Below are 71,168 nucleotides of genomic sequence, written 5' to 3'. Positions count from 1 at the left end.
AAGCCGGTTTCTCAGTACTATACACTGGCTACCAACGCATCTGGTCTGAGCAATAACTCCCTTTCTTCTCTTTGACTGCAAAAAAGAATGGGGGTTTCACAGTGCTGGATGGGAACTGACCCGGATACCTCCACTGCACCGTGAGCTGTGAAACTATTGCTATTGCTGAACTTAGTTATATAGCTGCAGCAGGTACCTTGAACACAGCATCTAAGTCAGATGCTCCCATCCCTTCGAATACTTGTCATCCTTGTTTCTGATTACCTTGGTTCATACACAGAATGTAACAAATGCTATTGCCACTATCGTCTACTGTTATGTATATACCAAATTATGGCAGACCTGCCTGCTGTGCCTTTGCTAAACAGTGGTTAAACTTTCTTCCTTTCCTAGATGAATGTTCTTTTTCATGTTTCTTTAAAAATGAGTTCAGTGGAGGGTTTTTTTGCTGATTATTTCTGAGGACCTTCAAAAAAGCCCTGTACTTGAAAGACTGAAAACCTACTTTCATGACACCCTAAAGGATTACAATAGTCCTTTAAAATGCATCTTCTGTTTGCATTCAGAAAGGAAAATGAGGGAAAATGTTACTTTTCAATGTAAAGAAAAAAGGAAGAAGAAAAGGAGAAAACCAAATCCTTTATTCCCTTTACTCTTTCTGCCCGGTTTTTGCACTGCTTTAGAGCACTGTCAGTTCAGGTGATATCAGTGTACCTACTTCCTGAGAACATCAGCACCTCTCCCTGAATATACATGCTATCAAATGCATCCCCCCTGGGATATATGTTCATAGCTTAGTTTTGAATCTTTGTGAGTTAAAGCACACGCCTCCCTCTCTATTCATTCACTTTCCCCTTCCTTTACCTCTCTCTGCTTTTTAAATAAAACACTGGAGAACAATCCCAAAGGAACAGTGGGTGAACAGGATTGAAATAGAGTCATCTCTCTCTGACTATATGACATGGACTTTTCCTCCCATTATGCAGAGAAATTGGCAGAGTGTTGGTGACTGACAGGATACTCTTTCCATTTGTTAAGTGTGAGACATCTTTCTCCGCTACAGGGTGGGGTCACTTTGCTGGAGCAATAGGACACAATTGCATGCAAATGCCTTTTCTAACATTCCCCTTTCTAAACTGCAGTTGGATTTGGAGTTCCTTAGGCTCTTCTCGGATTATGAGTCAGTCTTAACCTTCATAGAGCTGCCGTTTTTTTCCACTGACTCACCCCAAAGCTCTCAAAACCATAATTATTTAACCCTAAAAGTGTTCAGGACACTATTAGTTTTAGGGCTGATTCTCAAGAACCTGTCAAGCGAACAGGTTGTGAATCCTGCAGTGAACGTGCTGGTGCATCTCCTTAAGGAGAGACTCCAGCTAAGCCAAGGAAAACAAGGCTGAGATATGAGAGTAGAATGGCTACTGAGGTAGGATATTCTGGTGGGGAAGAAGGAGCCAAGATCATGCACCTGCTGAACTGCATGGGTGAGTCGAGAGAGAAGATCTTGCACTGATGACAGAAGGCTGGGCTGGCAGATGAGGAGAAATAGCAAGTCCCACCAACAGTAACCATGAATAAAAATCACCATAGAAGCCTTCAGCACAAAAATGCCTACAGATAAGCACGACAGACTATATCTACACAGAGACTTTTTCTCTATTCATGCAGGAGTGCACATACAAGGAAACAACACATAGATCTGGAGCAAGCCAGTTCAAGTTCAAGCAGTCAAGCACTCCATTAAAAACTAAGACAAAGGTTTCCCATGCAAACAAGATGTAGCCACCTATAATGTCCCTCTGTCTAGTTAAGTGTTTTGGAACCTGCTGTCTGGAGGGCAGGCCAGATAAGTGAGTCCTTGTTCTTAGTTTACAGCTTAGCATAGCATCAGGATGGAATGCAAAGTGCCACTTGGAGATATAACTAAGTATAATTCCCATATTATAGTTCCTCAAATAAAGGGAGTGGGTTACTTGAGAGGACAAGCCAGATTAGGTAGTGGTCCTTTGCTTCTTGCAGAGAAAAGGAGTTGAGAGGAAGTGTACAGGATGTTTCCACAGGAATGATTGGGTTGTTTGGTTGAAAAATGGGAGCACTCTCAATTAAATCTGAAATATTTTGGATCTGAAATGTTCCTGAGGGGTGGAGTCGTCTGACTTGCATTCCTCTTCTCCTCTCTGAACTGAAGTTTCTGCGTGGGACTTCCTCTCCTAGGATGAACTGATGAGGTACTGTGAGAGATGCTGACTGAAGGGAGAGCATACAGAGTCCAGAGAGCACATGACATCTAAACTGCACCTTCTGTGAGCACTGTGGTGACTTGCAACTCCCCTAAAAATCTATTTTTTTTTTCCTGAAGTGCCTTGAGATTAAGACATTCAATTTTTCAACATCTTGGGGAAAGATTATACACCTTTATGAACACAACAAAAATCTCCATGGATTGAAAGCAACTGAGATGAAAGAAATTCTGCCTCCTCTGGCTGCCACCACAGAATATAAGAAATGCAAAAGTAAGTCAGATCAGTGGTCCTTCTCAACCAGTACACTGTCTCTGATGGTGGTGGTAGGATATATCTTCCAGTATTCAGAGAAAGCACATGAATTTGGCCATAGACACAGGAATACTGGTGCTTTAAGTCAGGGTCAAGGCCACTCAGAAAGGAAGGGCAAAATTGGAAAGAATGGGACAGAAAAGACAAAGTATTTGGTGCTGTCTGAAACTGGCACAAACTGTCACTGGTGCATTCCTCACAGCAAAGGTAGCCTACAAATAGCAATGCTGCCATGATGCCATCAAGTAGGAGTAATCTCAGGATAGAACAAAACTCTACTGAGTTCATAGATCTGCCTTTGACGGAGCTTAGGCCAAGGCTTCATATTAGCCCTGCTATGATTACACGCCTTGTCGCTGTGCATGATATGAGCGTGAATTCTCATCATGCCCAGGGCCACTTGGCTGACTGCAAAGATGTGACGTTCTCTGTGATATTCTGGTGGCACGGTGACTTTGGACCCATTGCACTGATACTAGAAAGCTCATGACAATTTTGAGCAAGCAGATTTGTTTTTTATTATTAATATTTTTTATTTTGAACCTTTGCTCTGCTTCTTGCTTTAAATCTAGCTGAATCTGGAGTCCTTGCTGACTCCAGGCTTTTACAAACCACTGTACGCCAGCACAGCTGTTGAGAACCTGGTTTTGACGGACCGGCCTGACTCAATTTACAAGTCAGATGCTTTTTATAGAGATGTAGATGAGTAGGCTGGTGCCTCTGGAAAGAGATTTCACATGTGTGGGAAAAGGGTTGGGCAGGAGGCGTGTGTGGGCACATAGAGACCTTTGGTTTATGGCAGTGAGAAAATTTTATGCGTGCATGGGTGTTGTCTGTCTGGGGTGACCACATGGGGTACAGCGAGGCTGTAGAAGTAGCAGATGAATGTCAAACAAAAGGAAAGAGTAGAGCAGCCCCAGGGGTTAAAACTGAATATAAGCTTAATTAAATGAAAGATTTTGCGTGGTTCTTGGGAAGCATTTCCTGGTGGTACATTCTCCAAGGGATCAGGGTGAATCGCTTTCCCAAGGGAGTGGTTAAGCCTCAGCACGTGAATCACTTCTTGTGGGGCCAGACAACGTCGTCGAGAATGTACCCTTGGTAACGAACCTCCCCTTGCTGACAGATGCAAGGGGGAATCAGAAAAAATGAGACACTAGGGTTTTCCAGCTCTCATGCTCATGATTCATCTGAGAGTGGGGAAATGTCAGAGCTCCTAGGGCAGACACTGCGAAATTGGCATTTTCTCCTGAAGAAACCACCCTGGAGCGTTCAGCCATGTGACAACATCAACAGAAACTCCAGAGCTCACTTGGTAGTAGGAAGGGGAAGAGACAGCTGCCCGGGGCTGGGCAGGCAGCCAGCAGCTGATGCGGGAGGAAAACACTGTCACTCCTCACACTAGACACACGGTGGAAGGGCTGGGACTGGCGGGCAGAGTGTGACAGCGTGGGGTAGGGGAGCTCAAAGCTAGAAGCAGCACAGAAGTGATCCTCTGCACCTTGTGAGGTGCTCTGGGAAGCACCCTCGCCCCTGATGCGTTGGATGGTCCCTGGGTGGGTGAATTAGATATAGGGAAAGGCTGGGAGTTGCTGGGACTTGAAGGGGCTCAGACAAGATGCCAAGATATGCAAGAAATAACTGTGGGAGGACTGACGGTCTGGGAGATGACACGGTGTGTGTAGGGGTGTGTGTGTGCAGCTCGGTGTGGCTCCCCGTATGAATGGGAGTGTGTGTCTGTGGTTTCTCTGTGAGCAGAGCTGAACTATGTGTGTGCATGCATGCGTGCTCATGCATGGATTCCTTGTAGGTGCACATATTTACCTGCACGAGTTTGACAGTGCCCATGTGGGAGAAACCACCTGACAGCTCTGACAGGGAAGATCAGGTTACAGCGTGGTGTGAGCAGAAGTGCACATACCATTTCTCTGTTTCTCTTGGGAGTGCCTGCTTTTCTTCCTTACTATACCCTTTAGATAGAGGTGGAAGGTCTGTGGAGCCCACATTGGATGTGTTTTTGGCTGCATTTTTTAATTTAAAACTGCAAATCTCTGATTTACATAGATAGTTTGATAAAGATTGTCCCTTTTTTTTAAAAAAATAATAATATTTATTTTTAATGAGAGTGAATAAATGGTTCCTCCTCAGATAGAGTCCCTCTCTCTCAAGACTGAAAAACCTCTGAACGTGCCAGTACAGACTATGAGACACTGAGGTCAACGTGACTTAGACATCTCAAGAGTCTGAGCTTTTGGGTCAGTCTGCCTCCAGGGTGTCCTTGTTCCTATAACCCAGCTTGGAAAACACAGTGAAGGACTAAATTGCAAAATTGTTCAATGGGTCTTTCTTTCAACCTCCAGAGCATATTGGGCGGGGTGGCGGGGGGGAGGGGGGGAGAGAGGATGAATGAAAGAACACCTCCTGGGTATAAAGAACAAGCAAGAGGATGCTGTGCAGCCTGGAGTTGAGCTGTGGTCTTTGAGGGGAAAAGGGGACAAAGGTGGTCATGAAGTAAAATGTCCTGTCTGGCTTTGAGAAGGCTGCTTACATCTGCAGTTACTACGAGCTGGCAGAACCATGTAAGACAAGGATTGTTTGAGCTCATGTTACATACGGAAATGGCTTTCTGCACAAGTCCCCTTGCTGGGGCAAACCACACTGACCTGGCTGCAGCTGCTGAATCCAGCTAGCAGGCAGGTTGGCACTGAGTTCTGGAGCTGGTCATCAACAGCCCCTTGACCAGCTTGCTCCCAGCTCTGAGCATTTTGCAGCTCACTCCTCTTTCTCCCATGGCTCTCACTGTCTTTTCCTAGGGCTTGTTGGGGCCCGTAGGGGAGATGTCGATCAGGAATGAGAAGAATGTGGACGCTGGACCCAGTCCTGGCAGTTGCTTTCACAACTCCCCACCTTAAGCAGACTCTGCCCTGTGAGGGCAAAAGGGCAGTGAAGGCCTTCACCCTAGATTTCCTCAAATCCAAAGATATCCTCTATGTCGCAAGAGTTAAGCCTTGAGCATTAGCCACTGCTCACCTGCCTTCAGCCACCCAGTGCTCAATAGCCCATTGTGTTTCTCTGCATGCCTGGGGATGACCTAGTCCACGATCTGTTCCTAGAAGCTCAGTGTTGGCATATACCCATCCATGCCTGTGGAGCAGATTGATTTTTATGAGGGAAAAGGGTTAAATCTTAACTAAGAGCTTGGAGAAATGGTCGGTCCTCAGGGAGAGTGGGTTCAGGAGCAGAGTTGTCCTTCCCTACCATGACAGAGCATGGACTACATTTGATCTTACTCAGAGAACAGCTTCCATGTACTCTCTGCCCTGCTGCAAAAAGTTCAGGAGGAGGAGGATGTGTGGAGCTGTAAATTTGGCCCGGGTTTCCTTTGTTCATTGACCAGCTGTTCAAACTCAGGAGGTACTTTCCAAAACTCTCCCGGGGGGACTGAAGAAATCCTGCTTTAGATTGCAGCCCCCGGATGTACTGCTTTGCTGCCCTCCCTGGAGAGTAGTATCAGAAAGCAGTGTAAAAGAGGAGGTACTCTAGACTTCTCTCTGGGCTGTTTATATGGGGAATTGCTGCTGGACCCTTTGTCATGCTATGGGATGACTGACGCTGGCAGAGGATCTGTACAGTCACATTTGGGCTGGTGCCTCAGCTCATTCATTCGGGGCTGGTGTTACAGCACTGTAGCTACCGGTTAGCTATCAATTCAGCAAGGCCATGGAGAAGAGTCTCCTTTTCTGTGTGTGGTGCTTTGCCTCAGCAGAAAAGACTTGTGCTGCATTAAGCATCCATCTTTAGATGGGGAGATGGAAATCTACTTCCTCACCCTCCCTTTTGGGGGTGCACCTCTGGGGCTTTTACATCTCCACGCCTTAAAGGAAAGGTGAAGAATGCTCAGCTTTTAGTCCCTTTTCATCATTTTCTTTGTATGCGAACAGCAGGAAGGAAAAAATTTGGGAGTACCACACCCTGCAGCCTGCCCTGTGTTGTGCTGTGTGGCGGTGCTGTCATCTGCCTATCAAAGGGTATGGGAGGAGGAGAGATACAGGGGGTCTAGCAGTGCTACTTCTTGCCTGGTGGGGTGCCTGAGTGTCTGAGGGCAGACCCCAGCTGGGCACTAGTCAGGTCCCTTCCCCTTTGTGAAGAGAGCACCCATCAGGCAGCCAGTGGGAAGGAGAAACATGCTGTGGATCGAAGAGTAACATCTTCAGCTTGGGGCTGATGGGGCTGCGGAGCCCTGTGAGAGTGGGGACAGAGCTAAGGACGCAGCCTGCATTCCCATGTGCCAGCCCTGTAGCTGGGAGGGTGATGAACAGAGATGGATTCATGCCTGCAGCAAACCCCTCCTCTGTCACGGTAAGCAAGGCCCCCAGGTGGGCCTTTCACCAAAAAGACACGGGCTGTTATCAGCAGATCTCCCAGAGCTGTTTCAAAACGCTACCTCCGCTCCACCCCAGGGCGCCCAGCAGCAATTCCCGCGTGCACTCACATTGCTCACACACCACAAAACCCAAAGACCAGCAGCTAGGCCAGCAGGGCCGGTTCTCCAAGCCCCTGTCCCCAGCAGGGCAGCGGGCAGCACCAGCAGCCCCATGGCACCCACCCCAGAGCTGGGTGTCTCCCGGCGGCATCCCAAATTCCCCGTCCGCTAGCGTGCTCTTGGGCGTGGCTCGGCTCCACCTCTCTTGTACATCTGCCTTGGGACAGCCTGTGCCCTGCGGAGATGCCCAGCTCTCTCACGAGACAAAGGGCCCGGTCTGCGAGTCAGGCATTGCTCATAGCTGGGGAGAGCTGGCCACAGGAGCCTGCAGCGAGGAGCTCCTCGGGTGGGTGAGCAGCAGCAGCCTGCCAGGCCATGCTTCCAGGCACCGCCGTGTGAGCGGGAGTGAGCTGCAGCCCTTTGGATGCTGCTCCCCAGTGGGGCAGATAGAAGCAAGCTGCCTTCCAGCCCATGCTCCCTCTGCACACAGGCCCCAGGTTTGGCAGCTGGGTGAGGTGGGCTGGGTGGGGACATGGGGACATTCGGCTGACTTAGCCCCCTGTTATCACAGGAACGATAGCTAACGAGCTCCATGCTTTCACGATCTTCATGCTCTGCTCCCTCTGTGTTTGCTCAGGAAAGAATCCAACTCCATCCAGAAATGTCAAGTGGGCCACGCTACTCTCAGAGGTGCCTTGAGGAATTCAAAGCCTTTGAGTGAAAGTTGCTCTGCGGCCACAGCATTTACTTATTTATTTTTTTAACAAACCGATTTCATTGTTAATCATGACAACTCCCCCGAACACTTTCCACCCAGACTGACTGTCAGCTGCCTCAGGCAGCTTCCTGACCACTGAAACACATCTATTTCTTGGGCAGGAGGCATCCCTGCGTGACCGAGCTGCAAGCAAGAGGGGACCTCGAGAAGTCACAAAATCCATCCTGCTGCCACAAGACATGGTCAGCCCAGCTTCTTGGACATCCCTGTAATAACTGTCCACAGCACCAACCTGAGCCCCAGCAATTCTCAGCTGGACTGAATATAATTTTGGGCTCTTTCAGCCCCATGAAACTGTAGGGGCGGACTGGGTTCCTGCTACGGGAACCAAAGCCTGCTGCCAGCAAACTGCGCTCCCTTTCTCAGACCTCAAAAATAGTTCAGGGATTCGACCGCAGGACACGAACCACAGCAGACTGATGAAGTGAGAAAAGTGGTGTAGACGGGGAGGGAGAGGGAGAGGTTGCATAGAGAAAGGCAGGTGAGTAGGGAAAACTGCCAGTCTCCGCGATCCCACACTTCCCATCAGTGCCTGCCCCCACCACACCCTATCAAGTCCACACTCTCCCTCGCTTTGCCTCTCACCACTCCCTGCTCCCGGGTCTGTGCTGCCAAGGAGGGGGTGCAGCATGAATTTCTACCCATTGCAATGTTCCAGCTGGGGCTGGCTTCAGGAGCTGGGACCCCCAACAGCATGAGAGAGCTGCTCCCCCTAGTACCCCAAAGCCTCTCCAGCTTCACTTGGAACAAGGGCTGTTGTTTTAAATTAGAGCTTGGCAAAATACTGACGGAGTGGAGAGAGAACGGAGACATGCAGAAAAATGTGAGCAAGAGCCAAAAGTGCTGAACCAGCAGCCCTAACTTTGAGCGGGCGTTTTCCCACATTTGTAAACAATGCCAGCGCTGCTCTGAAGGAGTGTGGCAGCTCCCATGTCACTGCTGGCCCAGCCTGGGCTCTCAGAGCTGGTGTCCCAGCTGCACATGCCCTGGAGGTAAGAATTACATTGCTGGAGCCAGTGCTATATACTTGCAGCATTGTTTTACCCCGTAACACAGCTGGATTTCAAAGCAAATGCTGAAAGTTGAGGTGAATCCCGTGGCGAGCTCGTATGCCAAGTCAAAGTGGCAGAGCAAGGGAGAAAAGCAAGCTGGGCTGCAGGACGAGGGGAGCAGGCACCCGTGAGTGAGAAAAGTCGCTGAGGATTTGGAGTGAAGCTCTTACCGTGTGGGCTGGGGCTGGTGCTGGCACCTGTGGAAGCAGGAGCGTGCGGGGCCGCGGTGCTGCTGTGCCGGAGCGCAGAGCCGTAGTGAAGGGGAGTGACCTGCTGGTGGTTTAAGTTTCCTCGGTGGTGCGCAAGGGTGGTGTCTCTCCACTCTGTTTTAAAGGAGTTACTATGAATCAGTCTGCCTTTAAAGCGAGGGAGAAAAAAAAAAAAAGTTTCATAAGCTACGCCCTGCTTTGTTGGCAAGGTGTCAAGAGTCACTGGGAGGAAACCAGCGATTCAAAGAAATCTGTGTAGGGTTGTGTCTGACTCAGAGCTCAGCACAGAGACCGCAGCCTGGAAAAAAAAGACTGACGCTGATCCAGCTGAGTAATAGAGGCCCACAACAGCATCTGTTTATAAAACTGAACTTCTGGTTGTCATAAAAAATATTGTGTAGTTACAAATGTGGCAACGAGACTTCAACAATGCAATTCCCTCAAACAAGCAAACAGCCGGTTGGCATGGGACGTAGTGAAGCTGGGTGAGTCACCACATCCCTCAGCCCTCTTCTGCACAGAGAGAAATTGCCAAGGTTGGCAGTGTGAGGGAATGCAAATCTGACCTGTGGGATGGGCACGGGCAAGACTTTTGGGAACATACCAAAGAGCAGAGATGCTCAAAATGCAGCTCTGGCCTGGTGGTGACTCTAGAGCAAGCTGGCCAGATGGTGGTGGTTTGCTTCCACAGGGAGAGCATGGGAAGGAAAGATGGAACAGGGAGTTTGTCATTCACAGTTTTCTGAGGTCAGCATTTCTTGTCAACTTAAAGACCTCTAAAAATAGATTCTTTACATTTGCAGAGAATTGAGTGAGGTAGCTGTCTCGTGGATGCTACAGGCAACACTGAATGGGGATGTGTTCGACATGCTGGAGAAGGAGGAAGAAGTTTGTGAGACAGCATCTCGGTTAAGATGTGATCCATACTGTGATAGAGTTGGTGATCTGCTACTGTAAGAAACCAAACCTTCCTTTGCAGAGGCACAGAAAAGGATGAGCAGATACTGATAAAATAACTGGCAAAAGTTTTTATCTCTTTAGTGAGGATGATACTGCATTGCTTCTATTCAAAAAAGAAAGCTGGTATTCTTTGAAGACAACACAAATTAAAAAACTTTGCTATATTTCAATTATTCCTTCTTTCTGGTGTTATTGATATGTCTTGTCCCAGTCTAATTTTAGACCGTAGCAACCAACTTAAAAACAGATCTGTGGATGAAACAGCAACAAATATGACACATATGGTGGGCAAAGACTTTATGCCCAGACAGTTCCATGGGAAATTTGCCACTGAGGGAAAATAAAGACAGAATTTTGTTCCCCAAGGATGTAATAAGCCTAACTATGTTTATCACATATGGATTAGAATATGTATTTTGTTTGTTTGTTTGTTTGTTTGTTGTTTTGTTTTTTTTTTGGTGATATATATAAATATGATATCCAGGGAAAGCAAAATACATTCACTTACCCTGCAGAAGGAGCTGGCATTTGCATTGAGCTGCACTGTCCATTTTCCCCTTCCTGTTCTCCCATCAGAGTTTATTGGAGTGAGGGATGTTCAGCTCCACACAAAATTCTGGACCAGGTGGTCCTAAAGCAGCCCTTCTGGTCCACTTACCAGAGTTTGGTGGTGATGGGTTTGCTCTTTTCCCCAGAGCTGCTCACAAGTGACTGCCCACTAGCCACAGGGTAACTTGCTGCAGAAGTGCTCGCCTGAGACCCAACAGCCCAAACACCTGCATCTAAAACACACATTGGGCAAGGTTGGTGGAGTCTGCTAAGAAACTGAGTGTGAAGTGACCCATGACTGGCAAAACGTTTTTGTCCAGAGAGAGCAAACTCATTTTGTACAAGTTGCTCTCTAGCTGTGCCAGGCAATGGCCAGCATCAGGCTCTTTGCAGGGAGGTAGCAGCATTCTGCGGTGTCAGCAGCAGCTTGCCCACAGGAGTGCTTCTTCCTAGCTCTCCTTCTGGAAAAACTGGTGCCTGGCCAGAGGAGTAAAGAAACATAACCAGACAGGTCACATATGCTGTGACTGTGGCCCTGGAGGAACACTGCTATGCTACCAGCAATTGGCTTCATCCCTGTTGCTCCACCTGTCAAGCTAGATGTGAGGGGGGTAACAGTGAATGTCAAGCAAACAAAGGTGCAGATAACTGCTCCTGTTTGGGAGCAACATTGCATGGTGGTAAGATGATGGTTTAAGCAAGTAAAGGGGTCCCTCTAACGTCAGGGTATGATGAGGTCAGGGAACAGCTCAAGCTCCACTGAGCATATCAGCAGCAATTTTGGGATATTTCCATCCTTGCATCCACCTGTCTTTCTGGAGAGGGAGAAGACAGGGTATAATTAAGAGAAATTCCTACTGATAGGTAAAGGCAGGAGAATATTTCAAGTTGATGACATTTGTCTTGTTTTCTGTCACTGTTTGTCTGTGGACGAAGCACTAGCTCAGTGAGCCTTTCTGTATGTGTGAGGGAGAGCCAGCTCTACCCACCCATCTAGAGAAGAGGCTGGTCTTTCTGTGTACCTCTGGCAACTTCTCCCTTTAGGGTGTGTGGTTTTCATAAGGGAGGTTGCAGTGGAAACTGTGATGTGAAAAGTCTCATCACGGGATCTAAAGTGTAAAACGTGCTGCCAGTTTGACATGTGAAGGTTGAATTGCCTAAGATGCACACCCCGTAATTCATGGTGTCCCTTGACCTAAGCATCACTCATTTCACAGGATTTTCTGAATGCCGACTAATAGGAGGCGGTCAGGTCAAAGCCATGAGAACTTAAGCTGTGGGAATCTGGACTGGCATTTCCATGGGCAATGAGAGGGTGAAACTTTCCCATGCATGCCAAGCCTTTGCTGAAGCTCTTCCTAAACAAACAGCTTGCAGCTGCTATATGTCTGCTTATTTTGCCATACGTCTGCAGACATCACTACTGTGTATGACCTGTAGTCCATGGTGTAACGAGAAGAGCATCTGCACTGACATTAGATAAGAAAGACAAGCATTAAACTTTGACAAGCCCAGATCAAAGGAGGAATGGAGGAAGAGGAGATGAAGTGTGGAGTTAGCTATGGGGAAGGCATGGTCAGGCTCAGCTGGAAGCATCCAGAAGAGATCATTTCTAGAGAGGGGTGCCAGGGTAAATAGGCCATGATAGCGGAGTTCCCATGCTCTCTGTGATGCTTTCTAGTATGAATTCAACGGGACATACATGTGCTATGCAAGTGAGTTTGTCTGGATAACCATCTGCAAACACACATTGCATATTACGTCCCCCCAGTCTAAACAGCATGGCTTTCCATCTGAAAACACTTAACCCCTTTCCTCTCTCTTAGATGTGTTATTTGCTCTGTGCAACATCCTGCTGGCAGGTTGCAGGACAGGTGGAATTGATATGCTCCATGCTGTTTGCTACTTCTCCACTTGTCATGACACAGAGAAGGTGGGGCTGAGCCTGAGCTTATATGCGGGTTTAAAAAAATAGAAACCAGCAGGTTTCATACTGCTCTGTGATGGTGTAACTGATGTGTTTGTGTGTGTATCCTGGGGTTATCCATGTGATACAGTAACTTGCAGAGACATATGATACATCTCAGAGCCCTGTGATAAACTGCATTTGTCACGCATGACCCTGCAGGGCTTCAAATGGAAGCATTCATCCACTAGAGAGGAGAGGGAGATGGTTCTCTTATTTATAGCTTTGCTGTGCTCTGAGGAAGCAGATATTGGAATTCACACCTTTATGGTTTTGGTCATTTCTCTAATGTTTGTTGTCATGCTCCTGTCCCCCTAAGGATGCTAGATTTCCAGCACTTAGGGAAGATGACTTTACAAGCTCAGTGGTACAAGAAAAGAATGGATTGCAGTCAGCAGTGAACAGATGTAACTTGCCCTGTACTCAGCTGATTTTTTATTTTTACTCTTTTTGGTGGCAGGGCTGATTTCTGGCCTAAATTCTTCAGTAAACTGCTTGAAAAACAAAACCTATGGAAAAATCCATATATTTTTTTTTCTTCCAAAATCAGCTAGGGCTGCCAGTCTGACTGACCTTTTGAAAGCAGGTGATAGGTACAGTGTTCAAAATGCCCTGGGTTTGTAGCGTTTGAGCAGTATGGCAGAAAGCTTTGATGCTGAGGACTTGCTATAGTTCCCCCTAGGAGTTAAGCATTATGGATGGGTTCAATGTCATAATGCATTCCCTGCATCCCACCTACTACATCTGGGAAGTCCTAAAGTTGTCCATGTTTCTTAACAGGAATTAAAAAATAAATAAAAAAAGAAGGGCATGAGATAAGGAGAGCATTCCTTCCATACTTTTCATAGTGATTAGAGTTCAGTTTTGTCCCCGCATGTGAGACGGGCCATACACTTCATTCTCATGTTGGAGAGGGGGGTGAGGATGGGTGGATTCCTCCATGCAGTGCATGGATTGGCATCTCACACTGGCATCTCACACTGTCTTGGAGTACTGACGTGCACATTGTGGTCTCTGCAGCAGATCTGTAGACTCTGCCAGACTGAATAAATGGTAATTCACTCATAGCTGGCTGAGGGGTTTGGACTAGCTCTCAGTGGATCAGTTAGCTCAGAAGTGCTTTGCCTTTCCAGGAGCTGTTGGATAGGCTTGATGTGATCCTCAGGTGGAGGTGTTAAACACCTGGAAGAGGCAGTGTGAGATGGCTGGTGCTGGACATAGAGACTTGAAACAGGGAAAATGTAACTTTCTTCCACATTCTGGAGCAAAAGAAGAGGGTGTAGTAAGATGAGAGCCATCTGAAATGAAGTCTTCTCCTGTTTTTGTGAGAGCGAGGGAACAGCATGCCACATCTGTTTTCCCTTCCTTTAACTTCTGCCTCACTCTCTTCCCTTTATTACAGTGGAAACACAGTAGCTGACGACATTTGGTTGTAACGTGCAAATGGTACCTCAGCCCCAGCAGCCCTGAGCTGTCACTTTCCCCAAGAACCTCTCCCATTCCACATCAAAGAGGTAGTGGCTGGTGGTATTTTCCACCTGTTCATGAAGGTTTCTCTCATCCATTCTGGCTGCCAAGGAGGTTTTCTTTGTTGTTTTTTCCTGCTCCTGGCTCATTTCTACTTCTGCCTTCTGTGGCTGCTGTATTGACAGTACACACTGTGCACCAACAGGTTTTACTGTGTTGGTGGAGAAAAAAATAAAATAAAATCCTGTGAGCACCAAGAAATGGCATGAGATGAGAGTGCTTTCTTTTTTTCCTTTCACTCAGTGCTGACAAAAGGAATTAGCTGCCAGACCATGGACTGCTATTGTGTCATTGGTTGTAGAAACAGACCTTAGCTAAGGGGCAGTGCCATTTATGCTGTGTATGAGGTTTGGTTATGGGACATTTGATAATAGACCACTATGCACTGCTCCCATGGGCTCTCTGCTGCTGTCAGCTCCACAGAAATTTTGTTGGACTTTCTTCTTAGTGTAGGTGTTGGTGTCCTGAAGGCTCTAGGATTCTCCCTCTGCAGCCAGAGATAAGATCTGGGAGGGTGCATCAATAGTAAGTGTATTGTCTCTCACTCTCTGCAATATCACTTATTTAAGTAGCACTGTAATATCACTGGCCCTACATGTATGCAAGAGGGAAAGTGCTAGCCTAGAAAGATAAGACACAGTAGAGACTGCAGGGGAACTGGCTTATGAGTAATCCAAGCCCGCAGACTGCTTACTCAACTAAACCAAAGGAAAAGCCCAGGGAAGGCTTGCTTGGAATGGCAGTGGTATCCGTATTGGTCTTGGGTGAGGGGAAGGGATGGCGGGAGGGGAAAAGGCAAGTCTGAATGTGTGTGAGGAGGGAGGAGAAGGAAAACAGGGAAGTGTAGCTGAGAAGTAAAGACAGACTGGGCATTGACTGGGTCAGAGCAGAGCAGAGAGGAATGAACACGGTGGGTGATAAGGCCAACAAGGAAAGTGCCTCTGAGCTCCATGTCCCTGATCAAAGTGCAGAGGGCAGGCAGGAGATTGGGAATTTCTTTCTCTCATGCTGCTGCTGCATGGCAAAAGGGAGGGGAGGATCTCTAGGTTTCCTTTTTCATTCCTTGACAAAGAGGGAAATGATTCCCGTGACTGCAGAGGCATGGTTCCCTTCTGAAAGAGGAAACATCCATACTTGTTACACTGTGGGCCACCTCCTGAGCTTAGCCACAGCAGCACAGAACTGGAACAACTCGCATTGACTCCATGGCAGCCTTTCTGATTTTGAATCAGGGATTGAAACAGTGCCATTTTGTAAAGAAAGTGGTTGTAAAGCAAGAACTTGTTAGGGGGAAAAACCTGTCACCTCAGTACAGAGACTGAGCATCAAACTAAGGTCTCCCCCCTTCTTTGCTCCCTGCTCCCCTGTTCCTTGCCAGCTGTCCATTGGTCTTTTCAGAGGGAACATAAGTTATGCTTTGCTTCCCCTCATACACACATGCTCCCTCTCTGTGCCTTGTGCATTCAGAAACACAAAAATGTTCATGACTCCATTCCTTCTCCTTTTGTAATGTACAGTCACCACATTCGTGGCTCCCTTGTGTTTGAGGCAGGATATGGGCAGGAAATAATAACGCAAGATTCAAACTGGAAAAATGCAAACCTATTATCTGGGGGAAAATAAACCCAAACTTAGCTATTCAAAGGGCGGGAGTCTTTGGAACTTGCAAAAGAAAGAAAATTGGAAGCAACTTAACAAGGACAGCGGAGCTGGAGAAGAGCTTGCAATGCGATACAGCACTTAGCCAGGGAACAGGCAGACAATGTCATTTAGAGATCTTGAGCTGCTGATATCCCTCTCACATACATAAATTTTAGAGCCATATTTTACTCTGAGAGGTTCTGTCAGTGGTAATGACAGCAAAGGCTGAATGTTTTCATTGCTGAGAGGATTTGCCTCAAATCCTGTGACAAGAAATTGCTCTAGTCCCAGCAGTACTGTGGGACTGAGGAGTTTCCTGGCTGTCTGTGACACCTCCAAAGTAGAAGACACAGTATCACAGAATCACAGAATGGTTGAGGTTGGAAGGACCTCAGGATGTCATCTTGTCCAACCCCCCTGCTCAAGCAGGGACACCTACAGCATGTGGGCCAGGACCATGCCCAGGTAGCTTTTGAAGATCTCCAGGGAGAGATACTCCACAAATCTCTCTGGGCAACCTCTTCCAGTGCTCAGTCACCTGCACAATAAAGTGCTTCCTGCTGTTCACAGGCAACCTCCTGTGTTCCCGTTTGTCCCGTGTTCCAGCCTTGTGTCTTGGCACTGGGCACCACTGGGAAGAGCCTGGCTCTGTCTTCTTTGCATCTTCCCTTCAGATATTTAGATATAGACATTGATGAGCTCCCCCCTGACCCTCCTCTTCCGCAGGCTGAACAGCCCCAGCTCTCAGCCTGTCCTCATAGTAGAGGTGCTCCACTCCCTTCATCAGCTTAGTGGCCCTCTGTTGGGCTCTCCCCAGTATGTCTGAGTCTTTCTGATACTGGGAGCCCAGAGTTGGGCCCAGCACACCAGGTGAGGCCTCACCAGTGCTGAGTAGAAGGGAAGGATCACTTCTCTTGACCTGCTGGTGATACTTTGCTTAATGCAACCAAATATAGTGTTAACCTTCTAACAGAGGCACCATGTGTGCAGCTCCATGCTGGAAGCATGGGAGAAGACATGAGCTGGATAAGGAGGAGGAAAAAGGGAACATTCACCACATTGCCTGGCTCTGAGGATGATTAACACAGAAAATCCTGGGCTTTTTGACTGCAAGTGTGCTTATGAAGAATTATGCAAGTATCTCAATGGCACAAAAGGCTTTCTTGAATTCAGTAGGTATGTCTGGGTACTGCCATCCCTGTAGGACGCATGATCAGCTGAACAGAAAATGAGAATGAATGAATTGAAGCAAAGGACGTGAGAAACTGGTAAAGAGAGCTCTCAGGTGAAGGAGGACTCTTGGAGGTGGAGAGAAGAAATGTTTAAGAGGATGTGGCTATTTGAAGGGATTTTTGAACCTTTGATGGTGGCTTAAGGGTAACCTCAAAGCTGCAGGTACTACCTTTCTGAGAACAAATGCTGCATCTTCTGTGATATGCAAGAGTGTGGATCTACTTCACAAAACTGGTCCTAATTGGACTAGAGGATGAAGCTGAGCAAAATGAGACATGGGCTGAATAACCTCCAACTATAACTTGCAATGGCCAGGTTGGCTGTGAATATTGAGTGTACTGAGATAGGGTAAAAGACAGATGGGTGAGAGGCACCATCGTCTTCAGCACTTCCAGAAGAACAGGGCAAAAGCCCTCTGAGTGCAGGGTCTGATCCTCTTCACAGTGTTGCTCTGTGTGTCAAGGTGAGCAGTATGCAGGCAAGGTGATGGGCAACTTGGACATCCTATTTCCGTCACTGTGGCTGTACAGGCAGCAAGCCATGTGTTAGGAGCACCTATGTGCTTATAACTAGCTATACTCCTTATGGTGACGATGTTATCCACACATGATGTAGAAGGAGGCCTTTTGGCCTCATAGACCACTTGCAGAGCAGCTGTTATGACAGGTATCACCTAACTGTAGAGTCCTTTTCTGTCAGAAAAGCAGTCAGGGTGGAGGGGAAGAGAGGTCCCAGTCTCCTTTGGCCCCTCCAAGTTTTGCAGCAAGGACAGGCTCCATATGACAGAAGCAGCAGCGTGTCTTGGCAAACCAGTTCTAACCAGGCAATGAATGCCTGTAGGCTGCACAGCTGCTTATGGAGGTTCCTTGAGCTGTCTTCCATCCATTGTTCCAGTTACATGTTTCCACCTTCATAGCTCAATGTAGAGACTGTCTCCATACCATGGGCCAAATATTGCGCATGATGGAGCTCTGACAATTAACAGACACCTCTGCATGTCATGGCCACCAAAACAAGTGAAGGCAGAGTGAAACCAGGGTGGAAACAGCAATGAACAAGGAAGCTGCAAAGACTTTGGTAGCTGACCTTCATCTTTTTCTCAGAGAGGTTTTACTGCTGTCTCTGATGTCTCCTTTTGAGGGAGCAGAATATGTGGGTGCATTGGAGACATGAAATCCCAGCCTTTCTCTTTCCTGGAAACCTATACTATCCACTGCACTCACAAGCAGCAGCTGCTGGTTGTCCCACTCCCAATGCTGAAGGCAGCTGACCAGCCCGTGCCTTGCTGGATGCCACATGCTATTTGTAAAGCTGAGCCCTGAACACAAGAAAGGCCAGGTTGTCACTGTAATTTAAAATCCTTTAGCTGTGTAGGGAAATGTCAGCGGGCAGTAACAAGTAGCAGAGGGTCTGACCTAGACACAAAGAGGCTGTTGTTTTCTGCCTGTCCCGGCTGTCAGCAGTGTTGGGTTGTTCCGTGCTGCTCAGGAAAGCAGCTCTGGAATTTCTCTGCCTTCCATGAAAGCTGAAGACATGTGAAGTGAAATGCCTCTGCCTGAATAAACACCTGCCAGGCTGCCATGGGAAGAGCCGGGATGCTGAAATGCAGCAGGGTGAGGGCTGGCACCAGGCCCAGGCTGGGAGCCAGGGAGAATCCTCTGGTGAAGCTGACACCTTGGCTTTGATTACTTGTTTTCCACCTGCAGGTCTAATCGATACCCAGGTGGTGCAGTGACTAAACCTGTCTGCCAATGTTGCTACTGGGTTTCAGCTACACTGAGCAGCGGGGGGAATGGAGGAGTGGGGTGGGGACAAAACACACGTGTGTGAGAGGAATTCCTGTCTCAAGGACCACAGAGGCATTTCATGCCTGGGATACTTTCCCCTGAGGTGGCCCCTCTCACCTCCGAGACAGTGTGGCACCTGAAGCATGGGCCGCATGACCATGGTGTTATTTACCACTGCAAATTCAGGGGCAGAAGGCAGATTTTTCAGGTCAGAATCCCAGCTGAGCTGGGGGAGTCTGAGGGGTTGGATGTGGAGGAGCTGGGGTATTTCAAAGGAGAGTATCAGGGTGACAAAGCTCTGAGCGATTCTGGCTCAGAGAGCCTGTGGTTTGGCAGAAGAGGGTGGAGAGTGTGCTATGCCCACACTTGGCTCATTGATGTGTTTTCTGATCCATCCCACTCTTGATGGATGGCCTGAGGAGGATCCTTCTGTGTGCAGGCTTGTTCACAGCAGGTGGAAACTTGCCCAGCGCATCTTTGCCTGCCCTTGCCAGCTGTTGAGAAAGGGAAGGGGCACATCAGGCATGAGACAAGCCAAGGGAGCAGAGAAGATGTGTAAGGGAATGGTACAGATCTGCACCTCATCCTCCACTGACATGAATAGTCCCAACCTTTCCCATGCTTTAACTCAGAATTTTTTTCCATAAATTTCCATTTTTTTCCTCGCATAACCCCGAACTCAGCAGTACAGAAACTAAGTGTCTGTGTTCAGTTTCAGCCATCCCCAGGTTTGCTGAATTTAAGTTCCAGGACATTAAAAGGGTTAGGTCTGGATATCACCAAGAGTGTCCTCATGCACTGCATCTGTCAAAGGCTGGTGCCAGGCAGTCCTGTGCACTGGGCCACTCTCAAAGGTGGGAAGGAGGTGTGGGGAGCTCTGCCAGATGGGGCTGCAAGTAAGAAAACAAACATCAACCTGAGCCCTTCAAGTGGTCAGTCTCAATAAAGAGCTCATCAGAACTACCTCTAAGGGTTCTGTGCTAGCAATAGTGCTATTCAACATACTTGTAATGGTCTGGAGAGGAACATGAACAGCAAGTTAACAGTTTACTTGTGCCCCGCAATCATTCCAGAGAGGCAATTTAAAGCTGACTGCGAAGGGTTGCAGAAAATTTCCTGGCATGGAGGGACAAGGCACTCGCTGACAGATGAAATTCAGTGGCAGCAAATGCAAGGGAATTCCACAAGGAGGAAAACAACCTGACTGTGCAAATACACCAAGCAGCTCTCAGTCAGCTACTGCCAGCAGAGAAAGAGACCTTGGAATTGTTGCAGACAGCTTGCTGAAAACTGTCTTAAGAGTCTGTGGAGGTCAAAAAGGCAAAGAGAAATGTGAAGAGTGAGTATGGAAAGAAGGAGAGAATATGAATATGTCTGTGGGTACTGAAAGTTTGAAAGTTGCAAGTGGTTCTGGTCCTTTCTTTGAAGAGCTTAGAGAAACACAAGCAAGAGTAGAGAGGACATCAACAATTATCAGAAATAGGAGACAGATTCTGAATAGGCGTAGAGTTGTAGCCTTGGAAAACAGATGCCTGAAAGGAAATCATGAATGGCATGGAGAACGTAACAAAGAACTAACATTCATGCAGTCTCATATCACAAAAACTAATGGCACCTGATAAAATGATCAGGCAGCGGGTTTAAAACAAACAAGCTATTTAATTTTCCACGTACGCATCAAGGAATAATGGAGCTCATTGCCACAGAATGTTGTAGAAGCATGAGCAGGTTAGGCACAACTGCACAACATAGTTCCTTTCACGACTGCTGAATGCAATAGCACAAACGCTAGGTGTGCATCAGAAGTGCCTGCAACAGCAGGCTGATGGAGGTTGTGATGTAGTTCATCCCATTCTTATGAGTTTCTCTCATTCTTATATTACTTTCCTAAACACCTGGTGGCAGTTAGAGAAGAGATGCTGGGTCTTTTGGTCTGGGCTACTAAAGGAATTATATTTTTAGCAAATCTCTCTCTCTCTTTTTTTTTTTTTTTTTTCCCAATTTATTTATTTATTTATTTTCCCCTGCAGCCATTTCCCAATTTATTATCTGACAGCTGGTCAGATATTGCAGGAGAGGTGGAAAGTGAGCCCATGAGCTGGAGGAGACTGCAGACGGACAGCTGACATCTCTTGTGGACATTCCTAATGTTTGTTGCACTGGTGTGCTAGGCCGCATTATAAACAAGAAACAGGGCCATGTGAGAGAAAGTGAGCAAACACTGTGGTTATGTTATTAAAAAGAGAAAAGCATTGTTTTCCCTACTAGCTCGGACAGGGCAGTAGATGCCCTTAGACGTTTAGGAGATAGAAGACAGACTTAGTCTTCCCTTGCTGAACAAATGCTCTGGTTTCCTATGCTCTGGCTGTCTGATCCAACAGTTACACCTGTCCGAGCAGGAAATGTCAAGTTCCATATCAGTAACGAAATCTGGATTCTGTGTATTTGCAACCACGAGTAGAACATTTGCAGAAATAACTGAGAGCAAAATTTGTCCCCAGGGACGCTGTCTTTCCAGCTTGCACAGATCCATTGCTTGGGGCCAAATATCAGTCGAGGAGAGTAATTTTGCATGAATCAGCTGGAAGGAGGCTGTCTACAGACAATCTTTTTGGAGGAAAAGATAGCTAGGTAGAGGACTGTTGGGTGCTGGCAACAGAAACGTGCTGGTTGTGGCTTAGCACAGTTTCAACCATCACACAGTCCTGGCCACAGCCTCCTGAGCAGCCTCTCCATGGGCGTTTCACAACTTAAGATCCTGGCTGAGTTCTGGGAAGGGGAAAATATACTTTCTGCAAACAAAATTGCCTTTTGGTTTATTCAGTGCTTTCCATGTCCATTTGCCGATATCTGCTGTGTTTTTAATGACCAGCTCGGAGACTACAGCTTTTAGGACAATACATGTGCCAAACCATTTAAGCTGTGGTTCTGCTTTTCTGTTCTGTGCTGCCCAGTTTCTGACTCCACCTTCTCTCCCTGCCCAGCCTACTCAGTAGACAATGTTTTTCCATTTAATTTTGTGAGACAAACGCAAGGCATTCTCATCCCTTCCCCCTCGCCTGGAGAAGAACAACCCACATCTGGAGGCCATTCACGGCTGGAAGATCTCTTCTGACATTCTTTGCTTTGAAATCCAACCCATGTAACCTTCTGTCTAAATACTCTGTGCATGCATGGCAGAAAGGGGCTTTGTGAAGGGAGTCAGTGAAGCAGCCTGTGACCCCTACATCCTTCTGAAAGTGCCAGACCTCAGGATTGCAGACGTTTTTCCCCACAAGGCAATTGTTATTTGGTTTAGGGCTTCCTAGTTTAAAGTTCTCCAAATCCCCACTTTGAAAGCAAAAGTAACCTAAAGCTCAGGGGACTTATTTTTTTTCTGTGGTGTTAAACATGCACAGCAACAGTTAAATGAATCTGTCTGAAGCACTTTGTAGGTTCCAAGATCCACAACTGATTTTGTTTGAACTGTCCAGCTGGTGGCCTGTGGGCTGCATTTTGTCTGTTGAGCAGTTCACCCAGCTTCCACGTGACGCTTCCACCACTGAAGTTTTATTCTTTCACGTTCCCCTGCCCAGTCAGAATAAATTCCTGTAACATAATCTGACCCCTGCTTACCAGGAAGGTGGATAATTCATAATTCCATTTTAAATACCTTGGAACAGAGACTTGCTTGTTATCTCAGTGTTTGCTTAGCCCGTATATGCTTTCGTCTGTGACTGCGTTACTGAGTGGTTTACAATGCTAGCAACCACACTCATCATTATCATAATTGCTCCTGTCATGACTAATAGGACAAAGATCAATGAGCTGCTGCTGAGGTCTTTCAGGACTGTCACAGAGGAAGCAGGTGTGTCTTTTCCCTAAATAAAAAGAGGTGAGGAGGTGTCCTGTTTGTTTCCCCAACGAGATTCTGTCCACTTTTATGTTCTGATAATGTCAGCTGTTCCGTGCCTTGCCTCATAGCACAGCCCATTCATGGGGGAACTCACTGTTCTGGCTGTGCAACAGCCTCAGGCGATGCAGTGTGCTGCGTCTCTGGGACCCAGATGGGTCCAGCTGCCTTTACTTCTAGCCTCACAGTGCGACTTTGTTGCACTCTCATTGCATGCTCGCTTGCCTGGAAACATCTATCTTGATGTTGCTTCTTATGCTGCAAACCTAAGCAGGCTAGCAAGGCTATGTTCTTGTACAGTAGTATAATCTGGGAGCTGTTCTTGGCTGGTCGGTGAACTTTTACCCTGAAAGTAAGTGGGCCTGATTACGAGAAGAATAGACACATGTGTAGGTGCATACATTTCAGAGGTGGGGGAATATATTATAAAAGAGTTGTACTAATTTTCTAGTTCTCAGCTGCTGAGACATTAAAGGTATACATTCACCTCTTTAAAAGTTAACTATTGCAGCAAGTGATTGATGCTGTTCTGTTTTACTTCACACTACTACAGGCACCCTTCAGCTCACACAAGCTGAGAGGATAGTAATACAGCACTGAAAACGAGTGGCTTAAGCCATGGCACATTTCATAAAGACTTGTCTTTCTAGGCTGCCCCACGTGATGTAGTACAATGGTCTGCACGTATCTGACCATATGCAGCCTATTTGCTACCTGAGTTTGACTCAGGTGTTGTGACTATTTTCCTGAGTGGTCTGCAGAGGAAACAAGGGTTCAATAGCTCCAGGGAATAAGTTGCTTTTTTTTTCTTTTTCTTTTTTTTCTTTTATCATGCTGGAATTGTTCTTTGAATGATACAGTCATCAAAAGACCTGGAATAGGCATGTATTTTGGGAAATACAGTTGATTGTGCTGTGAGCTGAAGTGTCCCTAAGGCTTCATATACCCAAAGGAATACCTTTGTAGCACTGGGATTAAATTTACATGGGTAGGAAAGACAAACACAGTGCTTAATACTCTTACTGGCTCCTTGTTCTAACAGTTTGAGGAAACAAGACAGTATTATTAATTGTTAGTACTGTTATCTGCACCATGGCAATGCCCAGAGGCTAGGGCCCCAACGTGCTGGGTGCTGTCCAGAAATATAATGAGCCACTGCTATACTTAGAGGTAAATGTGACACTGAAATGCAGTAGTGATCACTAATGTGGCCACCACAGAGATCTGGGTCCCTGTTTCAGAATGCAAAGGCCAGTCTGTTTGCTTTTCATACACTATTCAGTGTGGATATTTTGGAAAATATTTCTAGGCCTGTGATATTGATGTTACTCTATTGCTGATGACTGCATGGTTGTTTTTGGGAGCCATGAGAACTGCCTCTAGAAGCAACCAGGCCAGTCATACCTGGACTACAGGCTCTTCACTTGCTGTGGGCAGCTGGAGATGGTCACAGCTGCTGCTCCCAGAGATTGCACTGGAGTTGTGGCTTTCTATCACTTCTGAAAATCTGCCTCTTGCTCCCAGCACGGCAAGCTGCATGCTTCCTTTTGACAGGAGGGTGAACCAGGGTAGGGCAGGGATGGGACAGGCAGTTCTGAAAAGCTGGGCTTTCAGACACTAATGAAATTTTATCTTGGGACGATGGAGGTGAGCAAAATACACTGCTTAAGGGAGAAGCTCCAAAAGAAAATAGCTGGAGTAATGGAAAGGCTTTGAGTGAAAGGAAATTTTCAGCTGAGTATCAGGAAATTTTTGTGACTGACTTTCGTTAACGTGTGGAATAGCTTCCCAAGAGAAGCCCAGTAATGGAAGCCTAGCCTATCACTCCTGGTCTCCAGAACTGGCCAGGACACAGAACACACTTCAGGCCAGGAAACAAACTTGGTTTGGCCAGGGCAAAGACTGTGGGTGTAACCGTCCACCATAAAAAAACAATGTGAGTGTAGCCAGTGACCTCAGGGAACACAGACTCCTTCCAAGCAGTAACCCAGTCCTGCTTTTGCATCTCCCTTCTACACCCAAAGGCGTTTCTTTTCAATGCACTGGTGGTAGCAAAGTCACCAGGATATCTAAAATCATGTCCTTCCATTCAGTTCTGCTTCTTATTCCCTTCAGCCAGTTGTGAAGGAATGGTGCAAGAGTCTCCAAGATACACCAAGCATTGGGAAGGGGAAGCCAGACCTGCTTCACACCCACAGGGATGGGAGAGAGCATATCCATCCTGTGCACTGTGCATAAGGCCTTTAAAGCTCTATTTGTTCAATTAGCGGAAACTCACTCCGTCCTCTTATCTGGCAGGGTCAAGGAGTGGGGAAAGAGGAGATGCCTTCTTGCCAGGCTTGGTGTTCACCTGAGCCCTCTGCTCCTCTGGGACTCCTGCCCAGCAGCCTTTATGGCAGAGACAGGTGACACTGTTTTGCTCTCTTGTGCTGATGACTGGCCCCACTGGAAGTCTCACATCTTTCGTCAGATGTGTCCCTGAGGAGCCACCCTCCTAGCACTCTTTATAGTCCTTCCTGGTGTTCCCCAGCTATGCTGAGGTGTGTTAGTGCTCAGGTGCACAGGGCAGCAGGAGGGGGGTGAGGCAAATAGCTGAGGTTTTAAAAGTAAATAATTTAAGCAACAATAACCTCTCCACCCAGGTAATCACTGTGAACAAACATTCTGCATGTCAAAGGTGTTTCTGGAGATAAGAGTTAGCACAATAAGTCGCTTGCCTACTTGACTTTATCTAATGTTCCACACTTAATGCCACTTAGCTCTTTGCTGAAGGAAAGAGCTGTCCCTATAAGCAGCAGTGCCCCAGTGGAAGTTACCTGTCATTTTTCAAGGGCTGACAATGAGATCCTAAGGTGGCAGGTATGATGTTTACCAGAGGGGGCAGATTTAACTTCTGAAACTTCACCTTTGGCTTAGAGAGTGCAAAAGGAAATTCACAGTCAGAGTTGCAGGCTGCACTTGTGCTTGCAAAGCAGGCTTAGGCTTTTTTTCCTTACCCCCAGCTTATTATTATTATTATTATTTAATTATCCATGCAAATACTGCTTGCTGGAGAACATCTTGGCTTCCTCAGCTGCTCAGCCAAGGGGAGCTCTACAGAAGAAGTCCTGGAGGTTGCTGCTGAAAATCTGGCCTTGTGACCTTCATGCCATACACTGACAAGCCGCTGCCTTGTTGTCAAGGTTGCTTAGCAAGCTGATGACAATTGTGTGGCAGCGCTGTGACAGCTGTGTCACACCGGAGGGCTGGTGAGGCTGTAATATTTGCTTTGCAACACTGCAGTGCTTGCATCAGTGTATCCCCGAGTCATGAGAGCAGATGTAGTAACAGGGTGACACTGTCTACGTGCTCACGTAACTTCAATGTGTGCCCTGTAGTGGCTCCTGGCTCAGTTCCCCCAATGTCCCTTCAGACAGGGACAACTGAGCCTTGCTGTCCTCGTAAAGTTCAGAGATGAAGTGACCAAGTGGCATTTCTGTAGATCTGTACAGCTGAGCTTGGAACTGTGCTCAGAAGCAACGCCTTACACAAAAACATCTTTTCATTTGTAGTACAGTTATCTTTGCTTTACAACAGAACGGTCAAGACCATAGCAACTGAGAGTAAGTGGGCTGCAACACAAAAACTTTCTTGTGGATGGCAGTGTTACAGGCACAGATAATCAACACCACCTCTATTGTGTGTCTTGAAAGCTTATCAAGGTTAAACTTCAGAAAGTACCTGCTGGGGGAAATCAGCAAATACAGACATTAACATTGATATGGGGCTAAAATTTAAGCCTGATGGTACTGAACTCATTTGTTAGGAAAATGTCAGGCCATTGATGACAATATTTGCGTGTCACACACATAATAGTGGGGATGGGAAAAACAACAAGGTCAGCTCAAATCGTGCAGGAAGAGCTGGATCTCCTGAGTGCATTTCAACGACAAAACATGAGGGCTACCTTCTTGTAACAGTGCACGTAGGATGCAACAGGGAACTAGGAAAGTTTGGAACATGCTGTCACTATGGAGGATATGGAATTCATGGAAAACAATCTTTAGAACCCTCCCCTCCCCCCCCCCCCCCCAAAAAAAAAAAAAAAAAAAAGACCGACCAACCAACCAAAAACAGTTTAGGAACATCATCACTGCTAAATGTATTGGTAGAATAGGTAGAATAACAAGAGGGATATTTTCTTTTTTTTTTTTTTTTTTTTTTTTTTTTCAGTCCCACTAACAACTATATCTAACCTGAATAGCAGAGGAGTACAGAAGAGTAAACTTGGCCTCCTGTAAACTCTTAGTTTCCTGGGAGTTTATGTCAGGGACCAAACTAGTGTGTTGTACAGTTATCCTATAGGATTTCTGACTCTGGAAATGAGGTACACAGGTGAGGACAGGGAGAGTCTGTTGCCTTATTGCTATGCTTATAAAAGGGAGAGGAAGCTGGGATGGACCTGGAGTACAAACATGGTTGTTGAAGTCATGGTGGAGCAATGGAAGCCTGTCTTCTGTTTTTCTGTTTGTAGTTGTCAAAAGATGCTGAAAACTAGAAAGGACTCAAAATATAGTTTATATAAGAGAAAGTTAAGAATTGACTTAATCACAGTCTACAAATACTTCACTTGGGAGAGAGATTTCTAATAGTAAACAATGCTGGAAGAAAAGGTCTTGTTGCAATCTAGGTTACACCTACACTAGTAAATAAAGTGATCCAGTGCCAGTTTTTTTAACCTGAGGGCAAGTGGCACAGCATCCCTCTAAATAAAATTTCTTCTCCCCCAAAGAAGACAGCCTTGCCCAAACCACCTGCTGGGAATGATGCCCTGATATGTGGTATCAGACTTTGCCCTGGTGTTGCTAGGAGAGTAGTAGCTGGCACAAGCCAAAACTTGCCAGGAAGCACACTAACAGTTTAACAATGCAGCAAATTGCATGCCAGTGTTTGAGTGCATGGCCTGAACTGTTTAGCTTACTAATACAGAAGTCATTTCAGTGGCTGGCAGTTGAAATCCATCTAGAAAAAGGGTGTGCACTCCAAGTTGTGAGGCTGGTTAGCCAGGGGGACAGTTTAGGAACATAAGCTCTTCACCATTTAAAGTCTTTCAGTGCAGCTTGGATGTCATTCTAAAAAGACAGGGATGTAACAGAAGCCATGGCCTCTGTGTGAGCTGGAGAGAGCCTGAAGGTGAATGATTTGCAGAGTGTTAGATCAGGCTTCTGCTGTGTCCAGCAGGTGAACCTGTGTCCCTGAAGAGTGTGATGACTATAGGGAAAGTCTCTGTGAGAAAGTCTTTAGGATCAGAACGAGGCTTATTATTCTCCATCACCTTTGCTAGGAGCCCTAAGCTGTGTGGAACACGCTTGATTAAATCGCTCCACCTCCAGGTTAGGAGATGGAAGTTGCACTCCCTTCTGTTCTCTTCTGTGGGAAGTCTCAGTGCCTACACATAACCTGGAAGCCAAGGGTGGCTGTGGGGGCTCAGAATAAAAGAGAGAAGCTTTTTGGGGGTGGATGTAGGCATTCCAAGCCATGGCTGTTTTCCAAGCAGTGATGGAATAAGCTGGCTGAGGTCCTGCAGGTCTCACGTCACTTTCCCTGGATGTACATTTTGGCTGTGCAGTAGTGAACTGGGTGTCTGAGTCCGGGCCTCTGAAAGCCTGGGAGTGAGGAGGTGGAGAAGAAGTAGTAGAGGGATCTTCCCATGAGGAAATACAGTACGGAAGGCCAGATTGGAGGTGCAGCTTCTCTGACATTCCTGCTTCAGTTTGACAAGATACAGCCCCAAGACACCAATTGGTGCAGACTGGGACTCACTGTGCCTCACCAGCTTTGATCTGTGACCCATGTGTTCTTCTTTAGCAATAACAAAAAGACTTCAGTAGCTCTTCCATCCCAAAGGATCTCAAAGCTTCTGGAGGACTTCAGTTGAACCTTTAAAAGAACACTCTCCAGATCTTCAGTGTTGAGGGTAAACTAGCTGTAAAAGTGGCTACAAAGGATTGTGGGGAGTTTCAGTCATTCCATAGTTTAATTTTCCAACAAAGCTGTGAAAAAAACATTTAGGTCTGTAATAGACTGGGAGTGGAAGGAAACACCAGTAAATTACAGAATGGTTTCATTGAGAATCTTAGAAATATTGCTCTTCAAACATTGTCATCTGCCCAAACCCAGAGCATGACAATCACAGAGGGAAGTGTTATTCTAGACTGCTGCTTTAGCCCAAATCAGAAAGTGTTTCAAGGCTGGAATAGTAAAAGTACAGTAGGACAGATTTACTTTTCTAGGGTTGACTGAGAATTGCTTTGAACTTCAGGTGCCCACTAGCAGAGCCAGGGCATCCTTAGGATTGAATCACAGGTAGCCTTACAGGAGCAGTAAAGGGTTGTAGCATGGGCCAGTGACCTGCTTTGAGTCTCATTAGAGGGGAACAGCTGACCTATGACTGCATCCAGCCATAAGCTGAACTGTTAGGGATTTTGAAAGTATGATGCAAAGTTAAAGATGTGTGTGAGGCCTCAGGACAAATCGGAGCAGGATGTTTGTTGTGTCCAGCACTGGGTTAATGAGGGAGCGAAAGAGCAGCTCTACAATCTGTTTTAAACCAAATCTCAGAAAGACAATTTAAAAACAATGCAGAACAGAAAACTATTGCTTTAGAAAGAGGGTGGGAGAGAATCCCCAATCAAATGTTCTGTTAGCTTAAAAATTGGGCAGAGAGCTAGAGCTGAGTCTTCCTATTTCTTGCCCATGCTGCAGACTGATAACAAGTGACCACAACTTGTTTAATTATGGTCACAATTCTCTCAAGACTGCCCTCTTCACCATTTTCCTAACCCCTAGTCCTCAATCATGGTGTTCTTAGTGTAGCTCAGCTGCACAAGTATCAGCCCAGAGGGAGCAGCTCCTCTGAGCTGTTTTCCCTCCTGTTCTCTCCAGCCAGTCTTTCTAGTTCCACAGCCTCTGCAAGGCTGCAAACTTCTTCTATTTTTTTTTTTTCCTGTGTCATCCAAGGAACACACCCACCTCTCCCTCTCCAGTCCCATCTTTTGCCTTGTTCAGAGATTCTGCAACTCCTGTGAAGGAATTTCAAGCAATGCCAACTACAGCCAATAAGAGAAAAAAAAGAAAAGGAAAAAAAAGAAAAAAGAAAAAAGAAAAAAGAAAAAGAAAGAGAAAGAGAAAGAGAAAGAGAAAGAGAAAAAGAAAAAAAAAAAGAAAAAGAAAAAGAAAAAGAAAAAGAAAAAGAAAAAGAAAAAGAAAAAGAAAAAGAAAAGAAAGAGAAAGAGAAAGAGAAAGAGAAAGAGAAAGAAAGAGAAAAAGAGAAAAAGAGAAAAAGAGAAAAAGAGAAAAAGGGAAAAGGAAAGGAAAGGAAAGGAAAGGAAAGGAAAGGAAAGGAAAGGAAAGGAAAGGAAAGGAAAGGAAAGGAAAGGAAAGGAAAGGAAAGGAAAGGAAAGGAAAGGAAAGGAAAGGAAAGGAAAGGAAAGGAAAGGAAAGGAAAGGAAAGGAAAGGAAAGGAAAGGAAAGGAAAGGAAAGGAAAGGAAAGGAAAGAATTACAGAGAAAATCTTGCTAGCTCATCCAATCCATCTTCTCACATTCTTGCTCAGTCCGGTTTCTGCAAAATTCTTGCCTACAGTACATTTTCCAGTGCATTATGCAGTTTGGTTGCATATGACTTAAGCACCGGGCATCCATTGCTTCCCATGAGAGACTGTTCCACAGACGACTACATTTCTCTCTTTGGAAGAGGTTTCTGATTTCTGAAGTTTTCTTTCCATTCTGTCTGACCTAATTTCTCTAAGCTCTGCCCTTGGTTGCACGCTAGCAAAATGTTCTCCTTCCTTCATGCTTACTCTGTTCAGGTGATGGCAAATAATTTGTGTTTTGTCAAGCTGTTTAGCCACAACGCTTAATACTTAGCTGTAAAGCTCAGCAATTATAATCCTTGGCTACATGGGAAAAGCTAATGGTGAAATAATATGTTAATGGTGTGCAGAACATGCAAGACATTGCTAGTAGCATTGTCTCTTTATTATAGTCACTTGACACAACCCATCACAAGATTTGGCTTCGATTGCTTTTGACTTTGCCAAACTCCAAGCCAACATCTAGCTCACGTCTGTTTCAGCTGTTTTATTGAGATCTTTTTGGTTTTGTTTTTAATTTCAGTCAAAACCACTTGGCTGTTTCTGAGAGCAAGGCTGGCAAGGGAATATTCTGTTTTATCCATATTAAAAAAAAAATAAATAGAAATCTCAATGACGTTTTCTGTTAAAAAAGTGCCCCTCTTAGCAACATCTCCCTCATTTTTATTATTATTATTATTTTTTATTTTTTTTTTTTCTGTCAGGAAGGCATCCTTTGCCATCTATCACAAAATCCACTCCCTGTATCTGGCTAAATAATGAGCCTTTGAGTAATTGCAGCTTGAGCCTACTCAGAAACAATACTGGGGGAAGGACAGTTGTTTATTATTATTATTTTATTATTTTTTTTTATTATTTTTTTAACAACGTGACTGATGGAAATAGTAATGCCAAGGGCCCCGGGTTACCCTCTACTTGTGTGTAGGGCTTGGCAGTGGCTGCAGGGCACCTCGCCCCAGCCCGGGAGAGGCAGGAGGCAGCGGCCTTGCTCATGCTGCTGCTGGGCTTGTCGGGAGGGCAGGGGGGAGCTCTGGCACCCGGAAATCTGGCTGCAGGGAGGGGAGAAAAATGCAGGAGAGAAGAGGGAGACGCCCAAGCTCTTCATGTGCTGTCTCCAAAATACTTCTCGTTTCCGTTTCCACCAGCGGGGAACTCCCTTCCCCCTGGACGCGTGGGGAAGCCTGGGCGCCCCGTGCTGCAGCTGGGCCCTGAGGCCCATGCTGCTGGTGGGGAAGTGCACACAAACGAGTGCTGGTCACGGAGCCCTGTTTCTCCCCTGGAGGCCTTCAAACATCACTGCCCGCTGCACCCAGGCCTGCTATGGTGCAGAGCTGGGGGCCCAAGCTTGTGCCGCATTCACCCTGTGTTCAGGCCCAGTCCCCTGCCCACTACGCAGGCAGCCTTGCCGTGCTCCTGCTACAGTGTGCAGGGGTGGGGGAGGCATGAGGATGGTGCTCAGCATCAGGACCATCTGTGAAGAGGTAGCTCCAAAGCACCACAAGGGGATGGAGAGGGATCTGAAATCCTCATTAAGTCTGGGATAACGAGAAGCCCTCAGGCCTGAATCCTGGATTATTACCAGGACGTCCAGAAAGACAAAACATCAAATTTCAATATTTAGCACTGGTGCTTTCAAAGCGCTCTCTGTAATATAACCTCTGCTCAGAGCTCTAAAGAAGGGTGCTTTTATTATTTCCTTTAGACCGACATCTTTGACCTCATCTCCTCTGACCTGCACTTACTGCCAACACTGTTCTGTCAGGGAAACCAGCCTGAGAAACTCCCTCGTGCCTTCTGGCTGCCCAGGTTGCTGTGCCGCTTGCCATGCTGCCTCCTTATTCATGAATCCTCCCCTTCCCAGTTCTCTCTCTCTCTCTCTTTTTTTTTTTTTTTTTTTTTTTTTTTTTTTTTTTTTTTTTTTTTTTTTTTTTTTTTTTTTTTTTCGAATGCCAAAGCAAGGAGTTTTTAATAGCTAAAGAACGAAAACACCTCCCACGCCTCACCTCAAAAAAGCTAACTCTCTGTCTTACTCACTCTTTTTGATTTCCAAACCTCTCCAGCTAGCTTAGAGTCTGCCTTTGAAGCATTGGTTCCTCAAGTACTAGCTCATGAGTATAACTTTAGTAAACCATGTAGCTTCAATGACCTCCAGGGGACAATCCACGTGAGTAAATAATTCGTATGTGGGACGGACACCTTAGGCATTTAGCAGAGATGCTGAAATTTTCTGTTGGATATTTTGTATAGGTTGAAATCAAGATATTATAAGGGAATAGACTGATTTTAATCCAGGATGTAGAAGTATCTGCCTTACCAAAAATGTTAACTGTAGGCTTGAAGGTCTTCATGGTGCCTACATCATGTTGATACAGATGGACTGATTAGGTGATCTTTGGGGGCTTCCTCTGGCTCTCATTCTGATTCACCATAGTGAAATGCAGGAAAATATAAATCAAAGCTCAGAACTATTACTTTGACTTACCCATTTCCATACATGAAACCCAAATGCAATATATGTCAACTGTACTGTTTCATTATTATATTTTTTCTTTAAAACTGGCATTAAATGCTACTTTGAAACCAAGATCACCTACATATGCAATGCACTCTGTGAACATACTAATTTTAGATCCCTGAGATTTTTCATTATCAAAATAATGTATATTTCCCACCAGCTTTATGCTGATTCCAACATCAATGAGGATCAGCTGTGCTATAGATTTGTGTCTGTAGGAATGACTGTGAAGACCCAACTTTTTAATGTAAGGAAGCAAGCTGTTTTTGACCTATCCGTCTAGCCATTGCAATGTGGAATTCAGCACAGTTTAATTTACCCTCTCTCTGGACTGAGGTTTGTATCCTACATTGTGCTCCTTGCTGCTGGAGAGAAATTGCTAGCAACACCCAATTAAAACAAGCACCAAATGTTTACTCCTCATCCCTGCCACTGCTTTGACTGCAGTGTAAACGTACCACTAATGACTTGGCCTATAAGAAGGGAAAATTATGTGTCACAGCCAAGTACAGAACCAGGAATTTGGGCTGTCAGCCAGCTTATTAGATCACACTGTGTGCCTCTAATGAAATGCATTGATTTGTGACTCCTGCAATAACAGTTTTAGGAAATCATTTCACTGGCTATTTATTTGTGTGTTGGAACAGCCTGATGAGGTGGGAAAACCAAAGCAGGCACGTTATGATTGCAAATCAAGAACAAAGTTTTAAGAATGAGGTTAAGTAACCATTGGAACAACTTCCCTAAGGATGTGACGGATTTCCCATCATATCCTCTTGCACGGTATGAGGTAGCTTTATAAAATAAGTGTTGTAGCTCCAGCAGAAGCTCTGTGTTTCACTAGAAATGATTGAAATTCTTTAGTTTCTGTTACAGAGGAGATCAGACTGTTGTAGTAGTGGTTTGTCTTGATAATAATAAAGAAAGAGCCCATGACAGCCATTGAGTCTGGGTGTTTGTGGTTCCGTACAGGAACAAACTGAGATCCCATAACTGGTAGATTTAAAACTGGCAACAATTTTCATAAAGGAGAATGTTATAATTTCCAAATTATAAAGATGCATTCGGCAGAGGTAGATGCCCTGCTGGTTCTGCAACTGTGATGAATTAGCAAGCTGAGAAAAGAATTAACTCATCAATAAAATGACAAACTTGCTACATTTCAAAGCATCTGTTAAGATCTCATAGAATTTCTTGACTGTTGCATGTTTAGTCAAAAAGAAAGAAAGAAGTGGGGTGAATCCATGCTCACCTTGCAATATTTCACTGGATGCCTCAGAAGAGCTGATGAAGATAGTGAGCAATGGGTAAGGTAAGATGTTATATACTTGGGGGGTATGGCCCCTGTTCTAAGACTGGGTCTTATTTAATGTCGTTACAGATGTCTATAAAAAGTTGTCTTTTTCTTGTCTGCTTATAGTTTACAGTTGACTAAATTTGATAAAAAACATTTTTTTTCTGTGTGCTCAGCTAAACACATCCTAAAATAGCCCAAGTTTAAGTACTATGTGAAAAGCAACCTCCCTTTAACTAGTCTTATACTGCAAATCTAAAAATTGTGGCATCTAGAATCTTTAAGTGAATCCTCAAAGTCTGTGTTGCTGCATCTGACTTATTTTTTTTTTCTAGGTCTACTTTCTATTTGTTTTTTGAGTGTTTCAAATAATACAGATCAAATGGAAAAAATCTAGCCAACTAAGACCTGTCTGGGGGAAAAAATAAGTTAGGTTTAAAATAATGGCAAGTTTGTTTGTTCATTTTTAAGATGAATTTACTTGTTCCAATTCAATCTTTATGTCTGTTCTGCCACAGACGTGCTGTCTAGCAATGTAAGCTGTTCATGTTTAAAAACAGAATTCACCTTTAAATGTGCTTTGACTAAAAAAAATTGCCTGGTGAGGTCATTTGCAGAGCAAGAGTTAATGCATCATGCAAACAGCTAAATAAAGGTTACAATCTGAGTGGAATTATTCAGAGCTCAGGAAGAAATCTGGCATTTGCAGTCTGTCACCGGCTTAGAGAAGTCTGGTTCTCTCAGTGTCACTGCCACCCAGAGACATCCTGCTCTCTGTGTGGCAGCAAGGGAGGGGACTGCAGTGCTGGACCGTCTTCCTGTAAAAACAGCAAAAACAGGAGCGGTGGGTGGACGGAACACGGAAGTGTCATGTGCGAAGAATGTGTGGAATGAGGGGTGAGTATGAGCCTGCCTTTGTCCAGGTTTCAAAGAACAACTTTGGGTAGACCTGTGCGGTGTCAAGAGTTGGACTTGATGATCCTTAAGGGTCCCTTCCAACTCAGGATATTCTATGATTCTATGATTCTATGGAACTTTATGGGTGTAAATAGCGATTTTATAGGTGTAATTCTTTCTCCTCTCTCTTCCTCTTCAGGATGGCTGAAGAGCTAATGTCAGGACAGCGTATGATCCCTAGTACCCTGGGGGAGGAGAGCTGCATGGAAAGCTACGAAGAGCCATGTGCCTCTTGAAATCTGCCAGTTAAGTATTGCAACCGTTGGGCCCTATCTGGTAAGGGCTTCTTGCCCTCCTTTCCCACCAACATCCCTGGGAGCTGAGGGTGTCACTGTTGGGCACTTATGCCCTAAGTGATAGGGGCATAAACGATTTGTGGCACTTACGCACATATGTGATACAGATGGGATGAAAATGCTTCACTTCTAAACCCTCGAGCTTCTGTAGATTTGGCAATCTCCACAGAGGTGTTGTGCTAAGATTGTGCTGTACATTTTGTTTCCTCATTTTGTTTCTATAAGCAAAGCACTTGGCTGATAGCACAGGAAACCAACTGCTATGGGCATTCACTTCAATGGGTGAACTTTAAACGAGTCACCAGGGACTGGCTGCTGCTGAGTTCAAAGAGAAAGAGACATCCAAAACCTCTAGTGAAGCCAAGTTATGGTGGGAAATGCCAGATACAAACAGGAGAAAACTGGAAGGCACAGTAGGGTGAAAGACAGATAGAGTTATGTTTTCCTGTCCCTAGTTGGTCAGATTTAGGTGAGGTGGGAATGCAGATTTTAAAAGAAATAACATAAAATTTTACTAAGGGAAGTTTGTTGAACATCAGGAAATGTGCTCTGGTGTTGATGTTCTATGAGCTGAGCACAATAATCTGGGAATGGAAACATGCTGAGAAAGTTAATATGGTACTTGACAAAATACTGGAAAATATATTAAAAAGAACAGTTTTGTGCAGGGCAGAAGGTGGAGCAAATGACCCACTAAGCTTCTCCATTTAGTCCTCTTTTTTTTTTTCTTTCCCCATTGATTTCAAAAATCTCTCATGCTCTCATACAACTGAAAGAGAAGGAGCCACCCCCCACATCCATCCAGTGAAGGAAAGAGAATTTGTTCATAGCAATGGAAAAAAAAAAAAAAAAAAAAGAGAGGAAAAAAAAAGGGAAGGAATAGAAGTCTAAACTTGGGTGTCAATTCCCCCCAGCACACATGTGAGCATCAGACTCCCAAAATGAAGACTAGAGTAATATTGCCATCTTCTGGAAGGATAAATATATGCCATTATTCAGAATACTAAGTCTGATATATTTTTGAAGCCATAGTACAATTCTGATAAATCTGTTTTCTAAACCTGAATTCTTATCCATATAAATGTAAATTCAGTCTCTTTTCATCAATATATATGCCACGATCTTAGCTTTAGAAAGTGACATAGCATCCTGGATTTTACTGAGACATTCATCATGCATAAAATTAAGAACATGTTAACATTGGGGACTATTGGTGTTGAGATTAATTGTATGTATCTTTGAGCTTGAAAACCAGTTTTTGTTTTGTTTTGTTTTGAGCATTTAGAAGCCCAACTGAGTATAAAGAATCCAAACTTAAGGTGTCCAGATGCGGAGAGAATGAACAATGAAAAAATATTACCACTCCCTTTTTAAACAGCATCAGCTGTTACTATACCTCCTTCAGTACATTAAGTACATCTGTGTTGAACAGAGCCTTGCTATTAATCAAAAAACTTGCAGACAGCCTATGAAGCATAAAAACATTCAGCATTACTTTCAGTTAGCCCATCTTAGAGATGATTATCTATATTAGAGGAGCTTATGCAGTGGCTAGGATTAAAATAACCACACAGCTCCCAGCTGTACCACTGAGGGCAGGAAGGGTCAGGAGCCTGTGACAGCACTGCCCATGTGCAGACTCCTGAACCTCTCGGCTCTCTGCTGCCTGTGCTGTACAGGGGCTGCCCCGGGCTGTCCTGCACCCAGAGCTCTTTGTACACCTGCCTCTGGTGCTAGACTCAGGGGATGAAAGTAGCTGGACTGCTGGTTTCCTCCATCCCAGCAGAGCAGTGGGGCACCTCCTGCCTCGTTCACTTCCTGCAGCAGTAGGAACTTCACCACAGCACTGAGCAAAGCTGTGGGGTCCTGTGGGCATGGTGCGGTGTGCACCTTTGGGATGCTCCTCTCCCTTGTACTTCGATTCGGTGTGGAGCAGCTCCATGTCCTCTAGCGACGGCTCTTTCTCATGAGAGGTGATGCCATTCTTACTGCTGTTCTGATGCCATACAAGCTGTTACAAAACCCTCAAGTACAGTAGGACCTTTACACTTTTAGGACAAGAGCTCAGAGGGGACTTGGAGTGAATGTGAATCTTTCTGTCTCTCTTACTAGCTTGCCAAATCCATCCAATGTGAAGCTGCTGGGAGCTGAAATTCCTGGTGAACTTTATGCCTTGTTAAAGGCTGCCACTACGAGGGACAGCATCCTTTGAGTTCTGGGCTTGACTTGTCACTGTTTCACAGACCTCTGTCCCTGTGGTGATGCCACAGTGTCACTCAGCACTGCTTCTGCTAATGGGCTTCTTTTATCATTAAAACTCCAGTTCCCAAGGGGACCACTGGATTGACATCTCTTTAGGGTCTGAAACCGCTGTCCTCAGAGCAGATGCAGTTGCATGAACTTTCTTCACCCTATTTCTCCCCTTTCTATGATTGGCATCTCTGGCCAGGAAGATATCCTAGGGCTGGGGGCTTGTGGTCTTTGTCACCTACTGAGGCTGTGCACAGGGCAAGGGGCTAGATGATGCCAATAGTGTTGTTAATTTCTGAGCTAAGGTCACATGTCCCCTGCAGCACCAGTCAGAGAGCTGCAGCTCGTTCCATTCAAGCTCCCAAAGAGCCAGTGTCCAGAGATGGCTGGGATCTTTTCATGTTTTACTGAAACGTTTTACTCGCTGAATGCAGGTCGCCCTTTTGCATTTAATCCCAGCCCACAGCACCAAGCACTTCCCATATAATCTCCCAGAACAGCTGTGCCGTGATTGCATTGTGGATTATAACATGACCATTTTCCACAAAACAGCTGCTGGCTGGAGGGATAGCTTGTAATAATCATGGGGAGAGGGGTGGAGGAGGAGGAGGAGGAGATGAAAAGAAAGAGGGTTTGGAGCAGTTTGGTTTCTCGGAAAATTTAGAGATGAGCAAAACAGAAGACAAAGTGTGAGTTCCATTTCTGTATTACTCCTCCAAATTAACAGGACTTCAAGGACTTCCTGGTAAGGTAAATTCAACCCTCTTTCCTTTTGGGGCTATCTAGATACTGTGGTCAGTTATTGTCAGTAAGTGTGTGGCTTTTATGGAAGGAAACTTTTCTGAAAGTATTCTCATCAGGAAGTATTTCTGATTGGAAGTATTTCTGATTTGCTTCTTGTCTCCTACATCCTCGGCACCCTTGATCCAGTTCCTTCTTCTGACTAGTCCCTTTTCTTTTCTTTTCTTTTCTTTTCTTTTCTCTTCTTTTCTTTTCTTTTCTTTTCTTTTCTTTTCTTTTCTTTTCTTTTCTTTTCTTTTCTTTTCTTTTCTTTTCTTTTCTTTTCTTTTCTTTTCTTTTCTTTTCTTTTCTTCTCTTCTCTTCTCTTCTCTTCTCTTCTCTTCTCTTCTCTTCTCTTCTCTCTTCTCTTCTCTTCTCTTCTCTTCTCTTCTCTTCTCTTCTCTTCTCTTCTCTTCTCTTCTCTTCTCTTCTCTTCTCTTCTCTTCTCTTCTCTTCTCTTCTCTTCTCTTCTCTTCTCTTCTCTTCTCTTCTCTTCTCTTCTCTTCTCTTCTCTTCTCTTCTCTTCTCTTTTTCTTTTTTTCCTTACCACTTCTTCTGAAATGATATGGCCTTTGACCTACTAATACAAATCAAATGGAGAGAATATTTTTCCCAATATTGAAGATTCAAATTAGAATATTTTTTTGTGTGTGTGTCAATATTATGAGTGGAAAGATTATTTTCAGTGAAAGTATGAGCAAACTGAAACCTGGTGACAGAAAATATAATCAAGAATTGAAGAAAAACTGAAAAACTGTGCAACGAAGGCTTCTATTTTCAGATGAAAAGTCGTGTTTCTGAGACAATTTTATCTATAATTTCCTTTTAAGTCAGAAACCAAACTTTTTGCTGAGAAAACTTAAAGAAGAATTTGCCACCAACCTTAGCCACAAACCTTCATATAATATATCCATATCTATTATATGGATATAATTGTATATTATATATATATATATTATATTCATATATATTAAATGTATATAATATATTATATATTCATCTAATATGTTCATACATTCATGTGTTCCTGGCAAATATCCACTCTATGAAAGATGATTGTACCCAGCATGCCTTCAGATCATGGAAGTCATTCGTTATTGTATCACTGAGACAGTACCATCTCCAGGGTGCAGCATCTCTGTTGCTGAAAAAAAGAAATGCTCTGAAGAAGAGACAAAAGAAGCCAGAGCATACGACAATGTAGGAATTTCTCAGGAGCTGGGTATTTTTGTGCCCTTGGTGAGAATGTTCTGGATTAGGCACTGTTTTTTCATTGTGATGAGATGCTGATCGAGTCCTGTCTTCCAAGCAGAGCTTCAGCACCATCTTTATTGACCACATTTCTGAGCTTGCTGGTTCTAACAAATGCTTCTAACTGCACTACTTTTGGCTGTATCCTGTAAGACTGTCACAAACAATGCAATCATTTATTTATCATTTATTTATAGTGGTGTCCACAGTGTGCTGGGCCTTTCTCACACATTCAATGTTGGGTGAGTCAACAGAAGTTATGTGAAGAGGCCCAGAAGCAGGCAATGTCTGTACAAACTGAATCTATTCATGGCCAAATAGATTTTAAGAGTCATAAATAGGAAAGGGTGGGAGTAGCTGGATGAAGTTGTGCCAAACATAGGGAGTACAATGTGGGAAGAGGTATGCGCTGATTACATGAAAGTTGATGTGTGGGTAGATGACATCTAATCAATCCATGGCGTGATAAGATGGGGTTCTCAGAAGTCAGTGAAGGGTTTTACAGGAACCTTAAAATCTTAAGCTTCTCTCTGAGTGAGAAAGACTGAAGGACCCTGGTATACAACCTGCTTTCAGAATTCCTTATTCTGAGGAGAAGAAACTGGGAAGAGTGTTTGTGACAACATTCACTCTTAAAAAAAACACACACTTTTCGCACTTGGTATGAAAGCAGAGACACTGTCATCCACCAACCCTAACAAATTTCTGATGTGCAGAGCAGTGCTTGCTTCATGTGGGAGGTGCTGCTCTGTGGCTTGAACTCAAACTGCTAGGTGTGAATACCTGGGTGTCCCTCTTGGGCAGGTCACTGTTTTGAAGTGTGACCTTCACTGGGATCTGGGAACATTTCCCTGCCTTTCCCCACTATGAAATCAATATCCTACCTGCCCTTCTAGGTGCAGTATGAATGATGCTGGAAGAAGTGTTGTGGGACACTTGGCAGCAAGAATTCTCATTTAGTTGGACAAAACATTCATCATGCCCTATCTAATGGAAATACATGACATTCTGGGGAAATTGGTTAACAGCTTTTCCCTACCATCTCCGAGATGGGGTGAACATGATCACCCCTTGCATGTTGCTTGTACTCAAACACACTGATGCACTCAGCCATGGTAGGTCCACAGGGTCACCTGGTCTTCCCCCATACACACATTTGGTGCATGTTGAAGTGGTTGAAACTGAGCTATTGCTCTGTCGCCCTGGCTTTTAGGAAATTGTCCTTCCTTGCTGGGTGAGATGTTGGGACATCATGGGGAGGGCAGAGTGTTTCTCCGACACATATCCCCTCCCCACAAGTGCCCCCTGGGAAGAGTTAGGGTTCATAACATGAGGTGGGACAAATGGCTGGTGTGACAGTCCCACCGTTTGTGTGTTGCAGATGGAGCTGCTGAAGGTGTTGCCATGGCGCCGTGCTTTCCTGGCAGTCATCCTGAACCTGCTGGCTCTCAGCCTCTCCACCACCGCCTTGCTCGGCAGCTACTGGTGCACTGGGACCCAGAAAGTGCCCAAGCCTTTGTGTGGGAAGAGTAAAGCCACCAAGTGCATTGGTGTCCCCATGCCGCCCGATGCAGGTGCTAGCAATGCTTCATCCCAGGATGTGGTGCACTACAGCTGGGAGACTGGGGATGACCGCTTTGCCTTCAGATACTTCCACACGGGGATGTGGCTTTCCTGTGAAGAGAGCATGGAAGGGCCAGGTAGCATCTTGCCCAGCCAGACCCAGCTTCTTCCCTTGATTTTATTCCACGGGAGTTTGGAAATGAAAGGCAGAGGCTGACAATGCTTGGGAGAAAAGCCGTCTTCATTTTCCTAGATGGCACCAGCCCTGCACACTGTCATTATATTTCTGTCCTTCACTGAGATGTTTATGGGGGTGGCAAGAGACAATGTCTGTCTCTGGTGTGCCCTTCTGCCTGGAATAGGGGCTGTGAAGTGAAAGTGGTGGCACCGTTCATCCTGATGTGAACTGGAGTGGGTCTCATTTCTCTTTCCTACACAAAGCTCAGCTCATGCTCTAAAGGGCTCATTTGTGCACATCTCCTGGGAAACTGAAGCATGGTGATTTTATTCAGTGTTGTCAGTGTGCAGTTGACAACTGTGAGGACTGCAATTGTTGGTATTCTCCTTAAATCACCAAACTGAGGAGTTATATGAATTGAACAGGGACTGGGCTTTTTTTAAACAAATGCAAAACAATAAAGGGAAAGGAAGAAAGAAAAAAAAAAAAAAAAGGAAGTATTATGTTATAAGTGCAGGGAAAAACTTGAGGATCTGACCACAGAGGAACCAAAATTAGGATGCAAATTGACCTGAGGATTAGAGCTGCAGTATTGTCATTTTTAATATATTTTTTTCATATTGTGATAGGTTTGATTTGTGATTTTTGACCATTTGTGGCTGTCACAGTAGGCCCTGGAGTGCCAGGGGCTGGTCATGCAGCCTGTCCTAGACCCCTTGGTGTCTCCGTTCACCCTTGATTTGCTTCTTCCAAGCCCTGCTGAAGGCCTTCTGCATGAACCGGTGCCACACCAGTACAGGTGGAAACTCTGCAGTGCACAGATGCTGTTTACAGCCTGCTTCACACATCAGGGATCAGAACTGACCCAGAAGGTGGCCAACAGAGAGATTTGTAACTAAAGATGCAATCATGAAAGTTTCTTTCATCAGGCCCATTCCCCTGAGCCTACTGCCCTCCCTTCAGTTCTCCCCAAGCATAAGCATCTCATCTTCTTTTAACTGACCAACCACTCTAGTATAGCATTTCTTGCTTTCTTATCTGTTGCTGTCAGAGTTTGAAAATTACATAAGTAAATAAAGCTGAATAAAGGCAGACAGAAGAGAGACAGGAGCAGGAAAGTGCTTGAAACTCATGTCCTAGTGAGAAGATTGCTTCATTATGAGCATTTCCAGATATGCTGTGGAAGGAGGTGTGTTTATTTGGGACTGGTTTGGGCTGGATTGTGTTTCCATGGTGCTTATGGAAATGGGACTACATCATTTGACAGCTTTCTCTGAAAGAATTGTCTGGCCACCAGGCAGTCCTGGAATAACCTTAGTGCCTGAAGGAATGCTGACAGCAGGTTACATCTGGATTGCAGCAGAGCATGGGGTAGAATACAAAGACAGCCTTGGTCCCCAGCTGCCTCTGAATTGAGTACAAGCCACCCACTGCTGTGGGTCTTGGAAACAAGTGCAGAGACAACAACTAAAAAAGGGGCTATGATCAGCAAAAGGAGTTTGAGTTGAGCTGGATTTCATTATTCAGGCTAATCTCAGGATCAGCTTTAGATGAGCCATTACGAAGAACCTCATTAAAGTTCTAGGTGAAGCAGCAAACAGCAAGTTAATGATGACTGCAGATGGCACTAAACTGGGTAGCATTCTGAGATGATAGAAGTAATATAGGGGATTGGGAGAGATTAGAATTGGGGATAGACATCGAGAAAATGAGATTCTTACAAAAAAAGCTGCGGGCTAGTATTTTCTGGGAGAAAATGCCGTGCCATGTAGAGGACAGAACCTTCAAATGCAGTATAGAGTAGTGCTAAGAAAGACTTACACGTAATAATGGTGGACCCTCAGCTGAGATAACAGTTTGCATCTGGCCACTATAAAAAGCCAAAGCAAACACAAACAAAAGAATTTGTCTAAATAGCATTCCTAAAATGTGAGGACAGAAGACTTTACTTCTGTGTGATTCTCTATCACAGGAGAACTTCACAGGAAAGATTTTTTTTATTCTTCTTGGGAAATCAGAGTTGTAAATTGCTTTGCTTGAGCCTGAGGTGAGTAGAAGTGTATGTACTCAGCAACAGTGCTCGGCCTATGATGTTATAAGCTACACCTTAATTGGCCTGAGCAACAGTCATCAAAGTCTTGTAGTAATGTGGTGGATATGTAGCAACAGATTTATATATTTACTAGAGGCTCATTTACAGATTGCTGAAATTTTTCTAGAAAGGCCACCTCCTAGAGAGAGGTGGAGACATTCCTAGGAGATTGTCTTCTCCTGCCATGCCCCAGTGAAGGCATGGAAAGATGGTCAGAAAGAGAGCAGAAGTGAGAAGATCTGGTGGGTAGGCTCAGATGACTGGAGCTATGCAGTTAAGTGAGAGAGAGGGGGAGAGGTTTTCTTTTGCCTTACCCTACATTATTTTACAAGCTAATACACTTGTTTTTGTGTTTCAGAGGAGAAATGCCGTAGCTTTATTGAGCTTTCCCCACCAGCAGAGAGAGGTAAGAGCAAATCCATGTATCACGCCATAGCCGTCCAGTGTACCACCCCCCTGGGACAAGTGACCTGCAAAACCACTGCTGTGAGGACAGCAGGGTGGGTCCCTGAAGTCAGGTGTGAAATCCTGGCCTCATGGATGCTAGGAAAAACAAACAAACAAACAAACAAACAAAGATTTCCTCCCAGATGCTTCAAATTATCCTGAGGGAAACTATGATTCTGTTAAACCTCAGTTACCTGGATGTATGTGCACACATGTGATGGAAACTTCATTTAGGATTCTTAACAAAAGCTTTTCAAGTGGTGTGGGGTTGCTAACTGCTCCCAGGGCTGGAGACTGGAGGCATGTCATTTCAGAGGACATTCATGCTTGAGGGGAAAGCCCTGGGGTGTAGGTACCACTGGTTAAGCTGTGAAAGCAAGGGCTGGAACACACACTGGGGTATTGTAACAGCTGCCAGGAAGATGAGTGCTTTTGGGGAGCTCATCTTCTTTCTCTGCCTTGCTTTCCCTATTATAAAAACAATGGCAAAGAATGACGACCTGCTTTTGTAAAGCCCCATGCATTCACAGGCATGGGGGGGGGGGGGGGTCCAGTGTGAGTGATGCGCTGTGGAGTCACTGTGTAGATTAAACTGGGTCAGTATCAGCAGAACAGCACAGCAGGGTAATGTCTCATGCTTATTCTTTTTGGAAACAGCATTTTACAGAAATCAAATAGTGATGATGTTACAAGATCATTTTGAAGTCATGTAGATCTCCATTTTGTCATAAATGAATGACTTGACTGCAGTAAGAATTACTTTTGCATTTAACACAAGCTGCTCAGTTCACAGGGAGCAGTAATTCATTTTTCTGCTTTCTCACCATCTTGTGGTCTGTTCCCTGGCCAGGTCTCTGGGTCTAGTGGTTCCAGTGTCTTCCCTATAGCCAGTTTTCCTAAGAGAATAGGTTTATGCAACCAAAGTATGCATCTTTGTAAATCTTTCTGTCTGTCCCCCCTCACACTCCTCCTACTGCTCCTTGCCTCATTTCAACACAAATCTGAAAGAAAATCCCTGTTGTGTACGACACTGAGCTCTTCAAAATTAATTAGAAGATCACTGTGAGCAACACTCCCAGTGTAACAGCTCCATCAGTTGCCTTCACCCCCTCCTGCACACAGCATCACCTCAGGATGGCCCAGGCCTGCGGAGCAGCTCCTCTAAGCTGGGAACACATCCCATCAGTTGCTGTTGAAGAGCTGGGTGACTCCATGGGACTAATGATGCTAAGAAGTCGAGTCAGTACCCCACTAATGAGGGTTTTCTTCACATTTGTTTTCCCCAGTGGAATGGCTCTTCTAAGGCCATTAACAGTTGCTAACAGTAGTGCCCACTGTGCTTCTTCATTTGCCTTTTTCAGTGACTCCCACACCCTTCCAGAGCCCAGTGTTAGAGTGCCTTTCCCTGTTCAGCTCCAAGTCCTGGCACACAGTGAGCCGTGCTAAGAACTGTGCTATCACTCATGTCCCACTGATGAACCCAGCACGAACCTTACCTGCTCTCCATTTAAGCAGCAGGGCGGGTGATGAATGTTACTGTTCTAGCTGGGTATCCACCCCCAGGAATGCATTTTCAATTTAATTGGGGTTTCAGTGAGAAATACAGGCCTGCCTGGGGCTTTGTGAATTCAAGAGCCCCAGGTCCCAGCTATCACCATGGATGTACCATGCAGTTCTCTTCTTAACCAGATGAACTCCAGATTGAAATTAATTTTGTTCCACTGTTGTGATTATAAATCTGCTCTGTATGTCACTGCACTAATGGGTAAGAACCTTTCAACATCCAGCTGAGATGTTTGCGGCCTGCCTATGACTGCTAGGTCTTGTGCTAATACTCAGTGGTATTGCCTCCATCTTTCCTCCCATGGCTTCTTCATCGCTGTTTGTGAATAACGCTGGCTTATATACAGATAGCTGTTTTAGGTCCTCTCATCTTTTGCAGTCAAGCCATCTTCTGTGGCAGATTCTCTGTCCCCTTCAGCATCTTTCAAGCCCTTGCTCACAAGCTGGGAGGATTGCTGTTGGGGGTTGGTTGTTTTCCTTCTCTCCCTTCTTTCCAACAGACATCCTTTCAAGTTTGGGTTGTGAAGGGGGAGTACTCTCCTTCAAACAAGCCACCTGGCACTGATATGAGGGGTTTCTGATTCCTGGCAGGAATTCTGTGGCTGTCACTGGGGTCAGAGATGCTGTACATCAGCCTGCTGCTCATCAGCTTCATCCTCCTGATGGTGGAAATGCTGCATACTGGCAATCCTGTCTGTGGTCTGAAGCTCAATGCCTTTGCTGCTGTCTCCTCAGTGCTGTCAGGTAAGTGTGTTACCCTAAGGCATGGCAGCAACAGGTACATGTGGGCAGAAAAAAACACATAAAACACTGAGAGCCTCTCACATTCACTCACCTCAGCTGATGAGAATCAAAGTGAAAAGGGCAGTAAAAAGCATGTGGCTGAAGAGAACATGAGCAGGGAGAAACAGTGATGGGGAACTGCAAGGAGATGGTGGTGTAGGTGCAACCCTGCAGAGGTGGTGTTCCAGCTTCTGGCCATGCACAGCAGCAGGAATGCCCCCTCCCACACAAGGCTGAAAAGTGCAGCTCAGGCTCCTTCCATAACTTCCTTTCTTTCCTGTCTTCTCCCATCAGGTCTCCTTGGGATGGTGGCACACATGATGTACACTCAAGTCTTCCAAGCCACGGTTAATCTGGGACCAGAGGACTGGAGACCACACTCATGGGACTACGGCTGGGCTTTCTAGTATGTGAGCTCTAAAACCATCTTCACTTGGTCTTCAGCCATACCATACCTCGGCAAAACTCTCTTCCTCTTCTAGACTGTTTGTGCTTCTAAAGACAGGTGTACCATAGTTCTCACACTGCTAAATCTCCTGCCTTTGCCTCATTCCCTGCTTTAACAAATAGTTACTGAGTTACTTAGATGAGTAGCTACCAAGGACTCGTAAAACAATGGAGTCACACCTCAACAGTTACCTTCTAACCTGCTGACTAATCAGGCCTGTCCCTGTGCTGGTTTGCCCTGTTTAGTCTCAGCTCTTCCCTGTGTATGGAGGCCATGGTCACACCTGTGATGTTGCTCTCAAACATACCTTGCTTTTCTGCCGTTTAAATAAAATTGCATGTTGGTTTGACATCTTCACTGAGCAAGGTCCAAAAGGCCTGTTCCTGTAGCACATGGTTAAAGATTTGGACACTAGAACCAGGAAGAGCAGATACAAAAAGCTGGTGGCTTGGAATTGTTTTCTCTGAAGGCTAAAAAATGACACAGCTGATATACCAAAATTGACTTGAAAAACAGTTGGATGAGGCCTGCTATGTCCGTGGAAGGTACAGACTCTTGTTTGCAATGCTGTACTGATGGTGGCCAGTTGATTTTTAAGACTTGAATGCTCCACTGTCATGTGCCAGCTGTGGACATCAAGCGTCAGCATGGCCATCTGATTATGCTCAGATACATATGCCTTGTGTCTGGGAAGACACCGAGCGGCCCTGCTTTACAGAGCTTGCTTCCAAGCTGTGCTGCCCTACTCTGATAGACTTTCCTGTTGCCCTTTTTATTTTCCCCATAGCCCTTCCTCTCAGTGTCAAGGACGACCAGTGTTTAACCCATGACTAAGGAGAAGGATTGGTGGTGGGATAACAGTAAAGCACTGTAATGTTATGAGCCTGACACCTCTAGTCTTTCTAGTTCAGCAGCTAGATCATTTGCCCAGCAGCCTCTGCCTGGCTAATCGGGGTATATCAAGGTGCATGCAGTTCAGTTCATGGCATAAGTTATTCTTCTTTCTCTCCTGTAGCATGGCCTGGGCCTCCTTTACCTGCTGCATGGCCTCTGCTGTCACCACTCTCAACACCTACACCAAGACAGTGCTGGAGTTCAAACGGAACCACATCAAGGGCTACGAAGCGAGCTTCAAGGATCAGCCTCAGCACCAGCAGTACTTCATACAACAGCAAATAAGCAGCTACTACGAGCCCCGAGACAAGCCCCTCCACTCGGTGTCTGAGGGAGTTGACTTCTACTCTGAGCTGCAGCAGAAAGTGCTACAGCGAGAACCAGAGCTGGAGCTGGATGAGGTCTTGGGGCAGACGATCGGGGAAGATCGCTGTTAAGGATCAATGCACTGGGGCAGAGCAGTGGGGTTTGGGAGGCAAAAAGCTCTGAACCAAACACCAACACCACTGTTAGCAAGTTCATGGGGAGCTCTTCCTTCCTCTAACATTCAGGGAGTGAGAAGAAAAAGTGGGCACTGGGACAGAGCAATGGCAGTGCCAACAGGAGCAATGTGGGTCCTCTCTGACCACAGCTTGAAGGGTGTCCTCAGCTGGGAAGGATGGAAATGGGGGTAGATGTTGTTGGTGCCAGCTGTATCCAAGCATTCTCTGACAGAATTGAGGCAGGTGTCCTAATCCCAACAGTACTGCACTATGGCATAGATACATTCAGTGCAATGCAGCTGGCAAATTGTAGTGCTGGGCCTCTTTGGGTGGTGTCACACTGTCACTCCAGCAAGCCCCCTTGATTCAGAGTTGGGCATGGGTGCCCATACTGATTTGCTGCAGTCTTCTCTGAACACTATTTATTCCTCATTTCCAGGCCCTGTCACCTTTCCCCACCCCCAGGTTAAAAGTGCTGCTGAAGAATGGGGGGTTGCTCCCAAACACCTCTCTCTTTCTCTTTCCTATCTGTAACGACTCCCATAAATACTCCCTCCTTGTTTTGCCCCCTCCAGCTCCCATCCTGAGATACTTTCCTGTCTGTCTTTCTATTGTGCTTCCCCACAACCTTTAAGACTCATCTGGACTTTTTCCTTTTTTGTTTTTGTTTCTTTACACCAGACCCCTTTTCCCCTACTGTAAAAATAATGCCAACAGGCCCCGTATCAAGCAAACTCATAATCCCTCAAAAGTGAAATGGTGGCTCATATGACACACTGATGCTGTACACAGTATTTATTTGCTCCACTGCGGTTCACAGTTCAAATACATTTTCCCAACAATATACAGACAGACTCTTTATTCACAGTGGGGACGTGTGTGTGCGGGTGGGGTGAATTCACATTATGGAGGAGCTAGTGTCACTGCACTCAAGTATCAGTTCTCTCGGGAAGAACCTCAGGAGAGTAACTACAGGTAACAGATGCCTCACCTTTCCCAGCAAGGTGGTGGCTAGACAGGAGGAAAGGTGCACTCCTGTTTAATCTTCATATGTTACTGATCCTCACGGTTTTAGTCCCTATTATGCATCTGTATTAACTAACTGAATATTATAAATACTAACCTCTGTCTGGAGGAAAATCCCAGGCCTAGAGCTGTTGCTACAGTTGTGCTAATATATACAAAGCTATTTACACAAAAATACCATTAAACATATACAAACTGTTTTCAGGGTCTGACATTAGGAGAGAAGGGCCCAAGGACCAGCCCTGGGGTTTGCAGCTAATCCTGAAGAGCTATCCTGGAAGCTTTGCACATAGATGCAGTGAGGGAGAAGAAAGGGTGACATCGCAAGAAGAGGTGTCAAGAGCCCAGGAGAGTAAACCCATGGTAGCTGTGCCCATGTGGAGGAAAGATCAAAGTCCTGCTATCACCTCACCACTCGGAGGAAAGTGCAGGGAGGCAGGAAGGGTTACATGCCAGCAGGAGGACAGAAGAGCCATTTGCAGTTCTCACCTCAGCCTGGTTCTGCCTAATGGCAATGGTCAGGCCTAGAAAGGTATATTTGCAAAACAGGCAACATGCTGTTGTCCTGCACTGTTGGGAGCTACCAGGGCACCAAAGTGGCCAATTTATACATGGTCATTTCTGTCGTAGGAAGCTTCATGTAGATGCTCCGCAACTACAACGCGGGAGACTGATGGAACACTCAGAGGCACAGTTCAAAGCACTAAATGTACTGAGAGCAAACCTGCCCCGGGGGCAGTCTGCTCTTTCTGGAACTACACATAGAGCTGGGCTGGCAGGAGAATGGTCAAGTTGAGCCCAGAATATGGGTCAAGTGCACAGAAAAGCTTTCCATCTCTGCTTCTCTGTCTGAGCCTCTAAAGCCTGAAGCAGTAGTGAAAATCAGCTTCTCTGCAACTGGATCTATTGTCATCTTTACAGTGCCAGCAGGGATCTGCTGGGAGTCTATCCCAACAGTGCCAGCAGGGATCTGCTGGGAGTCTATCCCAAAAGGGCTGCAATGCTTTTTGAGGGGGAACTCAGCCCACTGGACTGCAGTATGACATTGCAGTGACACTTCAGGTTCATAAAAAGCTTAAGGATGGATGAACAGGAGGTAGAAATGAGATACGAACCTTTTGCTTCTACGTCACCCACATTAACTTGTTTTGAACTTGGGACTGGGAAAAAAAATACACAAGTGCAAAGGCTGGGAAATGCTGTTGCAGCCTACTTTCTCTAGATCGGGGAGTTCAGCAAAAGAGTTCGTTTTTTTTGTGAGGTTGGCAACAGAATGGAGAAGAGGACTGAGAGCACAGGAAAGGTTGTAGACAAGACTTGCCCTGCAGGAGCCAAATGGAGGCTTCTTTCCAAAAATATAAACATTAAAATAGATGTGTCCTTTACCCACACCATTTGCCTTGAGTCATCATAGCCCACCTTAGGCCTAGAGCTTGTTTGTCTGCCTGGGAATACTGTTTGGACATAAAAAGGAGTGTCCTACCTCTGTTCATAAATTAAACATACAAAAAATATACGTGTATTGTATAAATTGATACATACATATATATATATCTGGAAAACAACAGTTTTCCATATATATATAACCTAGTTGTATATATATGTATGTATATAAGCTCTAAATTCACATTTCCATGTTACCTGGAAGGAAGCATGCAAGAACAGCATTATGGAGGGGGAGACGCTGAACAAGATTCCTCTGGTACAGGACAGGTTTGCCTAGGACAAACCTGCCTCCAGCAGCATTCCCCAGAGCTGAAGAAAGGGGAAGTGCTTTTAGCCCCCATTCTCTCTACACAGCAGTTTTCCTGAAGATCCACAGAGCAGCTTCCTCTATTCCCCATGCAGGCCATAGGTCCAGCCAAAAACTGAGGAACCACTAGGCTAAAGCTGCAAAAGGAAAGGGAAACAAAAAACAAAGCCAAAATCCATTACCATCTAGTCTGGTAGATAGAACTGGTAATTCATGGGAGAGCAACTGAACCTCAGCACCACTAAAGAAAGGATTAATGTTTGCCCATGTCAAAACAAGGGATTTCTGTTCTACTTATCCATTCCCTCTGAGAGTCCCTCAGTCCCTTATGATTACCATCCCTGGTTCTTTTTAAGATCCCTCTCCTTGTCCAACTGTCAAAATTACAGCTTGGCCTCATACTCTGGCCAGCTTATGCCCAAAGGGGCAGGTGGTCACCTCGCAGTCAATTTGCATCCCACCCTATAAAGAGCACCTAAATGTGCTTGTACAGAAGAGATCAGACATCCTCAACAACCTGGATTTCATCAAAGATTCCTGCACAATCTCACCTTGTGAGGAAAGTCAACAAATTTTAGCCGGGCAAGAAATCGCCTCACTTCTCCACGGCTGATTTTGGGAGTGGTGGAGTCCTTTAGCCACACCATTCGACCTTGAGTCATCATGGCCCACTTTAAGCCCAGCTTGCTGACTGAGAGAAATCCTGGCTGTTTTTCAGAGGTTGCAGTTGTTGTCACAGTGATGTGAAATGCATCCTTCTGGAGATCGTTAATTCCAACTGGCCCATCAGAAAAGAGAGAGAAAATATTGGCAAGGAGTAAATGATTATGCTTCTCCCAAAAGAAACCCTCCTCTTTACTCAGACAAAACATCCACTGGACTGAGGGTATATTCTGATTTTCCAATTGCATGCTCATGTGTTCATTAGGGCAAACAATTTTAAGTTAAAAAATTTCTGTGTAAATAAACTGAAAAGGAAATCAGAAATGGAAGTTTTTCGTTCCAGGTGCTGGTTTGAGTTTGACATGTGAGATGTACATATTTAATTAATGCAGTTCACCTGAATAGAGCATTCCTTCCCACTCCTATTAGCAGATATTTTTACCTCTACAGAATGGGAAATTGGTAAGACATAGGCAAGTCTGTTCACTCCAGCCACCACAGAATGATATGTACAGATCTCAGAAATCCCAGTTTCTAATAAACCCCTCTAAAATGATTTCTATTTATTTTGACCAAGCTGTGTTTTTTGATACAACTGTGATTAAACATACCGCTACGTAGCATCTTCTCCCTGCTTCCTGGTCAACTGGACTCAGATTTTTTAACCCACATCCTGTCATGCCCAACAAGTCGGCTGTTGATTGAACTACTTTAGAAAAGCAAGGAAATCCAACAGGGACTGTATGATCTTGTATAGACATTAAATCTAGATCCACTGTTCCTTAAAAACACACATTTAAATATTTTGGATTCTCACTTTCAAAAAGAAAGTGGAAACAGCAACACAGCTGCTATCCCAGAGAGCAGAACACAGCCAACAAAGGCAGAAGTGTATCTGAGGTAACAAAGAAGTTCCATAGTGATTCTTCATGCACTGCCTTAAATAATAAACAGCTCCATGGAAAGCAAGGGAACTTCTCTGGTACAAAACACGTGTGAAATCAAACTCCGACTTTCCCATTTTTAAACGTGTAAATGAAACTTGGTGGGTCTTTTATTTACAAAGTAAAGGTTGGACAGGACCTTCCTTCAGGAAGAACAGCAATGTGATTTCCCATCTCTGGCTTATGTGTGGTGGATCACACACATTTACTGTAGGCAAAATGATACCACATTGTTTCTCATAGCTAACTCTCCCTTCCTCTTATTTCTTTTAGCCTATGCAGTCTCTCCTCCATTTGTACTCACTTGCTGAAGCAATGACTTTGTCTGTTGCATTGGTGAGGTCCAAAAGGACTGTAGGGAAAACAGGATGGAGGAGATAAAGGTGGTGCAGCCTTTGGCGTTCAGATCTGGGACCAGTTTGCTGTTGGAATGAAAGGCAGACAAAAATGTTACAGATGGCTAGCAAAAAGCAATCTAGTGTTACCAAAGAAACAGAGAAGTTTTCTGACACTGCACTAACTTCATTTGGTTCAGAGATTCAAAAAAATAATGGTTTTGCAGAGCTGAAAGCCTGGAAAGTTTTCTTTCTGGAACAGAATTTGCTTCCCAGACTACGTTTGGTAAAGTTGAGATTTGGCTCTGTGAAAGCCATCCTGATGGACCAAGCTACAGTCTGAAAGTTGGAGTTTCCATGCTGAGTTGTGTGCCTGCATGCTGAGAAGAAGCTCTCAGGGGCTGGGAACAAATTTGCAGTAAGAAAATCTCAATGTTGCAGGAAAAAAAAGTGAAATTCACACAGAAAATTTTGGTTTTGAACAAATGAGTTTTAAGTCAATGGAACTTTTTGGAGGAGAAATCACATATAAGCTCCTGTGTGCAGGCTCAGAGAGGTCTGAGTGTCAAACCAAGAAGAAAAGATGTTCCTGGCAGTCTCATATACTATGTTTAAGGTCAAATTGCATTAGGAATAAAAGAGAAATTGCATGTGTCTCACAGACAAGCCTAAAAATGAAGAAAGTATGGTTGCTCACCAGACTTTGTAACACAGGCTGTGCTTCATCAGCCCAAAAGAGGAAAACAGATTTCTTGTCCAAAGTCATGACTGAGAGTGCATCAAGTTGCTGCTTCTGCCATGGGAGTTCCTGGTTCCAAACAGGGATGCCAGATTTGCCATCTATCACCACCACCTCAAAACAGGGAAAGAGATATAGCTTCAGTGGTTGTTCAGGTATCATCATAACGGGAGTCTCCTTCCACTGGCACAGCCTGTGCTGCTCCCTGTCATGACTGGCCACACAGTGACCAGTGCCAGCCACAGAAATGGGAACAGCCAGGAGTAGGGAATGACTGCCCCTTCCAACCCAGCCTCCCTCACTATGTTGCTACTGCCCTCTTTGCCTCCTCTTGTTTTACCTTTTTGTTCCCGTCTCCAGTCTGTGCTTGCAGCATGAAGTCCAGAGTTTGATCAGCACTGAAGTAACCCGGCACAGGCTGGCTGTAAATTTGGACAAAGAAACATTCAGCCCTACGTCAGAAAAGCAGGAATTGCTTTCATAGTACATTCTGCCTTTTACAGAGGCAGGATTTGCAATACTAAGTAAAATCTTTCATCCACTGAGAACTGTTCTTACAGGCAGGAATCATTTGTTGGTGGATCAGAAAAGTGAAAAATGATCAAGCAGCTCATTGTGCTTGTTAGTATTCTTCAGAGTTGTCTGTGTTGGGGCCAACTCTTGCAGGGCTGTCTATGACCCAAGACTCTATGTCCCTTTCCCTAGCATGAGAACCCATACAGTTTTGTTATGGTCATAAAAAAATTCCTAACCCTTTCAAAATTCATCAGCAGATTTGACCTCCTGCTCAAAGTGAATGTCCCAGCCTGCCTTAGCTGTGTAAAGTTGCTCTTAACATCCGCATCATTAATGTCAGCCCATGAATCCTTGCTTTCTTACTGTTGGTGATTTTACAAGCCTTTTTACAACCTTCAGGAGTTCAAATGAAGCCCCCTCCCATCCTTTCCCTTCCGGGCAACATAACACTACTACTTGAATCTCCCATTGTAACTCTTTTCGAACTGTCTTACTTGCCTTTGGCTTTCTGAGTCTCAGCTCTGCCTTTCTTAAATTCAGCACAGTTGGACGTAAGGCTCTAAGAAGCATAAATGATTCCTTTAAACCACAGAATCATATATTTTAGGGTGAGATGATCACACCATGCCCTCCCTCCTCTTATTTATGACAGATTACTCTATTTCATCCAATTAAGCAAGTATCAGTAGGCTGAGTCTGACTAGATCTACCCAGCCCTGAGGCTTGCTACAGAAATATAAAGAGGAGACAAATTCATCACTTCTTGTGGCAGTCAGTTCTAATGATTAATCCCATCCATAGAAACATGCCTGCATTTTCATTTTCTTGAACATGAGTGGCTTCTGCTCCAAGGCACTTGTTCTTGCTATGGCAAGATTAAAATATCTGTTAGTTCCTGTGACTTATATGCGCATATGAACTCACCTCTCAGGCTTCTCTTTGATCATCTAAGCCCACTAACTTAAATCTTCCATGCTAAAGCACTTTTCCAGCCCTTTTCTCCAAATTTTTTAGCTTCCACTTTAAAATGTGCAGACTAGAATGGCTCCTGAACAGCAATGCCACAGTACAGCAGTGGCTTCACTATGTATACTTAATGCTTCAAACGATGTAATTCACTTTACAGACACCTTTGGCAACCACAACCAATGCTTCCAAGGCAGTATTTTGGGATACTCCCATAGCTTGAAAACTCTCCTGTATCAAAAAGAAGTAGTAGGTAGTTCTATCCTATGGGCATTAACTTAAACTCTCTCCTGAGATGACACATCTCATGTCCCTTTAGGGCTACAGTCAGTGACTGATCCTACAAACTGAGCGTAGACAAGCAAATGTATTTCAGATGCTACCATCAACTGAAAAATCCCACGGGCACTTTCTCAAATGAACCAGAAGGCTGGTAATTACTCCTGCCCAACAGTAATCCCCGCAGCAACCTGCTATTAATCCTCTCTCATCTGAAACACCCATTTACAACACAATTTTCAACTGCTTACTCAATTTCATGGTCTCTGAACTTCACTCTTGTTTTATGACTACTGGTTCTCCTTTATGGTCTTCCAGGGATCTTGTCAAAAGCTCTTTGGAAATGCAGCACACTTGCAACAGCCAGGCTGTTTTTATCAGAGAATGCTCCCAAAAGGTTGGAATTAGTCAGCTTGGCTGGAGCAAGATGGAGCTTGAGGCAGGTTTACCCAAGTAAAGGGGAGCTCTCACCTGGTTCTGTACACTATGGCTGATGATGACCCGGGTTTCACAGCATCACATGATCACAGTTTGGGACTGTTTGAATCCCTTGTGACACCTCTGAACTGAATTGGTTCCCCACCCTGTGTTGCTTAGGCAGAACCTCTAAGTCCTATAAAAAATACCATCTTAAATGAATGCACACTATATTCAACCTACTAGATTTTATCTCCCTTAACTCTGAGAAAACAGACAGACTAGGACTTTAGCACAGTGGCCTTGAATAAGAATTGCTTTCATTATTTTTCAATGACCTATCTGGCAGCTTCTGTACACATACTGTACTCTGTCCCTTGGGATGTCACAGAAACAGAAAAAACATGGCTGGAGTGCAGCAACCTGAAATACAAGTTGCCCAGAGAGGTTGCAAAGTCTCCATCCTCACAGCTATTTAAAACCCAACTGCACACAGCCCAGAGCAACCCGGTGTAGCTGAACCTGCTTGAGAAGGGTTGGATTAGATAATCTTCAGAGGTGCCTTCTATTCTCAATTATTCTGTGATTCTGAGAATGGAACAGGAAAAGCAGTTTTCAGCCCTTTTTGATTTGAACCCCCTACAATTTTTCCATTTAGAAATTTCATCAGTATTCCTGCTTTTACAGCTTCTTTGAACTGGCTTTGTTTAGTCAGCATGTATTTATTCTTTGAACTAGATTCCAGACACATCCAGAAGTCTGCAGACTCTAGGCCAAAAATACTTTTACTCCACCACCTTTCCTCACAGCAAGATGATCTAGCCATAAGCCATTGCCTAAAGCCACTGCTTATGTTACCCACCAGCTCTCAGGATGCTTTTGACAGGTAACACTGAGCTGAGAGGTAACACTGCAACGAGAGCTGCTTTCTTTCCTCCAGACAGCAGAGCAAACAATCTGTTTCCAACATAATTTCCTTGAACTGTGCCCAACTGCTCTTTGCATACATTTAATACAGAGCAATCTGAAATTGCTGGTTATTATCAATTTATTAGATCTAGCTAATTGCTTAATTTACATGTGTGAAATAAGAAGATGAGCAATATTGTTTTAAGGTTTACATTTAGTATAGACTGACTGCCATCAGAGTGATGACTTCCAGCTTTCAAGGAATATTAATATCTGTGGGACATATTCAGACACCTTCTCTGAAGACTTGGATGCTAACACACTAATGCACCTGCTCCTCTCCACTGAGCTGGCAAGTGGCAGCTGCAGACAGCAGATGGGCTGAATCACACACCGGTAGTCCCCTGAGCTTCAGTGCCACAGCAGTCATGACATCAGTGCTGGGTATCTGAATCAAGCCCTTCATATATGAGCACACAGCTCAAAAGATTTCATGTCTTCTGCTCTTTGCTTTCTTTGCCCTCCTTGTTTGCTCAGCAATGTATCCACATGCCCCCAGTTCTTAGATTTCTCTATGGACTTTGTTTTTTTTGGACTTGATTGCTTTCCAAGGAAAACATGTGCTTGAAGGTGAAAGGCAGAAAATAGAACAGAAAGATATAGGAAAGAAAAATGTTCCCAGTACGTAACCTGCTGATATTCTGCATTTCCAGAGTCCAACGGGGCTCCAGGTCCTGTCCCTGTAGCAGGATCAAGCCCTCTTTGCTGGTGATGAGCAGGTTGCTGCAGTTTGTGTCAGGTGTCTTCATCATCTGCAGGAATTCAACACCCCCACTGGGACAAATGGAAAGCAGAGAGAAGATTCCTAGGCTTGTATTCCCGCATCTCAGCATTACCTGCTTGTCCACATAACAATTCATGCTACCTAAAATTTGAACTATTCTTGGAGAAGCCCATCTTTTCCCCACTGATGGAGCTTAGCTTCCTGTTGTGGGTTTCTAAGCAGGCTAAATAAGCAGGCTAAATTCAGGTCTGGGCTCTTCTGAACATCTTGAGTTACTATAAAAAGCACAGACTGTGGAGGCTCACATTTGTTCCTTCCCTTTATTCCTAACTGGGCTGACCCTGACCACAATTTGCCAGTAATGGAGAAGGGGCTGTGAAATCCTGGCCCACAATGCTGTACAGGGGCTGGGCTTCCCAAAAGGACTCTATTAGCTGGAAACACTATGTTTTTTCCTCCAGAAATGCACAGGAGGCAGAAGAAAGGTACAAGGAGCAGAAGAAGCAAAAGAGTCCATTTTATCATACTTTGTATTTCTTTTCCTAGGACAACCACAGGACAGGGAGGAAACAATGTACTCTAGAGTGCTGTTATCAAGGAGGCAATGAAAGACAACATTGAAGTAGCAGGGAACGTGTCTAGGAGCACTAAAAGGCGCTCACCCTCCCCTACCTCTTCCAGCAGAAGCAAGATGACCAGTTTATCTCCTACCTGTAAATGTCAATGAGCTCTGACAGGTTTACAGATCTTCGTTTTTCCCACTCTGGCTCCTCCTGCTGCAGCATTGCAGGAAAGCTGTCCCGGTTTCTGGCTTGGGTAAAGATATCCCTCAGGGCAACTGCTTGGACATTACCTGCCAGGAAGAGTAAAAATGAAGTCATGCCTGCAAAGGTTAATTGTGTGATAGTACAGAGGGTCCTTTGGACCACTGTAGCTGTGGTAAAAGGCCACATGAAGTAGAAGGCAAAAAAAGAGCTGAAAGTTCCTTGGAATTACGTGCCATGATGAGCTGGCTTTGGAAAACTCCAAGATATTTCAGGCACTGGTACTCTTTCACATCATGGCAGTGAGACTCTCTCTCATGCTGTCTACTTCCAGATTTTACATTGCAAAGCATGGAGCCGACAACCCAGGCACTCTCTGAGCCACTTCTGGTAAAATAAATGTTTTCTCAGTAAGGAGAAGTATTGGAGAGGCTAGGTGTGTCTTACCAAAACCAAACAGGATGTAGATGGCTCCCCGGCTGGTGATATGGACTTGAGGACCAATCACTTTCCCTTCTCCATTGATGCTGTACTTCACAGTCCCACCAAAAGCAGTCCCGGTCTTTCCTGACACCAAGACGAAAAACACATCAGGCTGCAAAGAGAGAGATGTAGAGATTTCTGGCAGTGATTTCATGCATTTGTACTCTCAGAATCTTTCCTGGTGCCCACAGCATGAAGCTCTGCTGCCTTTTCCGTCCACAGCAAGGTCTAACTAGTGGTGTCTCTGCTCAGTTTGGTTTCCTGGGAGTCTTACATTCATGGTTTTCTCTTGTCTGCAAAAGCATCAAAGATGGAAGGGACTTCAAAGAAACGGACTCCTCTAACAACAGCAATGCTAGAATCACGGGGATGTGAGCATAGAGGAAATCTGCACTTAAATTCATCACACAAGTACTTATTGCCTCTGGATAAGCTGAGTGCTCCTTTCTCCAGGGATCTAACTCAACATGACTTCCTACAATGCTGCTAAACACTCACTTCAAAACAAGCATTCACTGAGCAGAAAAAGATAGTTCTCAAGTCTCAGCCAGGAGTGAATAATGACCCTTCTGTTCATTTGCAGCTGATAAGAAATGCAGGTAGTGTCATTATTGCTTGATCTCACTGCTCTGAGCCACTGAAAGAAAGAAGGCGTTTTTCAAAGAAATCTAAGGGAACAACAATTAGGAGCTCTTGTATCGCCTGTTATAACCTTTCCACATCAAGGGTCCCTGTTTTTCCTCTAAGCAGTTAAGGTCCTTTCAGACCTGTAGCAGGGACATGCTGTACCTGTGTCTCTTTGAGAGCCAGAACAACAATATCTCTAACGCCATCTCCATCTACATCCGGAAGAGTTGCAGCCGGTGCAGCCAGGATCCCATCAGAAAGGTGGATGGAGTTCAGTGTCCAGATGGTCTTGCCTGTGGGAAGAACAGGACCAGAGAGACCTGCAGCACTTGGGGAACCAGTGGGCATCCCCAGCAAGTTCCTCAAAACCTATGTGAAGGACAGAATAAGAAAGCTTGTCTTCCCCATTCCTGGAGAAAAGGGAAGAAAAGCATTCAGACTGGGACAACATGCAGTGGGAAGTAGAGTTCTTCCCCTGGCATTTCTTCAGATTGGCTTTGAGACTTGCCTTCGTCCTGCTGTGCTTCCTTCTCTGCATCTCTCTACACAGACCTGAGCCCAACAAGCTTCCTGAAACAGCAGGGAATATCTGAGGTTCACTCTTGGAAGGAGAACCTAAATAGGAGTGGTGCTGGTCTGCAGGACAGCAGTCAGCAGTAAAGCCTGTAGGTGGATGCCAGGAAAGGGAACAGATGGGCAGTTCTGATATTCAAAGTGCAAATCTGTGTTTCAGTTAAATTCCCAGCAGCAAATAGCCACTCCAGCATAGCATGCTCACTCCACCTCAGGGTGAAAGCATGTTAGCAGACATGATGTCAAATGGTTCAGCAGTCCAGCATGGACCCAGCTGGAAACTCAGTAAAACCTGATTTGCAAATTGGCAGATGAACGCCAAAAAAGGCAAAATGGAATGTGATGCTTTTACTTATTTGTAAGTCTTTTGCCAGCACTTCCATTTTTCAAATCAGTTTAAAAATGCTTTGCTGCTGCTACTGCTGTGTAGGATATGGTTCATCCTTGCATGACAAAGGAAACCAAAGGCCAGACCTGCAAACACTAGTGTACATTATTAAAGCTGCTACTGCTGGTAAAGGAGACAGCCTGTGGTCCTCATGATGCAAACACGGAGCTGTGCACATGATCTGGTCCCTAAAAATATTTGAAAGGTAAGTACTGCTGCTCATTGACTGAATCTATCACTTACACACAAAGTTTCTTGTCTCTCTCCATCCTCTGTTCTGATTCCAAAATCATTCTCCTATAGTTACCTATCAATATTTCTGTCAGTGAATTAATGTGGCAGAACAAGCAGCAATCAGAGAATGGAGATGCACATGACCATGTGATTAAAAATGCAATATTCATTCATATTTAATCAATTTTTTATGGGCCTAATTTCTCTGATGGGTTTACTAGCTGTAGCTTATGTCTCTGTGTAACTTCTCGATCTGGTGCTCAGCTTCCCAGTGCTGCTACGTAGGTGCAGAGCTGTACTAACAGCTCATTGTAGATGGAAACAGACCTTACATATCCTTTATGCCACGCAGCTATTACAGATGAACAGGTAAGATTAACACTTTGAAATGCTCTGAGATGGTAGGATGGAGATGCTACCAGAGAGTGGCAATGGTCTGCTGTCTCTCTCACCCTTTGTAACTAGAAACTTATTAGTGCTTTCACTCTTTCCTGTGTGTCACTAGATAACAGCCAGCAAAAAGTGCCAACACTGAATCACTCGTGCTTATTGGCCCTTCAAAAGAAAGGCAAAAGCAGCAGCATCTTTCTAACATGCTAGTAATTGCCTTTACCTGTGGAAGCGCTGAGAAGGCTGAGGAATTTAGATGTTCCTGTCACAAGGCAGGTGGGCTCTCCTGGTGCCCCCAGAGACAACCCTTTGCACTGCACACTCCGGGTCTCCTCTGGAAGCTGGATGGACCATAGAGTGCTGCCATTCATACCAGAAAGGGCCACCACAGTCACAGAGGGCCTAGAGACACCTGGAAGAGACAGGAGAGAGAGAAAGTGAAATCCCTTGGCTTCAAAGGCTATCTTCATAGTGTCTTTGGTCCTTGTGCTTAAGTTCCAGCTCCACCTCCTGAAGCTGAGTGGCTCAAGCCAGTTATCTCCACACTGTCTTAAAGTAAAGGTCAGATCCCACCCTTTGGATTAGTCTCTCTGCCTGCAGAGCCTAGCAGTGACCTGAGCACACTGCAAGAAATGTGGCCAGGTGGGCACAGAGAAACCAAGCTCCTCTTGGGGACAACCTGCTGAGCTGTGCTGACTTCCTGGTGTGAAACACATTGCTGTCAAACCAGACTGACCCTTCCGATCCCCTCTTCCTTAAGCCAATGGACACCACTGAGGGGATGTCTTAAGTGACTCCCAAGGCAGCTGCCACCTCATGTGGAAGGTCTGGGCTGTCTGTAATTCTGGGGCACCAGAAAGTGACTGACAATCTGAGAGCTTTTTCCTTTGTTTTCCAACTTTTTTTGTTGTTGCTGTGAAAAACAGACTGAATGCAACAAATTGGTGTAACTCTGGGTCTTTTCCTGATTCACCAGTTAGCACAAAATAACAGTGAGAAAAGGCGTCCTATGCTGCTGTTTCAATAGACTGTTGGCTCTGATTCCAAATGCCAACAACTTTTAGCTCAGCCTCTCCTCAGATACAATTGTGGTTACTGCAATCTCCACCCTGGACATTCATGCCACAACTTAAGATGAACTCCCATACATTTCAAGATAACAACAGTTCCTGTTGGCTCCCGTCTTACTGCCAAAACTCAGCATGACCTGACTACATGGAGAGTGTATCTGGGCCACTGGCTAAAATCAAGTCTGAGCCCACCCTCTAAATCTAAACCTACCCTCTTCTCAAACTGAAAATCATATGGCTCACGCTAAGGATCAATTCTTTTTGTTGGGTTGGCAGGGATCTAGAACACCTAATTCTTCAACGCAGCTCACAACTGCTGTGTGTATAAGCTGGTTAAATATCTAACAATGTCACAGCTTGGTCCACCAGAACCTATTCTAAGCAGCCACCAGAACGAAGAAGGGTGATCCCTGCTAAACAGTCAAGCACAGAAGCTTCCCCACCATCAGCCAATTTATTGTACATGAATTAACATTTGGAGCCTGGTAGGGATATGGAGGGACATGGAGAAAAAGGCAGCAAGGTGGGGCTATTTCCTCCAACACCAACCTGCAGCTGCTCTAAAAACAACAGAATCACTGCAATAAAAGAAGTTTGTACAGCCCTCTTTGGCCCCGGGGAAGACAGGGAATCAGAGCAGCTCCAGGGAAGAAAATCCATAACGCTCCCTGTTGGCAAGCAGTTAGCTAGCTCAGAAGAATCAGAGCACTCAAGCAGTCAGTCTGTCATCACTGTTCCTATTGCCAGCTACCCTTAGCAATGGCCAGGAGACCAGATCACGGATCAGGAAAGAGTCCAGACTACTACTGAATCCTGTCTATGATCTTTGTCAAGCTGCTTCCCTTCTTTGTGCTTCCATCTCCCTATCTGTAAAATGGAGGTATAGAGACAGAGCTTTTTAGTTAAGAGCTTTGAGAATTAGCAAAGGGGGAAAAATAACGCCTTATTTCTAATTGCTATTTGTAGTGCAGTGCTTTCTGATTGCTTTATCTCTGCCCTCAAGCCAAGTGTGCACAAGTACAGGACAAAGAGGTGGACTTGCCCCAAGATGAGACGAGGGGAAATGGGTGACTGACTGGCTGAGATCAGGTACTGGAGCAGAGGCTTGCAAGGAAAATAATGAACAGCATGACAAAACACAGTCACAGAACAGAAGCCATGTTAATGAAAGAAACAACAAGGTGGATTTGTAGGGGTACGGACTTTTCCCATGCGCTAGACGAATATACCAAGGTTTGTACTGACAAGTACAGAAAGGGGAGTGGAAGGAACTGTGGTGCTTACCCATGACACTGGCATTCATCAAGGCTGTGAAGACGATGAGGATGTCAGGAAGCCCATCGCCATTCACATCACACAGCTCCAGTGGGGATAACACTCCACCTGCAACAGTCACAGAGAACCACCGCGCTGCTGACAGAGCAGCCACTCAGCCCACTCTTCACACTGGGAGCAGAAGGCTGGCACAAAAAACAGACTCATGGAGTCTGCTAGGGAAGCAGTAATGCCAGACAGCTCCCACCACAGCTAGATCTTTCACTGCATGGAAAGGCAGAAATGTAGCATCTGAGACAGAGGAAGGAAAGGGAAAAATACAGGAACTGACAGAAAAAGATATCTGTTTCCCACTTCACTTTCTGGGGTGATGTGGGAGACACACATCTTATGAAGAGCTTAGATTTGGAAGCCAGGGGCAGAAAGCAAGGAGGGAGAGACATATCTAGACCTGGCAGAAATTATTTCACAAACTACTGTTACTTTACTTCAGAGGTCAGAACGGGAGATACTTCAGAAATGTTATCAGTGGCCTGTGTAAGTTGGCAAAAAGATCCCAAATGTTGATTTAAAGATTCAAGCAGGGCAAGACAAAAGAAATAAGGTTAGTTGAGCCAGTCAGGAGACACAAAGATTTCTATCTGTCTCTTCCCAAACACTCCCACACACTTCAGTGTAGAGGTGCTGGTACAACCCAGGGTCTAGAGAGGGAGGCACTATGTTTTAAGGTGGGCTGGGCCATCTGTATCTGAAACAGAGCACACCATCCAGACAAAAAGGTAGGATGGGAGAAGAGTCAAAATGCTTTTCGGTGTTGACAGAAACAAGATTTTGTGGTACTGTTAGCTACTGGAGCCAGATTTTGCAGGCTTCAGCTTGAAGAACAAGCAGGACAGAGCTGCCTGTCTATTACCTTGAAGGATCTGCAGTGGTGAGGAAGGGTCTCTGCTCTGAGCTGGCTCTCCCAGATAGGTCTCTCCCGCCGATGCCCAGCCTGGGAGCTGCCACCTCCCCCACGCCAGATGCTGTTCCTGGGGCTTTCTCACCTGTTCCCTGACCTAGGTTGCGGTTCCAGGTGTTATGCAAATCCCTAGGGGGACAGGGAATGAGAAATGCGCACACCAAAACAAGAATCATCGAGATCACCACAGTGAGCAAAAAGACCGCTGTGCGCAGGTATGGCATGAGGGAGGGAGCAGCCTTCTGCTCCAAGCTCCCAGCCGCCTCTGCAGGATAACCCTCGGGCGCGCTTTCTGACGTGCGCTGCTTTGTCATCCCAACCTCCACATCGGAGTCAGGATCCTGCATCTCCTCAGGGGGGCTCTTTCCATTCTTGACACCCCCGTTTTTCTGTATGTTGAGTACGAGGTCATCTTCGCTTTCATCACTATCAGCCTGAGTGAGGGGATCGTACTCCCCGAGGTCCGGGCTCTTCTTTCCTGAGGAGAAATGGAGACAGACAATAAAGCATTAGCTCCTTGCTTTTTCAGGATTTCAGTGGAGAAAAGGCTACAGTGAGCCAGGTGAGATCCCAGTGAGAGCTGTGAGAGAAAAGACAGGGTCTGTCCAGGTTTTGGAGTAGGAGCTACAGGAGAAGTGATGCCAACCGTTTATTTCCCCAAGATAAAGGCATATATATATATATATAAAATATCTATACACATCCATAGATACAAGTATGCATGTATACTTTCCTGTTTGGTAGTGAGCTACATGGACATGAATCGTGCTTAGTCCTCTGAGTACCTAAACTGCAACACTCTCTTGACTTCAGACTGAACTCCTTTAGCATTTGCCAAACCCTAATCCCAACACAGCCCCTCTTCACTTGTAGGCTATGTCCCCCAAGGGGGACATCATCTGCAACTCATTTTTCCCCTGCTTCTTCTTCCCGGTCCAAGCAGCACTGCTGCCTTCTGGTGTGGTGTATTTGCTGTCCTGCTTCATGAGGGATGGAAGGGTCTCAGCTGGGATGAAGCTCTGTGAAAGGTTTGTCTGCACTGCTGGTAAAAATGGGTATCAACTCCATGAAGATTACGGCAAAGTAAGTGATTTTGGCCTGTTGGGTCGGTATATCCTGGTGTCTGAAGGGATCAGGGATGCTCCTTTGAGACGCCATCTTCTCTGCATGGCTCAGCCAGCCGCTACAGTGGGAAACCAGCACTCCTGCTCTGCTCCTGCTCCCACCTCAGCTGACAGCTTGTGCCCGGCCTTGCTGAGATAGACACCATAGTGCTGATGCCTTCAGGTGGTGGTACAAGAAACTAGCCAAGCTCTTGGAGCCTTCCCAGCTCCTGCCCCTGCACCACAGATGCCTGACACATGGATGACTTCTCCCCCAAGCCCTTGCCAGCCGCAGGGAGTGTGATGAGGGCAGGGGCAGAGCCTGGTGCTACCTGCTGGCTTAAGGCCAGGGCCATCTGGTCATGGGGGCAGGTGAGATCCACACAGCCTCAGGCTCTGAGCTATGAGTGCAGGAGCGCATCTCAGGGAGCTGCCCCCAGCCACTGGGCTGGGCACGGAGCCATGGCCGCTGCTTGGATGTTTAAAGGGTTTCGGTCTGTTTCTTTCTCTCTTCTATTCCAAGCTGGGATTTTGTTATCCCAGGTATCTATCTCATTTCCCTTTGCCTAAAGCTGACCTGAGACAAGAGCTAACTTGTGCCTGGAGATGCCTGAAGGGATACATGCAAGGCATAAATAACGGGGAAAAAAAAACACAAGCTATAACTATTCTCAGACACTAAGATAACAGAAAGGCTCTACTGAGTGGAAATTTAAGGACTCTCATGGTTATTCTTACTGCATAAGATAATATGCCTTACTTCTGTTTTTCCTGTAAAAGGCAGACCCACGGTTAAACAGGTACTGTAACATTTAGTTAAGATTTAAGAAAAACAGTCAATCCCAATACAGGTCAAAAGCCTCACAGTAAGAGGAGCAGCCAGGGCAAGCCACCCATACTGATCAGAGGGAAATAAAGATATCCCAACAGATCATATGTCTAAATCAGACCCTTCCTTTCTGAACCACGTGCTTCCACGTAGGACTCCCATTAAAACACTCTGGTGCACAAACCCACTCAAAAAAGCAGTAGAGCACTCAGCTAAAAAGCACTGTGTTCCTATGGGACTGTGTATCCTTGTGAGACACTGCGTTGTTTGACATAGTTCTGCCCTGAAATAACATGCACTCAAAGTGTACGCATTTCAGGGAAAGTCTTGGCCTGACCTCAGTGGCACACAGCTCTCTGCTTGGAGATTGCAGTGTGCAAGCTGTGTGAGTTTCCCAGCCGTCTATGCAGCAGGATTGTGCTACGCTGCTAAAAGAGAATCCAGCAAAACCAAGGAGTTCCACGGAGGACTCACTGGCAGGGTATTTACAGCATCACACTACAAATCCAGATGTGCCAGCTTGATCCAGGTCACAGTGGTATTAAAAGTAAATGCTGCTGACCCAAGAGTAAATGGTATTTCAAATATTTGGCCTGGGAAGTCAAAGGTGGACAGTTCTGATGTTAGCCAGACTGCTCCCGATTTTGAACCCTGGTGTACTCTGAGTACAACAGCATGCTTACACTTCAAATAGACTGTGACTTCCTTAGTTATTTTAATTCCAGACAGTGGACCCAGAAGACTAAAATCTGTTGCTCATCCTTGGAGCACCTAAAAGTATTGGCAGGAATGAGCTTTATCTGCTATGGTTTTGCTTTGGATCTCTAGGAAACAGAAAGGACCTTGAAACTATGGCTCACCCACTCCTTGTGCTGCCTGGGACCGAGATGCTGGGAACATGGACAGTCATGTCAGCCACCACAGAGGTTCTGTGACAGGAACACCGTTCCTGCTGAGAACCAGGTAAGAATCCCAATCCACTTGTCAGATGTTAGAAAACAGCTACTATACAGGTAAATAAAGATTAATTGAGATTCTTACAAGGCATAAAATGCCCTGATGAGTTTTTTTTAAACCACAAGGAGAGAAGATACTGCCCTTTAACACAGGCTGCTGGAGCACTCACCTAGCCCATAGGAAACCCAAGTGTGTATCTAACCTCAGAGGATTCATATGCTTATCTCCCACTGCTCCAAAAATACCCTAACAAACGATCTGTCAGTGCTTTGGGAACACATCTGGCGTGCACATGCTCAGCCCAGCCTCCTGAGGCTGTTCTGCAGTGCAATGAGTAAGTAACTCTGGATTCACCTGGCTGGAGAAAGAGCAGAAGGGACGTGACTCTTCACCTGAGTTTCAGGTCACTTGCCGTGGGAAGGAAGGATGCCACACCAGGTTTCCACTGATTGCTCCAAGATTTTTAAACAGAAAAGTACAGAGAGACCTAAATAGCAGTAGGATTTGTGAAAACAAGGCCACTCACATCATTTAGAGAATTATCATTTACTAAGAAGTGCTCACTGACTTCAGACTCAATTTTTTTCCTTTCTGGTCAGCACAGAGGCTCAGGCAGGGGGAAGGCAGTTTGTCCATCGAGAGATTGCTGAAGCTGCCATTGTTTTAAGCGATGAGCTCTCAGAAAATCCAGTATTCCTGTGCAGTTTCTACTTTCCACTGTGCAAGTAAAAATAAGTCAGCTTCTTGATCAAACTCTTCTTGATCTCACCCTATCTCCTGAAACAATAATCAATGTGTAACTGTCACAATCCTGCACTAAATAAAACAGATGCCAGACGAGGCTGCAGCAGTTCTGGGGCCTTGGACATGTAATAGACTTGTGTAACTCACATTCTGTTATCTACCTTTTGCACAGTGTCCCTAAGTGTATATAAACTTTGCACCCACTCTACTGGGACAGTACTCTCCTCAGCAGTCAGCTTCTCTACTGATCTGCATTTTCACCTGTGGCTAATGAACAGCTTCCCTCCTGACCTCACCTAACTGGTATTTGTGTGTGTTTTTTTTCATGACACTAATGATAAAACAGAGGTTCCCAGTCAGTGGCCTGTGGTTACAAATAACCAGGGGAACTGCTGGTTGTGGTCTGTGGATAAATTATCAGTAATGATACTCCTTTTTTTTTTTTTTTTTTTTTTTTTTTTTCAATCACTGATAGAAAAAGCAAATACCAAAGAAGGAGATTTTCCAAGGCAGAAGAGAGAGAAAATGCCCCAAGCTTGTTAACTTCCAAGGGCAGTAGGACTCCAAAATGCACTTTACTAATTTGAAAATCACCATGCATTTGCCTGACAGTACTTTTTGCACAGGCTGCTCTTGTGACTGCTGCAGCAGTAGAATGTGACCTCCCACAGAAGAAAAGATGAATTGTGCTACAGCTTGGAAAGGAGGCACCTGTGAGGTGATCCGTGTCAAATCAGGTCCTGCTCATAATGAAATATTCATTGCTAGTGCTGATGCCTTGAAAGCTATTAAATTGTCATATTTCTTTCTTTCCTGACTTACTAGAAATGCTTTTTTTTGCATCTACTTTAGAGTGAAAAGAGCAAACCTTGGACTTCAGACAAGTGCAATTTTCAGCGCATTATTCCAATGATGACACACTGGTTCCAGTATCCTTTGTACTCGCTTCAGGCTTCTGTTTATTCTTTTGTTTTTTTTGCAGTTGGCAGGCACCAGTCATTGGGTACTGCAGACATATCTCTCAGCCCGTAGGGAAGTAAGTTGCCACATATTGATGTAATTAATTTAATGAGATGCAGCAGAAAAAACAGCTCTAGCAATAGGCTTTCTGCTTTTTCACTGCTGTCGAAAGCTACATTTTTCAGGAGTTAACCACATGAACAAAGTATGATTCATGCAGTTTCACCTAAGGACTGATACAAGAACCATTTTCCTCACTGTAGCTACAAGGCCTGTGCTCTTTTCCCAAATCAGTGCCTCCCAATGGCAGATCTCAAATAGCTCTTGCTAGTGCCAGAGATCCCAAGAGAGATTTGTCCTTGTTACTGTACAGTTTCCCAGTGGTCACACACCAATAGACACACACACCAGTTTGCATTTGTCCTAAATAAACTTCACGTAAAATCGATTCTTTCCTGCTGCCAGGAACAACAGTCTCATGAAACCAAGAAGAAATGGAGTAGCAAGTGAATCTGTGTGTGAGACCAAACAGGCCTGATGTAAATACAAAACTACTGAGCACTGCTGTGGGTTACCAAAGGCAGGCCGGAAGGGCCCTGCAGACATTACTGCGACCTTCTTGGACCACCAGAGGAGGAAGGCACTGCCTGCCCTGGATGCTGCTTCATGGATTGGGGCACTGTGGGATCATACTGGGGTGCAGATTTGGGAAGGAGCCTCTGTCCCATGGCTGTTCTGAAGGCAAGACGTGGCCAGGAGGGGCACCGAGGCACCTTGCCATTGGGGTAATGGAGCCAGGTGCTTTGGCAGCATCCCCTGCAGAGTCCTGCCAGTGCTTTCAACAGCACCTAGCAAACTCAAGGCGTGGTTTAGCAATGTACCCTGATAACCCATAATATCCATGCCAAAGAGAATGGTTGGACTGCTGCTGGCTGCCTTATCTTTGGAAGATCTGGCTCCCAGCACAATAGTCCCTTATGTTCCCATATCCTTTCATCTCGCTCAACATCTCCGGCCAGGAACTACGCAGAAGAGCGAGGCAGACCCTGAACACCCACCTGGCTACGCTCAGCGACACGTACCCAACCCCTGCCCTTTGCCTTTTTGGGGTAAAACCGGCAGGAGGGCCTCGGGCAGTGCACTGCGAGGCTGCCTGGAGCCCTACGCCCCCCGCAGCCAGCCCCAGTCCCGCAGGAGGCCCCCGCAGCGCCCGCAGCCCCGGCCCCTTCCCCACCACGCCGGGAGCAGGAGCAGGACCGGCCGCGGGCGCGGCTGCCCCCGGCCCGCCCCGGCCCATCCCGGCCCGGCCCCGCGCTCCCTCCCGGCCGGCCGCGGCCGCAGCCCCTCACCCGGCAGCTTCAGCGCCCGGGACAGCACCGTGGCCATGGTGGAGAGCGCAGTGAGCAGGCGCGCCGCCCGCTGCCTCCTGCTCCCTCCTGCGGCACGCTGGGGAATGTAGTTCTGCCGAGGGTCTCTGCCAGGCCAGGACCGGTCTTACCCAAACCAGGGCTCTTCGCCCCTGTGGGGTGCTGCGAGGCTTGATCTAGCCTTCGGCACTGAGCCCCGGCCAAGGGCAGCCCGCACAGCGTGCTGGGCGCAGATGCGTGCAAAATTGCACTCCTCGTCCCAAGTGGTTTGTGCAAGAGCCAGTCCTTTGAGTTGTTCCTGGTATAAACATGTGCCTACGTTCTTGGGAAGAATTTGGTTGGGAGAAGGCTTATTTTGCCATTTGGTTTTGTTTTGCAACATTTTATTTTATTTTTTTTAATTACTGTACAAATGACCACGCAGGCATTTTCCAGAACTCTCCTCCATCTTCACCATAGCCTAAGGCAAGCTCCCGAGTGAACTCTCCCCTTCCCACAATGGGGAACTTGAGCAAGGAGGGTTTTGTGGTTTCCCCAAAGCCACAAGGCTCTGGCTCTCTGATTCCCAGCCCCACACATTGGCCTTCTGACACCAGCACTTCTTCAAGCCATGATTTGTATGAGAGCTCTCAAGACTGATTGTTTTGTCAGAGAAGAGAAGAGTACTGGCTAAATACAAGAAAAGAAAGTCTGACTGCCTAAAGACTGCATCGTGTTTTCTAAGCAACTGCTGCTGCTGCTTTTTCCCTATTTTGTTCCTGGAAATAATGTACCACCCTTTCCTGTCCAAGTCTGTCCTGAAACTCTTTAGATAATAACAGTAAGGAAGGAGCAGAAGAGAGACACCAAGTGGTTTAACTGTTGAAGAGACTTATTTATTTATTTATTTGTTTGTTTTAAAAAACAAACTTGAAAGAGGGAAAAAGAAGAAAGAAGTAGTTCCTGATCCCAAACCTTTTGGTACCACTGGACATTTTTCCACTGATGTCACCAGGCTTCAGATCAGGACCTTCCTGAGAACACAGCACATGGTGGGACAATCTCAGACAGCAAA

At 45.5% G+C, this 71,168-nt stretch overlaps 3 protein-coding genes across 3 annotated transcripts in view; 1 reads left to right on the top strand and 2 right to left on the bottom strand.

Annotated features, from left to right (window-relative positions):
• Positions 1–9,180, bottom strand: part of EMP1 (epithelial membrane protein 1) — a 14,502-nt gene extending 5,322 nt beyond the window's left edge. The window contains exon 1 of the mRNA XM_084287879.1: positions 9,039–9,180. The gene's annotated coding sequence lies outside the window, so the exon portion shown is untranslated. The remainder of the gene's footprint in view (positions 1–9,038) is intronic.
• Positions 9,181–39,221: 30,041 nt separating this feature from the next.
• GSG1 (germ cell associated 1) lies at positions 39,222–48,878 on the top strand. Its single transcript, XM_084306694.1, has 5 exons — positions 39,222–41,308; positions 43,800–43,847; positions 46,043–46,195; positions 46,529–46,640; positions 47,698–48,878. Exons 1-5 carry the CDS (start codon positions 40,990–40,992, stop codon positions 48,011–48,013), a joined length of 948 nt encoding a protein of 315 aa, XP_084162820.1. The 5' UTR covers positions 39,222–40,989; the 3' UTR covers positions 48,014–48,878.
• Positions 48,874–70,133, bottom strand: FAM234B (family with sequence similarity 234 member B; the record flags this gene model as incomplete). Its single annotated transcript, XM_084306681.1, has 13 exons — positions 48,874–50,974; positions 51,389–51,615; positions 52,749–52,866; positions 53,477–53,632; positions 53,859–53,940; positions 57,296–57,439; positions 58,101–58,242; positions 58,601–58,748; positions 59,426–59,556; positions 61,072–61,260; positions 63,203–63,301; positions 64,240–64,632; positions 70,097–70,133. 13 exons carry the CDS (start codon positions 70,131–70,133, stop codon positions 50,969–50,971), a joined length of 1,872 nt encoding a protein of 623 aa, XP_084162807.1. The 3' UTR covers positions 48,874–50,968.
• Positions 70,134–71,168: the final 1,035 nt, after the last annotated feature.

Source organism: Netta rufina, assembly GCF_964035555.1.
Source record: "Netta rufina genome assembly, chromosome: 1".
In the NCBI taxonomy this organism is placed as follows: Eukaryota; Metazoa; Chordata; class Aves; order Anseriformes; family Anatidae; genus Netta; species Netta rufina.
This window is presented reverse-complemented; position numbering and strand designations above follow the sequence as displayed.

Bases quoted from the DNA above. Each gene is read 5' to 3' on its own strand.
- GSG1 (XM_084306694.1), top strand. From the start codon at position 40,990: ATGGAGCTGCTGAAGGTGTTGCCATGGCGCCGTGCTTTCCTGGCAGTC. The intron at 43,848-46,042 runs GTAAGAGCAAAT...GATTCCTGGCAG, and splicing joins TTCCCCACCAGCAGAGAGAG to GAATTCTGTGGCTGTCACTG. The intron at 46,641-47,697 runs GTATGTGAGCTC...TCTCTCCTGTAG, and splicing joins GACTACGGCTGGGCTTTCTA to CATGGCCTGGGCCTCCTTTA.